Here is a 72,089-nt window from a genome sequence, read left to right on the forward strand (position 1 = left end):
TATCCCATCATGCTACAAGCTTCACCTCTTAGCCCTAGCTAAGAGGTTTAACCAACCCTAGACATGATTCGATCTAAAGCCTTAGAAGAAAGCATGAAAAACTAAGGAAGAAAGAAGAAAAACACTTGGTGACGGCTCTCCTCCCTTGTGCTTCGCTCCTCCAAACCTTATATTGATACCCAAGGATGCCCTGGGGACTCCTATTTATAGTTGTGTAACATCTCCTTCCGCACCACCTTGGAAAATTTTAAAAATTGCATCAAATTTACACACTCCGCATAACTCTATGTAACTTAGCATGATTCGTTCGATGACATCGAACTGGCTTCGATGTCATCGAAAGTATCGTTTATACATGCTTTTTCTATGCTTTTGTAACTTCATCCAGACTTTGTAACCTTCTATGTCATCGAACTTACCTTCGATGTCATCGAAGAGGCCTTCGATGTCATCGAGCGTTATTAGAGGAATCGATAATGCGTCCAAAATAGTCCAGAGAGTTTATTCAATTTCTTCAATAAATTCAATATCAATGAAGAGGCCTTCAATGTCATTGAGCAGGTCTTCGATATCATCGAGGAGTACTTCGAGTAATCGAACATTGTGCCCAATATGTCCAGTGAGTTTTGTCGAAAATCCATAGAAAATTTGATGTCTTCGAACTGGCTTCGATGTCATCAAGCAGGGTTTCAAGTCATCGAACAAGTCCTTAAGTCATCGAAAAGTGTCTTCAATTTGTCTAGCGACCAACTCAATTTTCTTTCATAAATTCGATGACATCGACCTACGTTCGATGTCATTGAATGGTAGCATCGATGTCATCGAATGGTGATCGATGACATAATTAATGTGAATTATGTACTTGTTCTTTCGACTTCGTTCCTTCTCCACTTGGTTTTCTTGAATCTTGGGACCTTGAAATCTTCATTGTCTCCTAAGATCTATTCTTTACCTTGATGATATTTGAGCATCAAATCCATGCTTTTAGCACTTTCTCCAATCCAAGCTCTTAAATTTACCTTGCAACATAGACATGAATAAAATAGGACATTAAGTAGTACCATGTTCATAAAACAAGATTTAAATGGGGTTCAATATGCAATATTTGACCCTCAACATAAGTGGGCTATTGAAAGTCATGGGATATGCCCCATGTAAGTTTTGGATTAGAATTTGACCTTGCTGCTTATAGTGAATGGGCCCCTCCTTTCATTGACTTGTATGGGAAGGAACGCGTTCTTACTGGGCTATTAAATTTCATATGATATGCTAACCAAATCACATGAAATGGATGAAATGTAATTAATTTATTTTTATTATTTTGTCTTGCAGGTTGAAGGCAGGATGGAGGGATTTCTTTTATATGTATTCAGAACATTTTTAACATATTATTGTAAATATTATATGTTTTCATTGTAAAGTAATACAATTTATATATAGCATTCATTTTCAACTGTGTTTTGCAATATTTTTTAGGTTCTAAATAAAATAATACAGGTTCCAATTAAATATAAACAACTAAATAGATTAAGAGAAAAAAATAGCTCACGGTCAGCACATTTACAGGCGGTCAACAGTTTTTACTGGTGCATATTTAAATGTTTTCCATAACATATATCCAATAACTGCTCCAATAACTGTTGTGCTTTTCGACATGGTAGAATTACTCTAATAAATGTTGTGCTTTTCGACAGTATTGCAAGAGCTCTTGCTTTCTTATCTCAAATTCAGTCGTCAATTGATTTATGATCAATTTAGAATCTCCAAAGATTTGCAGCGTTTTTATCTTCATTTCTTGAGCAATTTCCATTCCGATGATGAGAGCTTTATACTCGGCTTCATTGTTTGTACACGCAGCACCTAACGTGTAAGAGTAAGGTAACAAGTCACCTTAAGGAGTAATGAATATCACCTTGGGCCTTGCCCCTGATGCTCAAGAAGCGTTGTCGAAATACATCTGCCATGGGCTTTGCGACTTGCCCAACATAACCTATTCATTAGGAAAATCGTCACTAATGGTCTCGCTCTCTATTACGGGATGCACTGCTAGGAAATCTGCGACTACCTGCCCCTTTAGTGCTTTTGCCGGCTCATACGTCATCGTATATTCTGAAAGTATCAACATCCATTTGGCCAGTATTCCTGATAGCATCGGTCTTGTCATTAAAAATTTTATCAAATTTTCTCTTGAGATTAAAGTTATGTCATGGGAGAGATAATGTAACGTCTTGGAAAAATCAGTTCAAGGACCCGAGTACCGCCTCAGGCAAAACCTCTTAAGGACTGTATTCTGTCGTAATTTAGGCAGAATTTAGTTAAGTAATAAACTAACTAATTGGTGAATTAAGCTTGGGCCACCATTTTCACAAATGGGAAGGCCTAAAACCATTATTACCACTGACTCAACGTCACTTAAAGACCTAGGAGAAATCCCAAGAGCCTATCGCTCTCGGGAGTACATTGAAACCACATATCGGACCTAGACTGCACCGCGAAACTATAGGATTATGTCCATCCTACTGAGCTTGACAACCATCATGGGAATCAAGCCTAGATAGTGTTCAGAAATGCACAACTTGAGCCCTGAGTGAAGTGTGTGAGAAATGTTAATATCTTTAGAAAATGAAATGAAACTTAAGTGAATTGGGCCATTCATTCACATGCGAAATTGAGGATTTTAGACCATCACTTTCTGACCAAACTTCACTGAAGGGGAAAGGAAATTTTCCTGCACATATCCGTATAGCTGTGGCCCCGATTGAGTAAGTATGACCGTTGATCTGACATAAGTCCTCCACGGTCGATCGGCTTATCCGATCGCACCAAAATCACATCCTGTCATAGATCCGTTGTTAGGGAACGTACCCTATGACGTAGGTGAGTAGTGGGCCTCCCTGTGAGCTCGGTTTGTTAAAAATAGCTACCCAAAGGGCATAACCTATGTATATAGTAGCCCTAGGGCCATTTGCATCACTTCTGGGCTTATAAATACCCCTTATTTCACCCCACCTCTCTCATATACGAATTTTACCAAACCTTAAGGGAGAGAGGAGAGAAAAGAAGAGAACAGAGGAAAGAAAGAAGAAGGATCTTGGGAGATTATTGCAGGAATCCTCTCCCATGATTCCACACACCAAATCGCCTTCCCGTCATGCTACCGTATCTCTTTCGGTTATGATTTTGGGTAAGAAAACCTACACCTAATGTCTTTGTAGAGATTCGGGTTGATTGTTCATCAAACTAGCTAACTTACTACGCCATTTAGGAGCCCGATGTTCCGTTTTCAGAAACGTAGATTTTGGACCAAGTCCGAGTCGAGCATCCCGACAAAAGGTGCGTACTATAAATGCTTAGGTTGCGGTTATTAATGCTTTCAATGTCAACTAATGATTTATATCTGACTTGATTGTTGCCGTATTATCTTAAATACGCTGATTTTGGTATAATATACATGTACGAACTGTGTTGAGCAAAAGATGCATCCCATGTGTTTGTTGAAATGTTTGAATGAACATTTAAACATGATTTGTGCTTGCCATGACTACTGATCTAGGATTCATCATTGTCATATGCATGTTGACCTCTCTGTATAAGGAATTGCTAAAATATATGTTGTAACTAACCTAGTCTATATATTTGGTGAATTATAGTCTAAGTGTTTGATGAATTGTCTGAATGAGAAATTGTTGATGATTTGTATTTATTAAGAGTATTAAGATTGGATTCTTAATTACCTTATTCATATGTATAGTTTCTTTCATGTAATTATATTTGCCTCTACGTAATTTATGGATAAAATGCAAGTGTTTGGTAACATGATCAATGTATTTGATGAAATGCTCAAATGAGGATTTACTTGGATTGTTTGTTAAATGCTGAAATGATTATCAAATGTGTTTATTTACTTAATCTAAGTAAGATTGGGGCTTCAACGTAGCTCAGGCAATCAGTAACAGTCCCTGTTTGGGTGGCCGAATTAGTCTCACCACATTGGGTATACTCAAGAATCCGGGTCGAATGACGATTGTCAACAGTGGTTAGGCCACGAGGGGTGCTTATGCACTCTATGTCAATTAAGTCAACGTGTGCTCATACCAATCGAACCTGGCTAACAAACATATTGGCTTATTGTGTATTTACCATGTAATGACACTATTGATTGAATCTAAGATACCCCTCACCAATGTAAAGGCCCACTTTAACCGTGGTACCACAATCCGCTAAGACTCATGAGCCAGGCATGGTGGTATGGGGCACCGTGTTCGAGCTGTCGGCCTATGCTAGGGTGACGAGCCTCCTCATAGTGACCAGTGAGCAACTAAGACTTGTGAGCTGAGCATGGTGATATGGGACACCATGTTCTTGTTGTCGGCCTACGCTGAGGTGACGAGCCTCCCCGTAGTGACTGTGAGTATAAACTTTTGAATTTACCTATCGACTGCTTTTTATTAAGAGTGATGACCCTATAACTTGCCTATCGTATGTGCTTAACTAGGAGTGACGAATCTAGATGTATCTTTTGGTTTGGGTCAATGATATAAAGGGAGGTACCCTAGCTTTCCAAATCTGCTGTATGAATAAGCTTAATTAATTACTTGGCTAACATGACCATGCATCGCACTGCATTAGTTAGGATGTGCTTTAAAGGTGATGAAGTTGCACCCGAGGAAGTGATGTCATATGTGAAATAGGTTGTCGGAGTCGCTTGTGAGAGAGCTTCGATGCGCGGGCATACATCATTACTTGCACTCCATTCTTGCATTAACAAGAGTAGTTAGAAAGTGATTGTTATATTGCTTTATCATTACTACTTGATTGACTTGATAACATGTTAAATTTTACCTTATAGTACCACTAAGTTGGCCACTCACTCCCCACTCTGGGACGATGTTTTAAAACACCAACCAGACTTTGGTTTAGATGCAGGTACTGATGAAGTCTATGCAATGGAGTAGGACTTTATGGATGAGGGGGAGGAATTCTCCTACTTTCAATTATCAGGTACGTCGATCTAGAGCTCGTGCTGATACGTAGGGAACATTGGGATATTTGGCTTAGTTGGACACCTTACATTTTCACATTTTGTATATTTTGAAACATTACATGTATATATTGAGCCCGGTTACATACTCATACTCTGGAGGTTGTGAAATACTTACATGCTTAAATATATATGTTTTAGACTTCCTCTTGCTTAATTTAATTATATCTGGAGTATGATATGGTATTTTAGTATAATCTCACTCATGCTTAACTCACTAATAGGGACGAAATCTGAACATCATCATCCATACTATATAAGTGATGTTCTGAATCTCGAGAGAAGAGCTTTGCTCAACCCTCGAAATTCAGGCTGTTATAAGTTGGTATCAAAGCATGATTAGAATCCCAATGTTTCACCGATGGGCGAGACCAAGCGTTGTAGTTTAGTCCACAACGTATCATAGACCACGTGAATTGACCCAAGTCGCCTTAAGGCCGTCAGTCGACGGGTTTGAGTCCTTAGTTGCCAAATTTCAGACTTGAAATGGATCCAAATGGCATGAATAAGCGCGCGTTAGACCACGAAAATGGACCATACGGGCCTAAGACTCCAAATCATGAAGTTTGGTGGGGCCCAGGGGGTCCCACGGACCAAAACATGTCACCAAGGGGGGGTCACCGCCCTAAGGTGGAGCCACTGCTGGACCGCCGGCCGACCATGGTGGGTCCCTCACATGTGTGGGGGCCCCCTTTAAACCCTTTTAACACTCCTTTCCCTTTATTTTTCCTATTTTCTACCCCACAAACCCCTCCAAACTCTCCAAAAACTCTCTTTCTCTCTCAAATCCTCATTTCCATACATACAAATCCACCATTTCCTCTACATTCTACACCCCTCCACCAATATTTCTCTAAAATCATCCTTTACATCTTCCCATCTCCCTTATTCTCACTAGTTTGAGCACAAAACCTCCTTTTTGGGTCTCATAACCTTCCTACTTTCAAATTCACTTCATCTTCAAAGTTTTTCAAAGAAGAGAGTGGCCCCGGATGAAGTCGGACCTAGTCGTCCAAGCCGTTCTAAAAAGAAGACGAGTGCCAAGAAAAGTGTGGGCGCCGAACAGAGGTCGAAATGGCACCTTGACCCTCAAATCGCATTAGAGAGGTCTCTACCATTGGGTGTTGAACTCAGTAAGTTCTGAAACTACACGGTTGTTTTCGAAGCTCATGTGGATGAGAAGTTATTTGACTTATATCCAGTGATCAACCTTCTTCTGAAGAACGTGTGGGTTCCCATATTTGAAGGAAAAACACATGCTAATGAAGGCACCGGGCGAGCCTTCTATGCACACATAAGGGACCCAACTCTTGAGCCTCTCCGGTTTACCATCCCGTTGGGAAGAACTGAAACTAGGGTCAATGTAGATGTCATGGCCCGTATCATGGGACTAGAGCATGGTGTGGTATATGCCAGTGATACTAATCTTGCTAGTGGACGGGAGAGAGATCGCTGCACATGTTTCCTTTGCGGCCAACCTGTTAATTGGAGGCGAGGGAATAGCCTCGCATCGACATGTATGACAGAGGATTTTCACCTGCTCCACCATATATACATGTACAACGTGTATCCTAGATGGAGCAACTGCATAGAATGTACTAAATTTATGGTGGACTTCCTGTACCGAGTTGGACAGGGAGAAAAAGTGTGCCTGCCTACTCTCGCCCTAACTCAGATAATTAATACTGCTCGGTCTACTCGGAGGGACACCTCCCTCCCATTTGGTCGACTCATATGCAAGATCACCCGCAACTTTGGATTCAGACTTCACATGGACGACCTTGTGCCTGTCCACTTCATCAATGAGACTACACTTAATAAAATGAAGATGGGCCCTAGGCAGCACCTAGCCAGAATTGAAGATTTCAGGGATGAGATAGAAGAAGAGACCGAAGAAGAGGAAGGCAGTGAAGAGAGGAGCAAGAAGAAGAGAGGAGGCCTAAGACTCAGACGAGGGACCTCCTACTGTTCGTAAGGACTGCCATGATGGGGCCGCCATAGAAGACCGCATGGCCAAGATCGAGGAATATCAGGCCTACTTGAAGTAGAAGTTTGAGGAAAACCAGGCCTACCTGAAGTAAAAGTTTAAGAGAATGTCCTATACCCTGAAGGCCCTCCTGTGCTGCATGCAGGATAAGGGAGCACCTCCGCCTTTGCCAGAATCAGAGGACTAGTAGTATATTTGTAGTTGTTTTCCTTGCTTTTTGTAATAACCTTGGATAGGCTTACTTTGGGTGTTAGGTTAGTAAGTGTTGAAGCCTTTTTGTTAATTAGCTTTCATGCATCCTTTGTCATAGTACATTAATACCACATCATATGTAACTGTGACAAATTTTGTTAAATGAAATGCATGAAGCTTCTTTTGTTTAGAAATGTGTATAATGTTTGTAAAAAGTGGATGATGTTATCCTAATCCTATAAATGTTGTACCCTATGTTGTATATAGGGAATGCCTCTTAAAACTACATGGAACGTGGCACGTCTCCCACTTGGCGGAATGATTGACGGGGCCCCTCACCCGAGTAGTAGCCAAACAAACCCTAGTTTGGGTCCAAGTAGCAAGATGTTACCGGATTCACAACCGACCACTGGCCCCACAAATGGGCAACACCGAGTGCACCACCAGTTCTGGGTTAGAACCGTGCGTCTTCGTCGACGCCACACATGCCTCAAGCGGCCTCTCCCCCTGATAGGTTGGAGCAACAGTAGCAATAAGTTCTGGCAACTATAGTGAGGGACATCACATAAAACATGAATGTGGCCCCGGCGATGCCACTAGTATGGCCTATTGGGACTATGACTACAAGTGGTCCGTTTGAGCGCTTTCAGTGCCTCCATCCTCCCACTTTTGTGGGTACTCATAAACCCGAGGAGGCCAAGTACTGGTTGGATCGTATGTCTAACATGTTGAGGCCATTACACTATACCGAGGCGGAACAGGTTAAGCTAGTCAGATATATGTTTCAGAAGGAAGCTAGCCTATGGTGGGACAGTGTCCTTCGAACCATTCCCCCACGATTTACATGGACATGGGACAAATTCGAGGTATGCTTCCACGAGATGTATTTCCCCCTCACTTACCATAATGAAAAGGAGGGTGAATTCCTTCACCTCGGACAGGGGGGAATGATAGTGGAAGAATATGAGAACTGTTTCACTGAGCTGGCTAGATATGATCCTTTGATTTTGGCAGACGAGCTAATGAGAATGTGTCAATTTTCAGAAGGGTTGCGGGCTGATATCCACACCAAGATGTGTTGCGCTAGCATTCCCAACTATGCTGAGTTAGTGAACATGTCCCTGCAAGTTGAGCAGGAAGGTGAAAGAGTGTCTCAAACATGCATGCCAATGGGCCTGAGGACGGGGTCTGAATTACAGAACCGACTGTTTCTCGGCAAGAGGCCGCATATGAATTCGCCTCCTAGACTAATGGCTCCGCCAGCTTAGTAGAAGCAAACTAATCTTTGGTGTACTTATTGTAACAAAGCGGGCCATACTGACCCTTTTTATTTTTTCAAGATGAAGGACAATGGCTTTACGCTGCCTCAAAGGGTCAACCGCCAGCCACCACATGTTATTTTAGATCCACCTCTATGATCTGTACCATCGGCACAACCATTCAACCGACCTCCCGTAGCTTGAAATAGGTCGCCTCAACGACCTATGGCAATGCAACCTAATCAATCACAATAAGCTCGAATACATGCACTCGCCGCCAAAGCATTTGAATTAGCAGTTGTAGTACTGCTAGCCTTTAAAGTCACTGCCTACATTCAAGGAACACCAATATTTTTGTTAGTGGACACTGGGTCCACTATTTTAATGATAACATGCTCTACATTCAAGCGATTAGGGCTGAGCACTACCCCTATGGTTGGGGTGAGAGTCATCGCCGCAGCAGGAACCTTCACAAACACCACTAAGCTTTGTAAGGGTTGCCCGATAGACTTAAGGAGCAGAGTAGTGTGCATTAACCTGATTGTAACCAAGATATATCATTACGACGTCATCCTTGGCATGGATTGGCTCACCAAAATGAAGGCAGAGATTGACTGTGAAACCAGATTGGTGACAACCCATAGGCCTAAGGACACGACCCTCACTTTTACAGTTCAGGTCAGTTGTCCGTACCACATCTGTTGTTACGCTTCCTTATTGGAAAATTGTGATAGTCTGTCAATTGGGGACATGCCAATAGTTAAAAATTTCATGGACGTATTCAGAACGATCCTTGGACTACCTCCTTAGCGCGAGATTGACTTTACCATTGACCTTATGCCAGGCGCGACACTTATCTCTTTACCAACGTACCGCATGCCTTCTTGTCAAATGGATGAATTGAGGAAGTAGATTGATGACTTATTGGATTCAGGTTTTATACAACTAAGTGTATCTCCTTGGGGAGCACTTGTGTTGTTTGTGAAAAAGAAGGATGGATCGCTGAAGTTGTGTATAGATTATCGCAGGTTAAATCATATCACGGTAAAGAACAAGTATCCTTTTCCATAATAGATGACTTGTTCGACCAATTGAAGGGGGTTCATTATTTTTCTAAAATAGACTTACAGTTTGGGTGTCATCAGTTGAGCGTCAGGAATGAAGACGTGCAGAAAACAACATTCAGGACTAGTTTCGGGCACTACGAACTCCTCGTGATGCCGTTTGGACTTACAAATGCACCGACCGTATTCATGGATCTCATGAATCAGGTATTTCGACAGTATCTTTACCAATTCATCATCGTATTCATAGACGATGTTTTGATATGCTAAAGTGTCTAAAAGACTATGAGGAACACTTGCGAGCAGTCCTTGATACTATCAAGCAGAATCAGTTGTTTGCACAGTACCGAAAATGCGTCTTCTGGAAGGAAGAAGTTAAGTTCTTAGGACATGCGGTTTTTAAGGATAGAATCACCATGGACCTTATCAAAGTGACCGCGGTACAAGATTGGGGGTAGCCCAGCTCGGTTACAGAAGTGAGGAGTTTCCTCGGACTTGCTAGCTATTACCGCTGATTTGTTACAGATTTCTCCAAGATAGCATGACCGTTGTCTCAACTTAGTCGCAAAGATCTTAAGTTTGCTTGGAACGAGAAAGCAGAAGCGGCTTTTCAGGAATTAAATGAGAAGCTGACATCTGCACCCATGCTAGTACTACCAGAGCAAGGGGTCAAATATACTATTTACAAGGACACCTCTCGAGTCAATTTGGGGTGTGTACTTATGCAAAAGGATAGGGTGATCGCCTATGCCTCACGATAGTTGAGGAAACATGAGGAAAATTACCCCACTCACTACCTAGAGTTGGCGACAGTCATTTTCGCATTAAAGCTTTGGAGACATTACCTCTATGGTGAGGAGTTCGAGCTCTTTTGTGACTATAAGAGCCTCAAGTACATCTTTACACAGAGGCACCTAAATATGAGGCAGCGACGTTGGATGCAGACTTTGAAAGACTTTAAGTTTGAAGTCTCCTACCATCCTGGCAAGGCCAACCTTGTGGTCAATGCATTGAGCCGCAAGAAAACTATAGAATTTACGGCTCCACTGATGATAGAAGAGTGGAATTTGCTGGAATTCGTGCGAGATTTTGAACAGAAGCGGACAGTGTTGAAGCCATTCGAGAGCGTCGCACACTTCCACGTGTAGCCACTTATTGATGAGCAAATCATTGTAGCCCAGAAAGAAGATGATCTATTGGTGAAGATGAGAGAGCATGCAAGTGACAATGAAGAATCAGAATGGAAGATTGGCTTAGATGGAGGTTTGAGATATCATGGCCGCCTATGCATGCTGAACCTCCACGACTTGAGGAGAGAAGTTTTAGAGGCCGGTCACAATTCAAAGTTAGTGATGCATCCGGGTAGTATGAAGATGTATCGAGACGTGAAGCGTTCGTACTGGTGGGACAACATGAAGACCCAAATAGTAGATTTTGTGTCATGATGCCTCACATGCCAGCAAGTCAAGTTCGAACACCGCCGACCCCCTAGTTTACTTCAACCCATGCCCATAGCTGAGTGGAAGTGAGATTTCATATCTATGGATTTCATTTTCAGGTTACCAAAGATGAGAAAGGGGCATGATTCCATTAGGGTGATTATGGACCGATTAACGAAATCGGCCCATTTCCTCCCAATTAGAGTTTCTAATTTGGGAGATGATCTAGCTTAGCTGTACATCAAGGAGATAGTACGACTGCATGGGGTTCCTATAGAGATTGTGTCAGACCGAGACACACAATTCACATCTATTTTCTGGACTTGAATGCAAGAAGCAATGGGAGTAAAACTGAAGTTTAGTACCGCATTACCCATAGACCGATGGGCAAACGGAGCAGGTAAATCAAATACTTGAGGACATGTTGCGAGCATGCGTACTTGACTTGAAGGATAGCTGGGATGACTGTCTCCCCTATGCCGAGTTTTCTTATAACAACAGCTTCTAAGCAAGCATTGGCATAGCTCCTTACGAAGCCTTGCATGAACGCCCATGTCGAGCTCCGCATTGTTGGGCAGAAGTTGGCGAGAAGAGCTTGGTTGGCCTAGATCTGGTTTAGGCAACTTCAGAAAAGATGGATATCATTAGGCGTCGACTCCTTACAGCCCAGAGTAGATAGAAGAGTTACGCTGATACAAGACAGATAGTTTGAATTCGAAGTTGGGGACAATGTATTCCTTAAAGTTTCCCTAATGAAAGGAGTACTTCGTTTTGGTAGGAAGGGGAAACTCATGCCGAGATTCATTGGCCCGTTCTAGATTTTAGATCGAGTGAGTGTGGTGGCGTACCGCCTCACCTTGTCCACACCACTCGCAGGCATGCACAACGTGTTTCTTGTGTCGATGCTGAAGAAATATGTTCCTAACCCTACCTATATTATCAAGTGGAAGCAAGTGTAGCTAAGTGAAGACACTACTTATGTATTGTGGCCTACGTGTGTTCTAAATAAGAAGGAACAAGTGTTACACAGTAAGGTTATCTCACTCGTGAAGGTGTTATGGACACACCACACCAAGGAGGAGGCTACTTGGGAAACGGAAGGCGAAGTTCATAAGAAGTACCCTCAAATCCTCTTGGAGTATAAAAAGGTATTAATTTAAGGGGCAAATTTTTTTTAAGGGGGGTAGATTGTAACGTCTCAAAAAAATCTGTATAAGGACTCGAGTACCGCCTCAGGCAAAACCACCTAAGGACTATATCCTGTCATAATTTAGACAAAATTTAGTTAAGTACTAAACTAAATAATCAGTGGATTAAGCTTAGGCCACCATTTTCACCAATGGAAAGGCCTAAAACCATTATTACCACTGACTCAACATCACTTAAAGACTTAAGAGAAATCCCAAGAGCCTGTCACTCTCGGGAGTGTATTGAAACCCCATATCGGACCTAGACTGTACGTCGAGGGTCCAATGATCGCGAAACTATAGGATTATATCCGCTCTACTGGGCTTGACAACCATTGCGGGAATCAAGCCCAGATAGTGTCAAGAAACACACAACTTTAGCCCTGAGTGGTGTGTGAGAAACACAAATATCTTTAGAAAATGAAATGAAACTTAAGTGAATTGGGCCATTCGCTCACACGCAAAATTGAGGACTTCAGAACATCAGTTTCTGACTAAACTTCACCCATGGGGAAAGGAAATTTCCCTGCACATATCCATATAGCTGTGGCCCCGGTTGAGTAAGCATGACTGTTGATCTGCTTATTTCACCCCACCTCTCTCATATACGAATTTTACCAAACCCTAAGGGAGAGAGGAGAGAAAAGAAGAGAAAGGAGGAAAGTGCGAAGAAGGATCTTAGGAGATCATTATAGGAATCCTCTCTCACGATTCCACACACCAAATTGCCTCCCCATCACGCTACTAAAGCTCTTTCAGTTACGATTTTGGGTAAGAAAATCTAACCCTAATGTCGTTGTAGAGATCTAGGTTGATTGTTCATCAAACTAGCTAACCTACTACGTCATTTAGGTGCCCGATGTTCCGTTTTCGGAAACGTAGAGTTTGGACCGAGTTTGAGTCGAGCATCTTGATAAAAAGTGCGGACTATAAATGATTAAGTTGTGGTTATCAATACTTTCAATGTTAGCTAATGATTTATGTTTGACTTGATTGATGTCGTATTGTCTTAGATACGCCGATTTCGGTATAATGTACATGTACGAACTATGTTGAGCAAAAGATGCATCTCATGTGTTTGTTGAAATGTTTGAATGAACATTTAAACATGATTTGTGCATGGCATGACTACTGATATAGGATTTATCATTGTCATATGCATGTTGACCTCTCTGTATAAGGAATTGCTAAAATATATGTTGTAACTAACCTTGTCAATATATTTGGTGAATTATAGTCTAAGTGTTTGATGAATTGTCTGAGCGAGAAATTTTTGATGATCTGTATTTATTAAGGGTATTAAGATAGGATTCTTAAATACCTCATTCATATGTATATTTTCTTTCATGTAATCATATTTGCATCTACGCAATTTATGGATAAAATGCAAGTGTTTGGTAATATGATCAATGTATTTGATGAAATGCTCAAATGAGGAATTTACTTAGATTGTTTGTTAAATGCTGAAATGATTATCACATGTGTTTATCTACTGCATTTGAGTAAGATTGGGGCTTCAACGTAGCCCAGGCAATCGGTAACAGTCCCTGTTCAGGTGGCCGAATTTGTATCTCCACATTGGGTATACTTGATGAATCCGAGTCGCACGATGATTGCCGACAATGATTATGCCACCAGGGGTACTTATGCGCTCCATGTCGATTAAGTCAGTGTGTGCTCATACCAATCGAACTTTCCTAACAAACCGATTTACCTATTGTGTGTTTACCATGTATGGATACTACTACTTGAATCTAAGGTACCCCTCACCAATGTAAAGGCCCACGTTAATTCTGATACCATGATCCGCTAAGACTCATGAGCCGGGCATGGTGGTATGGGACACCGTGTTTGAGATGTCAGCCTACGTTGGGTTGACGAGCCTTCTCGTAGTGACCAGTGAGTAGTTAAGACTCGAGAGTAAGGCATGGTGGTATGGGACATCGTGTTCATGTTGTCAGCCTATGCTGAGGTGACGAGCCTCCTCGTAGTAACTGCGAGTATAAACTTTTGAATTTTCCTATCGACTGCTTTTCATTAGGAGTGATGACCCTACAACTTGCCTATCGTATGTGCTTAAGTAGAGTGACAAACCTAGATGTATCCTTTGGTTCGGGTCAATGATATAAAGGGAGGTACCATAGCTTCCCAAATATACTGTATAAATAAGCTTAATTAATTACTTGGCTAACATAACCATGCATCGCACTGCATTAGTTAGGATGTGCTTTAAAGGTGATAAAGTTACACTGGAGGAAGTGATGTCATATGTGAAATAGGTTGTCGGAGTCGCTTGTGAGGGGGCTTTGATGCGAGGGCATTCATCATTACTTGCACTCCATTCCTGCATTAACAAGAGTAGTTAGGAAGTGATTGTTATGTTGCTTTATCATTACTGCTTGATTAACTTGATAACATGTTAACTTTTGCCTTACAGTACCACTGAGCTGGCCACTCACTCCCACTCTGGGACGGTATTTTAAAACACCAACCATACTCTAGTTTAGATGCAGGTGCTGATGAAGTCTATGCAATGGAGCAGGACTTTATAAATGAGGAGGAGGAATTCTCCTACTTTCAATTATTGGGAGGGTCGATGTAGACCTCATGCTAATACGCAGTGAACACTGGGGTATTTGGCTTAGTTAGACACCTTACATTTTCACATTTTGTATATTTTAAAACAATACATGTATATATTGAGCCCGGTTACATACTCATACTTTGGAGGTTCTGAAACACTTACATGCTTAAATATATATGTTTCAGACTTCCGCTTGGTTAATTTATTTATATCCGAAGTATGATATGTTGTATTTGTATACTCTCACTCATGCTTAACTCATTAATATAGATGAAATCTGAACATCATCATCCATACTGCAGAAGTGATGTTCTGAATCTCGGGAGTAAAGCTTTGCTCCACCCTCAAAATTCAGGACGTTAAAAGTTGGTATCAGAGCATGATTTGGATTAAACTGGACTTGGGTTATCAGTAACACGACGCATTTTGATGCACTCTGACTTAGGAAGGCAGCGATAGAATTTAAAAACCACATTAGAATCCCAAAGTTTCGCCGACGGGCGAGACCAAGTGCTATAGTTTAGTCCACAACGTGTTATAGACCACATGAATTGACCCAAGTTGCCTTATGGCCATCAGTCAATGGGTTTGAGTCATTAGTTGACGAATTTCAAACTTGAAACGGATCCAAATGGCATGAATATGCGTGCATTGGACCATGAAAATGGATCATACGGTCCTAAGACCCCAAATCATGAAGTTCGGTGGGGCCCAAGGGATCCCACGGACCAAAACATGATCGGTTGCACGCTACTACCGGCCGACCATGGTGGGTCCCTCCCACATGTGGAGGGCCCCTTTAAACCCTCCTAACACCCCTTTCCATTTATTTTTTCTATTTCCTACCCCTTTCCCTGTTCTTTCTTGAGATTTTTCCCAAATCATTAATACATTCACCGCTGCCTTCGTATCCCTCTCCTTTTCTCTTCCTATCACTATTTCACCCCTATCTATCATCCTTTGTATTTTGCATTTCAATATATAACAATTTTTCGTCGGATGTCCCACCAGACGATGGTAGCGGCAGAAATCTCTCTCTCTCTCTCTCTCTCTTATTCTCATCACGTCTTCAGGGTGCTTAGGTGCTGGTAATTCTATCGCGCCAACTTTTAGTAGTTGGTTCATCATAGGGACAACATCTTCCCTATCGAACGCTAGCCCTTCGTGAGAATTGAGCGCTATAGGCCTTTTTCACTGAATCTACTTCTAGGCTGGTTTAACTCTTTCTTTTATTCCGACCTTTTCCACCCTGAGTCTCTTGTTTCTTGACTTCTCTTTTCATGATCCACAGTATTCACGATCATCTTGCTGGGTCCCCTCCTAGCTGTCTCATAGTGAAATGCTGGCATCTTCCGAGTCATCAACTCTTAAGGCATGGGCCTTAGTGGCCAGGTCATGAAAAGTCTTAATATCGGCACTAGTGAGCCTAAACGCGATTCCCATTTCCATGGAATTTAGGCACATCTTGACCTATTCTTTTTCTTTCGGCAGTTGCCTACAAGAGGTTCCCAATGTCTTCCATCTGTCTATAAACTTCTCCACTAGTTCCCCTTCTCTCTGCCGTGCTGAAGCCAATTTCATGATGCTGACATCGCGCTCTGAAGAGAAGAAGTTTGACATAAAGGCATCCTGCATCTGCTCTCAAGTGCGTATCAATCCTAGAACCAGACTAGAATACTATCGGAACGCTTTACTTCTCAGAGATGATCCAAACAATCATAGGCAATACTATGGTATCATAGAGAAATTCCCCATGCTAGTAATAAAGTGCATCAAATGTTCCTCCGGCGACCCCTCTCCATCAAACTTTTAAAAATCTGGGTGCTTGAAGTTAACTAGGAACGGGACATCCTCTACTTCCCGTGGATATGGCATCTAATATCTGAACCGGCCAACATTCTTGTGCTCCCTTTCTATTATGACAGCTTCCTCAATAACTTGCCTCACTTCTTCTTGTGTTACAATTCTTACTGGTAGGACAGAGCTAAGTGATCCTGCCCCCGGTGGTTGAAAGCCTTTGGATTGCTTCTCTTGCCTATTCATTGTGCCCATCATCGGGGGAGCCGCCATTTGGGTTACATTGTATGCGAGGGTCGCTAATGCTTCTCTGAGATTTCTACACTCCTCCATCAGCGTTCTTTGTGCTTGCACCATTTCGTTCATGCGGTCCTTTGTAGTCAGCATGTTTTCCTAGTTTGCTTCGGCCATATGTACTGTGGCTTCTCCGCTTCCTGGTAAGCTGTAGTCGAAGTGGGACGAGAATATGTTGACGTAATGGACTTACAAAGAGGGGAGAAGATGGAGTGTCATCTGACTTCCCTATACTTCCGCTGCCACTGATCGATTGGGGTGATACAGAAATCGGTGAACCTACAAGTAGTGCTTTATCTTTTTGCCCTTTTTTCCATCTGACTCTTAGGGCAACCAAAGCTGGGAAATCATGCAACATTAATTGCAGAGTTGTTTGCCCAGGATATATCGTAGGAGGGGCGAGTTCAAGGTTCTTCTTAGTAGCGTTATGTGTTATTGGTCCCCTAACTCTTGGCGAGGGCGAGCTCATTCTAAGGCTTCTTGCATTTTGAGCTCTCATCTTATGAGACATTACAACAGTCCAATCCTGGTCATCTTTCGGTGCCTGAGCCAATACAGACAGAACTCCAGCCATTGTCCGGGTTAAGTCATTTTTTTTTGCGGGAGGCTAAGTCTTGTGCCTCGGAGACTGGTTTGGCACGTATTCCACTACAAATTTGGTTGTAGTGAAATAGAAATTCACTTTTCTGATAGAGATTGCTATTGATTGTAGTTTACCGTTTGATCTTTTCACCTTCAATATAAAACATAGGATTAAATCATAATCAGTATTTGAAAGGGAACGTAATCTATCTGAGAGATGAAGGGGAGGATGGGGAGGATGTTCCCACTGAGAGTCGCCATTTTGGCATCGAAAAGATGCCAAACTACAATGAAAGTTCTATAACACTCTCAATGTTACTATCAAATAAGATAAAATTCCCCAGCAGAGTCGCCATTTTGTTTCGAACAAGAAACAAAAGCATTTGATTTGGGGGAATTATCTTATTTGAACATAACAGAGAAAGTATATGAAGAACAATCATCATTTTATTAATAATGAGTTCATTTGCATCCTCTAATATCTCTTGATTCTAAGATAGATCATTTAAAATATAGAAATTGACAAAGTTCGAATGTCGAATCTGAATATCAAATTTGACAGCATTTCGACTTGTGCTTTGATCATCTCTCTAGGAGGAATGTTATGCGGGTTTGATCATCTAATCTTCTCCTTTTGAGCTTGTCCCTTATGCAAAAGGAGAACTTGAAGTGTTGAAGATCAAACTTGACAATTTCGACAGCTGTAACGTCTCGAAAAAATCTATATAAAGACCCTAGTACCACCTCAGGTAGAAATCCCTAAAGACTGTATACTGTGGAAATTAGACGAAAACTAATTAAGTACTAAACTAAATTAATCGATGGATTAGCTTGAACCACTATTTATACAAATGACAAGACCCAAAACCATTAAAATCACTAACTCAACATTACTTGAAAACTTCAGGAAAATCCCATAACCTAGTTGCTCTTGGGAGCACATTGAAACTCCTTATCGAACCTGGATCGCGCGTCGAAAGTCTGATGACCACAAAATTATAGGGTTACAACCGTCTTATTGGGCTTGACAACTATCATGGGAATTGAGCCCAAAAAGTATCTAGAAACGCACAACTTGAGCCTTGAGTGAAGTATGTGAGAAACACGAATATCTTTAGAAAATGAACCCAAACTCAAGTGAATTGGACTGTTTGCTTGCAGTCGAAATTGAAGACTTCAGACCATCAGTTTGGTCAAACTATGCCCATGGATTAGGGAAATTTCCCTGCACCTACCGGTATACTTATGGCCCTGATCGAGGGACGACGACGTTGATCTGATACGAGTCTTTCACGGCCGATCAGTTTGTCAGATCCCACCATAAACACAGTCCTAGCATAGATCTATTGTCAGGGAACTTCATGACGTTGGTAAGAAATGGACCTTTTCAAGGGCCTTGTTTGTCAAAAACAGGCACCCTTTGGCTATAACCTAAGTATACCATGGCCCTGGGGCCATTGACATCACTTCTGGGCCTATATAAGGATGTTAAACTGTCCCTCTCTTATTCCATACGAATTTCTCTAACCCTAGGAGAGAGAAGAGAGAAAAGGAGATAAAAGAGTAAGGAGAGAAGGGAGATTCATGAAGATCGTTGCTGGGATCTTTACCCACGGCTCCACGCGCCGTTTCGCCTCCCTACCATCACTACACGAACCTTTATAACTATGATTTGGGTAAGGAATCCTAACCCTAACCTTGCTTTAGAAATCCAAATAAAGTAATTAGTGAAATAGCTAACCTATTTCTTGATTTAGGTACTCATTGTTCTGTTTACAGTAACGTAGGATTCGAACCGCGTCCGAATCAAGTATTCTGACGAAAGGTGCGGACTATAAACATTTAAGTTATGGTTTTCAAAGCCTTCAATGTTAGCAAGGATTTGTGTTTGACTTGATTGCTGGCATATGATGTTAGTTGCGATGTTTTGTAATAAACTATACATGTGTGAACTGTGTTGAATATAAAATGCATTCCATGTGTTTGTTGAAATGTTTGAATGAAATTGAAATTATGATTTGTGCTTGCCATGAATACTAATCTAGAATACATGTTTGTTGTATGTATGGCAACTCCTTTATGAAAGGATTTGCCATAATATACTCTATTACTAATTTAATTCATGTATGTAGTAAGGTGTAACCTAAGTGTTTGATAAAATGTCTAAATGAGAAATTGTTTAATGAATTGCTTTTAATGAGGGTGTTGAGATAGGATTCTTAGCTACCTTATCCATATCTATAGTTTCCATCATGTAATATAAATTGCTACTATGTGATTTATGGATGAAACACATATGTATAACAACATGTTCAATGTGTTTGATAAAAATGCTCAAATAAGAATTATGTTTGAATTGTTTGTTAAATATTGTTATGATTAGCATATGTGTCTACATTGCATTGGAGTATGATTGGGACTACTACGTAGTCCACGCAATCGGTAATGGTTCCCAATTGAGTGGCCGAACTAGTTTTGCCACATTGAATACGTTTGATGAATCCGAGCCGTACGGTGATTATTGACAGCGGTTAGGCCATGTGGAGTGCTTATGTGCTCCGTGTCAATTAATTCAATATGCGCTCATACCAATCGAACTTGTCGAATAACCCGATTGGCCTATTGTGTGTTTACCATGTATGAACACTACTGCTTAAATCTAAGGTACCACTTACCAATGAAAAAAAAATCATTTTAACCATGGTACCAAGATCTGCTAAGACTCATGAGCCGGGCATGGTGGTGTATGGGACACTGTGGTCGAGCTGTCGGCCTACGCTGGGGTGACGAGCCTCCCCATAGTGTCCAGTGAGCAACCCAAACTCGTGAGCCGAATATGGTGGTGTATGGGACACCGTATTTGAGCTATCAGCCTATGTTTAGGTGATGAGCCTCCCATAGTAACCTCGAGTATAAACACTTGAATTTACCTATCCACTATTTTCATTAGGGGCGATGCCCTACAACTTGCCTATCATATGTGATGAATTAAGATTGACGACCCTAGATGGATCCCTGATTGGGTTAGTGATATAAAGGGAGGTACCTTAGCTTCCCGAATCTGCTATACGAATAAGCCTAATCAATTACTTAGCTAACACGACCATGCACCGCATTGCATGTGCTTTAGCGAGGAAGTCCGTATTTAGGGAGTTTGTCATGCGTGATCGTTAGATAAAGTCACTGAGGGAGTGCAGGCGAGGGCATGCATCATTACTGCATACCATTCCTGCATTAACAAGAGTAATTAGGAAGTGATTGTTGTATTGCTTTATCATTACTGCTTAATTGAATTGATAACATGTTAACCTTTGCCTTATAGTACCACTGAGTTGATCACTCACTCCCACTCTGGGACGGTATTTGAAAACACCAACTAGACTCTGTTTTAGTTGCAGATGACGATGAGGCTTACACGACGGTGCTGGATTTCTTAGACAAGGAGGAAGAGTTCTCCTACGTGCAGCTCTCAGGCAGGTCTGTGTAAACCTAAAGCTGTGTCTCTAGGATTATAGGGTTATGGAATAGTTGGACACTTTATGTTTTGCTATTTTGCAAATTTTGGAAACAATACATGTAAACATTCAGCCTAGTTACATACTTATACTCTAGAGGTTGTAAATCGCTTACTTGTTCAAATATGTATGTTATAGTCTTCCGCTGGCTTAATTAAAGTACCTCTAGAGTATGATATGATGTTTTAGTATAATCCCACTCATGTTTAATGCACTAATATGGACAACATTTAAACATCATTATCTATGTTGCATAAGTGATGCGTTAGATCTCGGGAGTTGAGCTTTGCTCGTCCCCCAAAATTCGGGGCATTACAGCAGCATTTCGGCCCTGTTCATCATTAGTTGTATAACAGCCTGGTTGCGCAGCCCACGCAACCAACTTCTCTCCCTTCTCTTACCTTCAACTTCCTCTAGAGCTCTGACATTCTTTCAAAATTCTTCCGACCCCCAAATGAGAGGGGGAGTGGGGTATTTATAGGCCTCCACATGTGTGAACCCTCGATCTTTCTGCCATGGGGCCCACCTTGTATCAAATCCAATCATCCATAACAAAATGTTTCTAATCTTGTTTATGCGACCCACATAACATGCTAAGTTGCTTGCACGACCCACGCAGCCAACTCTTTATTGCTCAACACATCAAGTCATTTGCGCGACCTGCGCCACCAACTATTGTGCGCAACCACTTACTACGTCATTCAATTTTCTTCTTTCTTTCTCATTTCGTCATTTCTCCTCAAATCTTTTATCCCTTCATACATTACCTAAAATATGATATCTTGTTAGAAGACCCAGCGTAGAGATAGAAAATCAAGCAAAGATCGAGCAAATTCATCATATGTAGCGAAATGTTGTATAGAAAATCCTACAATGAAATGCTGTTACATTGCTTGGATGAATAAGAAGCAGGCCAGATGTTATGAGAGGTGCACCCTAGAGAATGTGGGGTGCATTAAGCTGGTTGAAATTTATTTCATCCGATACATCGAATGGGGTATTATTGGCCTATCATGTTAAAAAATGAGATAAATTTTGCAAAGCGATGTCACGAATGTGAGAAGACCTATCATTTTCTCCATTCGAGCAGAAGTGAGAAGCCAATGGCCCTAAAAAGCCCGTGAAGGCCATCATATGCATACCCATGCGAGCCGTGGACGAAGCCAGCAACTGAAAGTCCTAAAAGGGCCAAAAGTCCACAACAACTAGTCACGTGTAACACCCATGCCGTCTTATAGCTTTCTGACAGCGTCATGGGAAAAGGATGAAACTACCCTCTCGTGAATGGGTCCTACCTTGTAGGCGAAAAAAACGTGGGCTGCAGTGTGAGCTCTTTGGCCATGTCCATAAATAGGCCAACCGTGCATAAGACCCCCTAGATCTCTGGCTTGATTTCAGTAGTAACTCATGAGGAAGGGCCTAAACCTACCCATCGATGGACTGAAGGCCCTAGATCTGGTACCCCAAAGGTCGACTTGTACGCCTCGTGAACTCTAGAGAGTTACTAAGGCCAACCCTATGCATAAATCCAACCGAGTTCACGGCCACAGTAGCTTCACTGGGCCCCTCTAATGGATCACGGTTTGTGAACTCACTAGGCCGTGAGAAGTCCAGTGAACTCCTAAGAGTTACATAGGTTATCACGTGAGACCCGACTTCACTACTCAAGAGTCTAAAAAATTGTGGGCTCCACTACTCAAGAGTATAAACTATGTGTGATTATCTGACTGAATTGAAACTTAGTACCACCAACTAAGTTGAGAATCATATAGGAAATCACTTACTAACAGTTATAAAAGATGCTTAAATAAAAAGTAGAATGCATCAATCAAAATATCACATAAACACAGGCATAAGTATAAAAAGAAAATTCAAAAGAGACAATTATTTCCAAGAACATCACAAAATACTTGTATAGGTTGCAATTCAAAGAGTACTAGTAATAACAAAAGAAAATACAGCAAAGTTTCATCTCTCATAATTCTCCTACGATGCTTAATGTTGCTAAGTGTTGTTGCAAATTTTCCTAAAGATGAATTGAGCAGCTACACTTTCTAATTTGGCATTTGAAATAATTCTAGTAGGATCTGGAATGCCAACTAACGTTTTCTCCAATGAAGCAATTAGCTCTTCGTTCTTGGCTAGTTCAGATTGCTCGGCGTGTAAAGAATGAAGGTTGGATTGTATCTTTTCCAGTACTCTCTTGGTGTTCAAATCTTCCTCCAAATCTTGCTTCTCCAACTAGATGATCTCTTACTTCAAAAGAGCAATTGCTTTCGCAAGGATAACTGTTCTTGGTCATGACGAGAGATGATGAGAATAATCTGGGAAACCTTCTCTCTGGAAGATGCTAACTACTTCCCATACTCCAAGATTTTTGGCGGAACAACTATAGTTTTGGCTGACTTTATAGAAACTATTGAATAATGAAATCTTATGAGAGCATCGCGCACAGAAGAAACATTGACTTTGGCCATCCTTGCAGCACTATCTAGAACATTTATGGCAACTGCTAAATCCGACCATTGATTGGGGTCTTTAAACATTTCAACGACTGCCGACATGGAGTTCCTAATCAATGTTAACTTGTATCTGGGAATCTTCTCAAAAGATAACATATTCGACAAGGTGGCAACAAAACTGGAACTAGCTATTCAGCTCTGAGGTAAGTTCCCTGTTAAAAAAATGAAAAGGTAAAGTTATAGCAGAACCGTAAATATAAATAATAAGGGAAATGTAAACAAGGAAGGAAATATACCTTCTGGAGATTGCATTTCTCTGGTAAGAGGAAGACCAAATCCTACCATCTCAGCAAAAGAAGGAGCTCTAGCCTCGGTGCTTGAATTTATGGTAGTGGGAGTCAGCAGATTAGTTGGCTCCACTGGAAAAACAATTCTGCTAGCCACTGTCCTTGGGGGCACTAAAGAAGCTAAAGAGACCCTCGGGGAAGCTACTGGTACAGTGGGAGGAAAATCCACATAGGAAGTACCCTCCATCCTAGTACTTGCAATATGAGCACCTAAAATAAAATATATAATACCATATAAGAAAAGAAAATGATGATGAAAGAAAGAAAAGCAAATAAAGAATAAAAGATTCTCTTACTTGGCGAATATCCATATTTGCCATAGTCCAGGGGTTCATCTTCTCCTTCCTCCACCATTGGTGAAGTCCTTGCAGGGACAGTGGTATCAAGAACAACTTCAAAAGTTGAAGAGACTTGTTCTTCATTGCAAAAACACCCTCCATAGCAATGTCTTCTTTGCCATTAATGTCGACTTCTCCTTCCTCATAGTCATCATCTTCATTCTCCCCTTTAGTCTCATATTCACCAAAAGTGGTATCACTGCCAAAAAATAGGGCAACGCAGACGGCTAAAAACCGTCGGCAATGACCTTCTCTGATGACTTTTAGCCGTCGTAAGGTCCGTCGGTAAAGGGACACTGACGGCTAAAAACCGTCGGCGTTTCCGATGGCTAAAAATCGTCGGCGTTCTCAGCCGCTAAAATCCATCGGTGATTCTCATTAATTAGAAAAATAATAAGAATTTGGATGATATATTTGATTTTGATTTCTTCCTTTTCGTGTAGACTTACCTTCTCAAATAAGTCGATTCATTAGGGCTTTGGAGAAATTGGTATATCTAGTTATGGATGTGTATTAATCAACGCACACATCCAAAACTAGATATACCCATTTCTCCAAAGCTCAGAAAAGGAAGAAATCAAAATCAAATATATCATGATTGGATATATGCTTTAAAAAAAAAGGAAACAAGAGAGTAGCAACAGTAATAGCTTTTTTAAAGGGGTTTGGATAGAGAAAACCAAGAGGTGGACATGGAAAACTAACATAATCCTAAGGGAATAGAAAATTGCAGATCCCAGTAGTAATTCTATTGTTTTGTTTGGAGAATAGTTCTCCCTCGAAATGTTAAAAGTCCAAACGTCAAATGGCTCTCTCAAGAGTCAAGACCTTGGAAATCTATATTTAATAGGCTCTCTAAAGAAATTGATTATCCATGTTTTTTGAGGAAAAAAATGTGGAAGTGGAAAACAATTTTCCATAGCTACACAAGACTGCATCTAAGATCAACATCATACACATAGCACAGCTCTAGGGCAATTGATTGACCAGGTGGGCCCTTAGACTAAGGGGATGCAACTACAAAATTGCAGATATACCCACTTGAAAATGGATGATCAAGGAAAAGAAGGTAAAAAATGCTCCTATCATTGCCTGTGGCAGTACATGAACAGTCTGATTGCCCTTTATGTGTGCCATGTGCATGGTGCAAGTGTTGGAGACATGATTGTTGTGCAAGAAAAACAAAAATAATATATGATTCCCCATCATATGAGTGTGCATGACAATAAATCCACCAATAAAAATTGATGAAGAACAAACAAAACATTGAATTTACTTGAAAGACAACAAATGCAGAGAAATTCCTGAAACTAAATGGTAAAATGCTTCATCTAATCCACTTTACCTAGAAAGAAGAATTGCTTGAGGAACAAAAGGAGCATATGCCGTCTCCCTCTCAGCAGCAAGCCGCTAAGCTTTCTAAAACTCTTTTAGAACTGCTTTGAAATCTTTTGCAAGCTTTGCATCAACTATCTTTTTGCTGGCTTGCATTTAGATAGAAGCTCAATGTATAAACATAACATTAATAACAAAATAGAATTTTTATGCTTAAAACTGAATGATAAGCGAAGGCTGACAAAGATGCCCATCAAGTGTGGGAAAATTCACTTCAAAGCGAGGCTAAATTCAGTTTTTGACCTCATTTCTCTATCAACCAAAGCTAACAATATCATAATCCACAAATGATTGAGCTTATGCATATTTCACCCATTTAACATTCATCAAGACAACAATTAGCACAATATCAACAAAACAATTAATGGTCTATTTAAAGTTTTCAAAACAAACTATGTCTTCCTATCCTAGCCTTCCACATGAACTGTTTCAGTAAGGTCCCCTTCTGGACTGATCATATGTCTTCCTTTCCTAGCCACATCTTCTGGCAGATGTCTACAACACCAACCTCGTAGGCCCTTTTCTTGCAATGAGCCCAAATTCCTCCCTAGGAAGTTTCCCTGCAATGGGCTGAGAAGCATAGCTGATTCGGTAAGTGGCACAGCATTGAGATTGTACTGCTTGGTGCCGTAGAGTGCTGCAGAACTAGGCCCTCTATTTGTTGAAGGCTTGAACCTTTATAAATGTAATGACCCTGGAAATTTTGTGCTAATCTTTCCTTAGTAGTTGTTTTGGGGTAATTAGCGCTATACTCGATTGCTTATGAAATTTGCATCAATCACTTTAAATTGTATCTGCATGACTCAAAACATGTAAATTAGTTAGCGCTATGTTACTCTGAAATCTGGGATCCATCGCTAAGTCCAGTTGTTCTGGAGAATTTTTGGAAGTTCTGGATCGGACCTCGACCGCGCGTCAAAAGTCCGATAGCGATGATCTTAGGCTGCTGCGGTCACCATGTTGGGCTTGACCATCACCTCAAAAATCAAGTCCATGTGATGTTCTGGGTCGATTTGATTGAGTCTAGAGTGAAGAGTGTGAGAACGGTTAGAAATTTATTAAGCTTTTATGAAATCTGAGTCGTGTCGCTTGCGCGACGATTTTAAGCTATCTGACCGTTGGATTCTGACCCAATTTCACCCTCTAATTAGGGAAGGTGGCCCAGGCATGTCCTTATGCTTGTGGACCTGATCGAGATTCTGTGACCGTTGAATTGAGTGTGGTCCGCCACGGCTGATCTGAAGATCCGGTCGGTAACCTAGATCCATGGTCAGTGAGCTTAAGTCCGACCTTTCGTGGTAATAGTCCCACCAGAAGTGCTTCGTTGGATCGCGAGAGGCCAGTTTTGGTTATACCCTAAGTATACCTTGGCCCTGGGGTTATTTTCATCAATGTTAGGCCTATTTATAGACCTTCAAACCCTAGCTCTCCTTTCCATACGAATTTTCTCTAACCCTAGCTTGGAAAGAGAGGGAAAGTGAGAGAGGTGTTGGTGAATCATCCTAGATTCTTTCTTGTTCTTCTTCATCCTTAAACCTTTACTTTGAATCGTTATTCTGACGATTCTGAGTTCATCTTTGGGTAAGTTAACCTAACCCTAATCTGTGTTAGAGCTTAGAATAGTCTTGGTGTTGTTGTAGCTCATTTCTATTCTTGCCTTAGGTTATTCTGTCGCCGTTGACAAAGACAACTCGTCCGAAATCAGTTCGGTGTTCTTTTCTGGCTTAAGGTGCGGACTTTAAGTGTATAGGTTATGGTTTTCAAGGCTTTCAATGCCAGTGAATGATTTATTCTTGCTATGGATGAGATTTCACATGCCAAATGTTATGTTTACTTTGCGTTCCTGATATGCATGTGTTATTTTGAGATTTGTGTATTCTATGTGTATGTATAAAGTACCGTATGCATATAAAATATGAACCTGTGTTTGCCATGATTATTTGCCATGTACTTATGCTAGATGTATGTGCGACAACTCCTTGATAAAAGGAATTGTCCAAATGTGTGTATTTCAACATACGTCATATATGTTGTTTTATGTATTCTAAGTGTTTGTAGAAATGTCTGAATGATCTAAAGTGTGATATTTGAACCTAGTATGGGCGTTGAGGAGCGATTCTCAACTCCCCCACTAGTGTGTATGATTTCCTTCTTGCTGGTTACATTCCTTGTTGTTTAAGTTCAAGCATTACTTATGCTTACATTTATGTTAAGTTGATGTTCTTCAAATGCTGGAGTACCACATGATTGAAGTTGTTCTTCCATTACTGTTCTACATTTAATACGAATATCTGTTGTAGCATAATGTGTTTGGGACTATGAATAGTCCAGGAAATCGGTAATCTGCCTTAAGGTTGTGGCTGAGATTGCTTTCACCACAACGGCCGTAATTAGACGAACCGAGCCGTATTAGAGTTGGCGGTAGTGGTTTGGCCATGTGGAGTGTTTGCGCACTCTATGTCGTTCGACCCAACGTGTGCTCGTGCTAGTCGAGTTCGTCAAGTAACCCAATTGTCTGATGTATGTTCACCATGTATGGACGCTACTATTTGAATCTAGGGTACCGAACTTACCGATGAAATCCTGATAACCATGGTACCTTGATCCGCTAAGACTCATGAGCCGGACATAGTGGTATGGGACACCGTGGTCGAGCTGTCGGCCTACGCTGGGGTGACGAGCCTCCCCATAGTGACCAATGAGCAACCGAACTCGTGAGCCGATTATGGTTGTATGGGACACTATATTCGTGCTGTCGGCCTACATTGATTGGTGACGAGCCCTTTGTAGTGACCTCGAGCATACCTAGCTACCGCATTGAGGTGACGAGCCGAATTATGGTAATAAAGGTGTGATAGGCGTGCATTGATTGGTGACGAGCCCTTTGCAACGACCTGAACCCATATGATTGTATGAGATGTCTAGGACTAACGACCCTAGAATGGATCACTGTTTGGATGGTGATATGAGGAAGATACCTTAGCTTCCCAACCCTTATATATGAAAAGGACTAATAACAACTTGGAAATCATGTTCATGCACCGTATTTGCATGTGCTTTGTAGACGTGGCACACTTTGAGGTGGTGTCATGCGTAACATAAGATGAAGACGCTGAGGGTGTACGCGCGAGGGCACGCATCATTCTGCATACATCCCTGCATTAACAAGAGTATTTAGGACATGTTTAGTTATTTTGCTTTATCATTACTGCTTGATTGAACTGATAACATGTTAACCTTTGCCTTATTGTTCCACTGAGTTGATCACTCACTCCCACGTTCTGGGGCAGTGTTAAACACCCACCAGACTCTGTCTTAGGTTCTGATGTTGCTGATGTTGATGTGACTTCTGAGGCAGAGTGGGAGATGGATGATGATGAGGCTGCTTTCTCTTTTATGCAGTTTTCAGATGGGTTCTAGTGAGCCTTGTTCTGATGCACAGGATGCTGGGATTTCTTTTGGGAAATTAAATGATGTAATCTAATACTTGTAATTTTGATAAGTAACACTTTCATTACGACCTGGTATGTATATGTACTTCAGGGATTTGCACTTGCACACATATATTTCTATAAGTCTTCCACTTGCTTTCTTCACTTATCCTTGAATTATATCTATGCTTTGGCTTAATCTATTCCATGTTTTATGCACTAATACAGTCAACATACATCCATCATTAAATATGTTGCATAAGTGATGTTTCGAAACTTGGGAGCTGAGTTATGCTCGGCCCCTGAATTTCAGGGCGTTACAAGTTGGTATCAGAGCATGATTTAGATTAAACTGGACCTGGGTTATGGTCACACACCACACGCTATCGCCACTTTAGTGTATTTGGGTGCGTGTCTATCGTAGATTGTGTGTTTGCCCTCCGTAGCTTCTATCGGTGAAAGTTTCCTGAAAACGTTCGCCGAGATCGAGTCTGTGCTCTCTCCTGATCACACACAGAGACCCGAAACCTTTCCTAGACCATCTATTAATGAGTCTAGATGGTCTATCATCCCATCTTAACCCTTAAATTTTTAAGAAATCTTTATTTAAATTAGATTTCTACTCGAATGGCCCGATAGGCGTCGAACCAAGCAAAGGGGCCGATCGAGGCATTTCCAATGGGGCCCAGGGGGGACCCACATCATTTGAGAGCTGGGGGACCAGGAAGACCTCGCCCAAACGGTGAGGCATCGCCGGATAATCCAGAGACCGGCGATGCCATCGTCGGCTCGGCGAGGCCTCGCCGATCAGCGGGCCAGGCCGGGAGGGCCGGCACGGGCCGACACATGTTTGGCCTTGTGTGGCCCACCCCTCCATGGTTCGATGGTTTAAACCCCTCCTAAGACCTATTTCCTTCATAACTCTCCCTCCCAAGCTCTCTTTTCTTTCAAGTTTCTCTCCAAGCTTCTCCAAATCCTCCCCAAATCTTTCTCTTCTTTCATTTTCGTGCAAACCCCATCACCCCATCTCAAAACTTCACCTCCCTTTGCTGTTTCCCTTTTCTTTTCTTCTCATTTGAGCTCTCACATTCTCTTTTGGGCTCTCAAGTGTGTGGAAGCTTCACCATCTTCCTATTTCTCTCTTTCTTTCATTTCTCATGGCCCTCTTTGAGTTTATCACGACCATCTTTTCCATTTCCTCCCTTCTTTCTTTGATGGGGAAGAAGAGAGCGCCCGTGGATGAAGCCGGGCCTAGCCGCCCAACCCGTGCACGAAGGCCGAGAGTTGCCGCCGCAAGCATGTTCGTCACTCGTGAATTCTAGACCAAGCGGGACCTTAATCCTCGAGCTCCCATTGGTAGAACTTTGTTGGCGGAGCTATCACATGGAGTCTATGAAGGTCGTAGAGTCCTTTTTGAGGCTCATACTGACCCGCGGCTATTTGGTGAGTTTTTGTTGTTGGAGCGCCTGGAAGGGGCTGGTTGGAGTTCCTTGTTTGAGGGTGAGTATCGCACGAATGCTAGTACTGTTCGAGCTTTTTATGCCAATATTCATGATCCTTCGCTGGAGCCTCTGCAGTTCAAGATTCCTTGTGGTAGTGGTCGGGAAGCTACGGTCGACGTCGCTTTGATATCCCGACTCCTAAATGTGCCACTTGGTGAGGTGCATGCCAGCGAGAAGAATTTGAACAGTATGCACGAGAGGGATCGTCGCACCCGATCCTTGTGTGGTCGTCTGGTTGACTGGCAGCCGAATAGGAGTCTTCTGGCTACCAACATGACGGATGACTTCCGTTTGCTTCACCACATATGTACGTTCAATGTATATCCAAGGTGGAGCAACCGCAATGAGTGTACGCGCCTGATGATAGATTTCCTATATCAGGTGGGGCAAGAAGCGAAGTTGTGTGTGCTGACATACATCCTATGCCAGATTATTCTCATCGCTCGTTCGACTAGGAGGACCGAATCGCTTCCTTTTGGCCGCCTCATTTGTAAGCTTGCACATGAGTTTGGCTATAGGCTTGGAGCAGAGAAGCCGGTTCCTGTTCGTCAGATTGGCCTGACGACCCTTAAGCAGATGGAGATTGGTTCTGGTCGACATGCCTCAGAGAGTGAGGATGAGTCAGAGAGCGGTGGTGAAGAGAGTTATGCTATGGAGGTGCTGAGATTGAGGAAGAAGCAGAGCAGGACGAGGAAGAGGATGAGGCACAGGATACGAGTGATAGCTCTCCTCCTGTGGCACCAGAGCAGAGCGCAGATCAGACTGCCAGAGATGCCCGTATTGCTCGGCTTGAAGAAGGGCAGGCTGTTCTACGTCAGGATATTATGGATCTTCGAGGCCTTATGAAGCATAAGTTTAAGAAGGTGACTCGAACTCTGAAGTCTATCCTGTGTTGCTTACAGGATAAGGGTGTCCCGCCTCCATCTCCTGATTCCGACGAGTAGTTATCATTGTGGCAATCCTTTGCTTTGTTTGTTGTTTTCTTTCTATGTGTAGCCCTTGTTGGCTTTTGTAGTTGGAGTTGTTTGTAGTTGTTTGTTGTTGCTTGAAGTGTTAGATGTTGTAGTTCACATGCTTTCCTAGTCGTGATTCATGTAATGCTGCACTACTTGTATTGCGACAATTTTGATTAATGGAATGCATGTTGTTTATCTTTGGAGTTGTGCTGTGAATGCTGTGTAGATGGATTATGTAGACGTAGAATCTGACAGGTTGCATCCTCTGTTGAATGTAGGGATGCCTCCTAAGGGTTCGAAGACTTCGGCCCATCTCTCTTTGGTTGAGTCGCTTGCTGGGATTCCTCCCTTGAGCGATAGCCAGACGGATCCACAGGCGGGCCCGTCTCATGCCGATGTTGGGCCGACACCTATGGCTCCTCCAGTCACGCCCTCGGTTCCTAAGCCGAGTCATGCACCTTCGTCTGCTCCACCGTTTGATAGGTTTGAGCAGATGATGCTGTTGATGCAGCAGCAGCAGATTCAACAGCAGCAGCAGCAGCAGGAGTTCCTCTCTTCCATGGCTGGCATCTTTGCTCAGTCAGTGGGGACGACTCCACCTGCTTCACCTATGCCTCTATCTGGGAGCGCCAGTGCGAGCGGCACTTTTGAGCAATTCCAGTGCTTACGACCTCCTACATTTGCGGGTTCTCATAGACCTGAGGAGGCCGAGTATTGGATCGACCGCATCTCTAAGATGCTGAGACCACTTCATTGTTCAGAGGTTGAGCAGGTTGAGCTTGCCTCCTTCATGTTTGAGAAGGAGGTCAGTCTTTGGTGGGACAGTGTCCTTCGTACTGTCGAGGAAGGTTTTGTTTGGTCGTGGCAGGCGTTTGAAGCACGCTTCCACGAGAAGTATTTCCCGGTTATGAACCGACATGAGAAGGAGAGTGAGTTCCTTCGCCTCCGCCAAGGAGGGCTGTCGGTGACGGAGTATGAGAACTGGTTCACTGAGTTGGGTCGGTATGTGCCTTTGATTCTGGGTGATCAGCCGATGAGGATTCGGTGTTTTTCTGAGGGATTGAGACCTGAGATCCGATCGAAGATTTGCTGTGCCAGCATTTCTTATGTGGAGCTGGTGAGCATGTCCTTGCGAGCAGAGCAGGACAGGGATAGGTCATCCTGCATACGAGCACCGATGGCTCCTAGGCCGCGACCGGACTTTCAGGGTGCCCTTTCCTCGGTAAAAGGCAGCGACCAAATTCTCCTCCTAGGCGTTCAACGCCGCCCGCTCAGCAGTTGAGAGCTGATCTTCGCTGTTCATATTGTGGGAAGACGGGGCATTTAGACCGTTTTTACTTCTCTCGTATGCAGGTCAGTGGTTTTACTCCACTGCAGAGGATTAGCCGTCCGATGCCTCAGGTTATTTCTCCTCCACCTCTTCCTTCAGCGCCAGCTCATCCATCCTTCAGACCTGCAGTTCCTAGCTTCAGGCCACCTCAGTGGCCCATGGTTCCTCCGCCGAATCGTCAGCAGCAGGCTCGAGTTCATGCGCTTTCAGCTGAAGCGCCTATGTCTGACTTGGTGCCAAGATCCTTCGAGGTGACAACGCACATTGAAGGTATTCCTGTTTCTATGTTGGTGGATACAGGGTCCACTACTTCTCTTATATCTTATGCGGCAGTTAGGCGTTTGGGTTTGAGATCTGTTCCTATGCAAGGAGTGACGCTTACTACCGCTACGGGGATTTTCTCTGCTTTGGGCAAGCGTTGTATGGATTGTTTGGTCGATCTAGGGAGTGGATCGATCCGTGTTGATTTCTTTGTCGCACCCCTTTATCATTACGATGTTATTATGGGTATGGATTGGCTCACGAGGATACGAGCTGAGATTGATTGTGAAGCTAGATCAGTGACGATCCATGGACCTGAGGGCGAGACTGTTACTTTCCCAGTTCAGGTCAGTTACCCTTTTCGTATTGATTATTATTCTTCTCCATTAGAGAGTATGGCTGAATCGGCGTTAGTTAGCACGCCGATAGTTTGGGAGTTTGAAGATGTGTTTGAGTCGATTCCTGGATTACCTCCTTAGCGTGAGATTGATTTTGCTATCGACCTCATGCCTGGTGCGGCGCCCATTTCATTACCCACCAATGGTATGCCTCCGAGTGAAATGGAGGAGTTAAGGAAGCAGATATATGGTTTGCTGGATTTGGGTTTTATTTGGCCTAGTGTGTCTCCTTGGGGAGCACCTGTTTTGTTTGTGAAGAAGAAAGATGGTTCCTTGTAATTGTGTATTGATTATCGCAGGCTGAATTTGGTAACTGTGAAGAATAAGTACCCTTTGCCCAGGATTGATGATCTGTTTGATCAATTGAAGGGGGCACGGTACTTTTTGAAGGTTGATCTGCAGTCAGGGTATCATCAGTTGCGCGTCAAGGATGGAGACGTGTTGAAGACCGCTTTCAGGACTAGCTTCGGTCATTATGAGTTCCTTGTGATGTCGTTCGGTCTTACGAATGCACCAGCCATGTTCATAGATCTGATGAACAGGGTGTTTCAGCCATTCTTGTTCCGATTCGTCATTGTCTTTATCGATGACATCTTGATTTATTCGGCGAGCCGGGAAGAACATGAGGAGCACTTAAGAGCAGTTTTGGATACTCTTAGGAAGAATCAGCTTTTCACGCAGTTCAAGAAGTGTTATTTTTGGAAAGAGGAAGTCAAGTTCCTAGGACATGTGGTGTCCAAGTAAGGGATAGCCGTCGATCTTGCCAAGGTAGCTGCAGTGCAGGACTAGAAGCAACCTGGTTCAGTTACTGAAGTAAGGAGTTTTCTGGGTCTTGCAGGCTATTATCAACGCTTCATTCAAGACTTCTCGAAGATTGATAGACCGTTGTCGCAGCTGACACGGAAGGATTTGAAGTTTGCTTGGAATGAGAAGGCGGAGTTAGCTTTTCAGGAGCTGAAGGACAAGTTGACGTCCGCCCTTGTGCTAGTATTGCCAGAGTAAGGGGTTAAGTATATTATATATACTGACACCTCTCGCGTTGGCCTGGGTTGTGTCCTTATGCAGAAGGACAGGGTGATCGCTTATGCTTCGCGTCAGTTGAGGAAACACGAAGAGAATTACCTTACGCACAACTTAGAGTTAGCTGTTATATTCGCATTAAAGCTCTGAAGACATTACCTCTATGGTGAGGAGTTCGAGCTCTTTTGTGACCACAAGAGCCTTAAGTATATTTTCACATAGCGTGATTTGAATATGAGGCAGCACCAATGGATGGAAACATTGAAGGACTTTAAGTTCGATGTTTCTTACCATCCGGGCAAGGCGAACCTTGTGGCAGATGCGTTGAGTTGCAAGAAGGCTATTGAGTTTGCGGCTCCGCTGATGATAGCAGAGTGGGATATGTTGGAGTTCATGCGAGATTTTGAGCAGAAGCTTACTGTGGTTGAGTCGTATGAGGTTATCGCACACATTCGTGTACAGCCCCTTATCGACGAGAGAATCGTTGCAGCTCAAGCAGATGATGAGCTTTTGGTGAAGATGAGGAAGCAAGTTGGTACAGATGAGAACTCTGATTGGAGTATTAGTTCTGATGGGGGCCTACGATTTCGTGGCCGGTTATGTGTTCCTGACATCCCTGACTTGTGACGGGAGGTTCTCGAGTTAGCCCATAGTTCTAAGCTTGTGATGCATCCAGGTAGCACGAAGATGTATCAGGATATGAGGAGATCTTATTGGTGGGACAATATGAAGGTCCAGATTGCTGAATTTGTTTCTCGTTGTCTTATGTACCAGCAGGTTAAGGCAGAGCATCGCCGACCTCCTGGGTTGTTGCAGCCCATGCCCATAGCTGAATGGAAGTGGGACTTCATCTCTATGAATTTTATTTCTGGGTTGCTGAGTACGAGGAATGGATATGACTCTATTTGGGTGATAGTCAACCGATTAACGAAGTCGGCTTATTTCTTACCGATCAGAGTCATAAACTCTGCAGACGAGTTGGCTAGGTTGTATATCAAGGAGATAGTACGTCTGTATGGAGTTCCCCTGGAGATTGTGTCTGATAGAGACAAGCGTTTCACATCTATCTTCTGGACTCGTATTCAGGAAGCGATGGGTGTGAAACTGAAGTTCAGTACCGCGTTTCATCCGCAAACAGATGGGCAGACGGAGTGCGTGAATCAGGTCCTAGAAGATATGTTACGAGCTTGTGTTTTGGATTTCAAGGACAGTTGGGATGATTGTCTTCAGTATGCAGAGTTCGCGTATAATAACAGTTTCCAGGCGAGTATCAACATAGCTCCCTATGAGGCGTTGTATGGTCGCCCGTGCAGAGCACCGCATTGCTGGGCAGAAATTGGCGAGCGTAGTTTGCTTGGACCGGAATTGGTGCAGGTGACTTCAGAGAAAGTTGACATCATTCGACGTCGACTTCTGACAGCCCAGAGTAGGCAGAAGAGTTATGCTGATACGAGGCGTCGACCGCTTGAGTTTGAGGTTGGAGACCATGTTCTTCTGAAGGTCTCTCCTATGAAGGGAGTTCTGCGGTTCGGTAAGAAGGGGAAGCTACGCAGAGATTTATTGGTCCATTTCAAGTTCTGGATCGAGTGGAAGCGGTAGCATACTGCCTTGCTTTTCCCACACCTCTTACGGGCATGCATAACGTATTTCATGTTTCTATGCTGAAGAAGTACGCTCCTGATCCTTCGCATATTATCAGTTGGGAGCAAGTGCAGTTGAGTGAGGATGCCACTTATGTATTGCGACCGACGCGTATTCTCTACAGGAAGGAGCAGGTATTGCGTAGCAAGGTTATCCCTCTTGTGAAGGTGCTATAGACGCATCATAGTGAGGAAGAGGCTATTGGGAATCTGAAGCTGAGGTCAGGAAAAGATACCCTCAGATCCTTGAGGAATATGAGAAGGTATGAATTTCGAGGATGAAATTTTCTTTAAGGGGGCTAGATTGTAATGACCCTGGAAATTTTGTGCTAATCTTTCCTTAGTAGTTGTTTTGGGGTAGTTAGCGCTATACTCGATTGCTTGTGAAATTTGCATCAATCACTTTAATTTGTATCTGCATGACTTAAAACCTGTAGATTAGTCAGCGCTATGTTACTCTGAAATCTAGGATCCATCGCTAAGTCCAGTTGTTCTGGGGAATTTTTGGAAGTTCTGGATCAGACCTGGACCGCGCGTTGAAAGTCCGATAGCGATGATCTTAGGCTGTTGCGGTCACCATGTTGGGCTTGACCATCATCTCGAAAATCAAGTCCATGTGATGTTCTAGGTTGATTTGATTGAGTCTGGAGTGAAGAGTGTGAGAACGGTTGGAAATTTATTAAGCTTTTATGAAATCTGAGTCGTGTCACTTACACGACGATTTTAAGCTATCTGACCGTTGGATTCTGACCCAATTTCACCCTCTGATTAGGGAAGGTGGCCCAGGCATGTCCTTATACTTGTGGACCTGATCGAGATTCTGTGACCGTTGAATTAAGTGTGGTCCGCCACGGTTGATCTGAAGATCCGGTCGGTATGAAAACTCAGCTTGACCTAGATCCATAGTCAATGAGCTTAAGTCTGACCTTTCGTGGTAATAGGCCCACCAGAAGTGCTTCGTTGGATCGCGAGGGGCCAGTTTTGGTTATACCCTAAGTATACCTTGGCCCTGGGGTTATTTTCATCAATGTTAGGCCTATTTATAGACCTTCAAACCCTAGCCCTCCTTTCCATACGAATTTTCTCTAACCCTAGCTTGGAAAGAGAGGGAAAGTGAGAGAGGTGTTGGTGAATCATCCTAGATTCTTTCTTGTTCTTCTTCATCCTTGAACCTTTACTTTGAATCGTTATTCTGATGATTATGAGTTCATCTTTGGGTAAGTTAACCTAACCCTAATCTGTGTTAGAGCTTAGAATAGTCTTGGTGTTGTTGTAGCTCATTTCTATTCTTGCCTTAGGTTATTCTGTCGCCGTTGACGAAGACAACTCGTCTGAAATCAGTTCGGTGTTCTTTTCTGGCTTAAGGTGCGGACTTTAAGTGTATAGGTTATGGTTTTCAAGGCTTTCAATGCCAGTGAATGATTTATTCTTGCTATGGATGAGATTTCGCATGCCAAATGTTATGTTTACTTTGGGTTCCTGATATGCATGTGTTATTTTGAGATTTGTGTATTCTATGTGTATGTATAAAGTACCGTATGCGTATAAAATATGAACCTGTGTTTTCCATGATTATTTGTCGTGTACTTATGCTAGATGTATGTGCGACAACTCCTTGATAAAAGGAATTGTCCAAATGTGTGTATTTCAACATACGTCATGTATGTTGTTTTATGTATTCTAAGTGTTTGTAGAAATGTCTGAATGATCTAAAGTGTGATATTTGAACCTAGTATGGGCGTTGAGGAGCGATTCTCAACTCTCCCACTAGTGTGTATGATTTCCTTCTTGCTGGTTACATTCCTTGTTGTTTGAGTTCAAGCATTACTTATGCTTACATTTATGTTAAGTTGATGTTCTTCAAATGCTGGAGTACCACATGATTGAAGTTGTTCTTCCATTACTGTTCTACATTTAATACGAATATTTGTTGTAGCATAATGTGTTTGGGACTATGAATAGTCCAGGAAATCGGTAATCTGCCTTAAGGTTGTGGCTGAGATTGCTTTCGCCACAACGGACGTAATTAGATGAACCCGAGCCGTATTAGAGTTGGCGGCAGTGGTTTGGCCACGCGGAGTGTTTGCGCACTCTATGTCGTTCGACCCAACGTGCGCTCATGCTAGTCGAGTTCGTCAAGTAACCCGATTGTCCGATGTATGTTCACCATGTATGGACGCTACTATTTGAATCTAGGGTACCGAACTTACCGATGAAATCTTAATAACTATGGTACCTTGATCCGCTAAGACTCATGAGCCGGACATGGTGGTATGGGACACCGTGGTCGAGCTGTCGGCCTACGCTGGGGTGACGAGCCTCCCCGTAGTGACCAGTGAGCAACCAAACTTGTGAGCCGATTATGGTGGTATGGGACACTATATTCGTGCTGTCGGCCTACATTGATTGGTGACGAGCCCTTTGTAGTGACCTCGAGCATACCTAGCTACCGCATTGAGGTGACGAGCCGAATTGTGGTAATAAAGGTGTGATAGGCGTGCATTGATTGGTGATAAGCCCTTTGCAACGACCTGAACCCATATGATCGTATGAGATGGCTAGGACTGACGACCCTAGAATGGATCACTGTTTGGATGGTGATATAAGGAAGGTACCTTAGCTTCCCAATCCTGCTGTATGAAAAGGACTAATAACAACTTGAAAATCGTGTTCATGCACCGCATTTGTATGTGCTTTGTAGACGTGGCACACTTTGAGGTAGTGTCATGCGTAATGTAAGATGAAGATGCTGAGGGTGTACGCGCGAGGGCATGCATCATTCTGCATACATCCTTGCATTACCAAGAGTATTTAGGACATGTTTAGTTATTCTGCTTTATCATTACTGCTTGATTGAACTGATAGCATGTTAACCTTTGCCTTATTGTTCCACTAAGTTGATCACTCACTCCCATGTTCTGAGGCGGTGTTAAACACCCACCAGACTTTGTCTTAGGTTCTGATGTTGCTGATGTTGATGCGACTTCTGAGGTAGAGCGGGAGATGGATGATGATGAGGCTGTTTTCTCTTTTATGCAGTTTTCAGATGGGTTCTAGTCAGCCTTGTTCTGATGCGCGGGATGCTGGGATTTCTTTTGGGAAATTAAATGATGTAATCTAATACTTGTAATTTTGATAAGTAACACTTTCATTACGACCTGGTATGTATATGTACTTCAGGGATTTACACTTGCACACATATATTTCTATAAGTCTTCCGCTTGCTTTCTTCACTTATCCCTGAATTATATCTGTGCTTTGGCTTAATCTATTCCATGTTTTATGCACTAATACAGTCAACATATATCCATCATTAAATATGTTGTATAAGTGATGTTTCGGAACTCGGGAGCTGAGTTATGTTCGGCCCCCGAATTTCAGGGCGTTACAATAAACAATCAAGGCCCATGATAAATAAGAAAATAAAAGGATAATCAGCTTCACAAGTCACCTCTATAGTTGGGAAAGTGTCACAGTAAAAAAAATAATAATAATAAATTAAAAAACTGCTTGCAGATGGAATTTGATTGATTGCTAACATGTACACCGCATGCTCAAATATAAAAGTAGATGGCTCAGTTTTTTTTGTGTAAACATAGCTAGCTATCTGTAACACATGCTTCAATATGCAACAGGATAATATGTGGTGGTTACTATATACATGTCCAGTAAATATTGTAAAATATACTTGCTAATCAAATATCATTATACCAACATTAACAAAAAAAAAAAACTTGGCAAGCTTGCAGTTGGAACTTTTCTTCTCTTTTCTTTCTTTTTTCATTTCCTTTTTTCTTAATGATTTGCCTTCAATTGGAACTTCAATCACATTAATAAATTGTCATTGTATCAAACTATACGGTGTTACAAGGCTTACAAGCACCACAATACAACCCCTACTCAATTGCTTGCCGGCAGGTATTGCAAATCATAAGCAATAGAGGAAACAAAAATTGGCCTTGTAAAAGAAAACCAGTAAGAAAAACACACCAAGCGTGAAAAAGTTTAGAAAGAAAAAGCAATCAAAAGTCATCTCTTGATATTCTTGAAGTGGATTTCGCTGCTCGTCAGGCATGTACTAGGAAGCATCCAAAACCTGAAGAAATAAGAAAACTCAACAGCCAGAATGTAGATGATAAATATGATTCATTCAGTTCATTCATATTCACAAGATTCCATTAATTTAACTTAGATACTCTAACAGGACCATGATAGAGGTGGTGATAATGGACAAGATGGCTTTTTCACTTGCACAAGATAGGGTCCTAGATAGGAATTTTGGCAACCAAGAAAAAAAAGATCCTTGAAGCAGACCCTTAGAAGCTGGGACAAGATACTTCTCTTCTACTAAGTCTATCCAAGTCTATCCAACAAAGAAAAATAAAGGAGCAGCCCGTAGTTTCTAAATGCCAAGTAAATTCCTAGCATTTCAATTGCAAAAGGAAATGAACCAAAATCGCAACTTGCTATGAGAAACTAATGAAAAACAAACAAAAAACAACAATAAGGCCATTGAATCCTATCTTTTTTAACATAAGATGCCTTAAAATGCAACCGAAAGGAAAACAAACACAATCTAATTCTTAGGCAATATCTGACCAAAACTTACATATAACCAACTCTGCATGGTCTTGTAATCCCATTTAGAAAAAAAACAATTCCCAAAGAGAGATGAAATGTCAACCTTCTGCTTCTTGAGCCTTTCATTCTCTTCTTCCAGACATGAAACCTTGTTCTCCAGCTTGTTCGTGACGCTTACCACAATGAGGAATAAATTCTCAGTCTTAAAAAAATAGAAAATGGAAGTAACTGGTTTTCAAAACAAGCAACCTGATTTTACAGACACACAGACAAATAAAGTGCTTATACACTCTGCACAATTCTTTAGATACTGCTCCTACCTGATTAATGGCCCAAATAGTAGGAACATTCATATCAAACAGCATTGAGTAGATTGTTTCTTTCAACTGTCTTCTAGATGCCTTAGCAGATTCAGTATCTGAAGAAAAGGAAAAAAAAAGAAGGTATCAGTTTAACTAAAAATGCACCCAAATAAATTGAACGTACCCTATATGGTTGACTTTATTTCTCCTTTCAATCATCTATCCATTACAATTGCCCCCATCATGGAGAGATGATACCATTACCAGTTAAACTTCTAATTCCCACTGGGACACTATGTTAACTACACGTTGGGCATAACTTCCTCAATTGGGTCGAGACCACATTCTTTTGAAAGATAATACAGCATCTATTATAAATCCATAGAACAAGCTCCCATCTCATACAATCATAAGCAGAATTTTGGATTGCGAAAACATAAAGAAGCTTTAAAGAAACTACAACATACCTGCAAGAGAGACCCCTCAGTCCATACTCGGCCAAACCTAGCAATTTTCCAGTCCATCCAGTGGACTGCAATGTAGTTGTTGGATGTCTAGAGATTAACAAGCACCACATGCACCCTAGCCAAAAAGCACCTCCATATGCAGCATTGTGCAAAATCAGGTGAGTGTGGGGCAAGATGGGCCCCACCATGAGGGGAAAATAAGAACAAAACCTGGCTACATGGTTTTAGAAGAAGGAAAAAAGAAATGCTAAGCATCCACATCCAACATACCCATGTCACCAACTCGATGAGTGAACCATCACGATTTTTGTAGATGATGTTTCATTTCAATGTGTGGTCCACCCTACATGTCCCATGCATTCTCTGGTTGGCACTTTCACTGTGTGTAAAGGTGATTATGGAGAGAGCTACACATGGGGCAGGCAAACTTCTGGACGACTGATTATGTTCATCACATAATCCCACCTATCAGATAGGTGCTTTCGGGTACATGTGGAATGTTGTCTATAGTTTATTTTTTAATCATCCATTTGTAGGCTAACAATCGGATGGATGGGATTACAGGACATAATATATTTTTGCAGCATCCCCCAACTTGGTGAGATCCTCTGAACATAACATTGCTGAGAACCAAAAGCTACAAACATGGACTAATTGTATGCTAAAGTCTAGAATTGTGTACTAAAATGATGCAGAGAAGACAAAAAAATTTGCAACTATGTCATATATGTTGGCATCACACATTTAATGTAAGGGTAAGCCTACCATTTTTGCTCGATGGAGATGAGGCCAGATGCATGCAAGAGATGTATGTGTCAAACGGCTCGAACCTGGAGAAGCAAGTCATGAGAACAAGTATGGGGCATTGGCAGAAACGTGTCATGCACTAAAGAAACACAGGGAAAATGCAATGAATTTAAGGTGAATGGACAAAATCGGTCCATGATTGAACAATTGTTAGTTGCACCGATCATGAAATGAAGTGGCAATAAACTGTACCTAAACTTTTAAAAATCCGAGCAGTCCTCTTCCTAACTCCCATTTTTTCTCAATCATTCAACATTGCCCCACATATCAAATAAGAAACTATCTTCACAAATTGACCAATTTGCATTAGTATAACAAATTTATTCAAGTTTTGCTTACTTGGATGGAAATGAGAATATTTGAAAGAGATTGCCCATATGTGTCATGTAAATGTACAGCAAGCTTCTCAACATGGATAGCAACTATCACAGCTTCAAGCATTGGAACAATCGTGCCTGCAACACAAGAAAGAAGCATGTAAAGAAAACAAAACAAGAATGAGTATCTAGTTAGGCATGCTAAGATCTTAGTTATCATGCATTCAATATCAGTCAACAAAGCATTTCCTAACCCATACCCATACCACACTTGAGCTCAATTATGTATAAAAATAATAGATAACACAAAGCTTCTGTTAACTATGCAACTCTGGTGGATGCATTCAGTACATTGTTGATTTAAGATCTTTGGCTTACTTCACTTCAGTTAATGATTCCATCCCCTCAATCTCATATGTCAGCAAGGTGTAAAGTATCAGTCGAAACCAATATGCATTGTGCACATATTGGCTGATGTACATCCTAGCACATGTGCACGCGCACGCACACAACACAAAACCAAAAAAGCAAGCAAAAAAATAAAAAAATGAATGAAGAAGAAGGAAGAAGGAAGATGTTTTGGGTTAGCCTATTAGTACACACCCCACTGTCTACCTAATCTTTTGTAATAAAAGGAAATGCATGGATCAAATGTTTTGGAAATGCATAACCTAATCTCACCCACCTCATTTAGAAACTTGAATAGGCAATAAGCCAGGATATTATCTGTTGAAAGATGCAAAACCAGTCCATTGAAGCCATTATCAATATCTTTTGGGTCAATAATAAAGGCACACTGATGATACCCCCAAAACAATCTAATTACCTACTGCAACACTAAAATCACATAAATAGAATATCCAAAACTGCCCAAATCTAATTACCTGCTGCAACACTAAAATCACATAAATAGAATATCCAAAACTGCCCAAATCTAACCTAAAAACATCTGATATGTAGCTATACAGATCATCGAAATTGCGGATCTCATAACTCACTATGGGTGGAGCATCTCAAAAATCACACTAATCAAGCAATCCTTACTATCCTATTGATGGTTATCAAGTAGATGGTCAAAAGTGAATAGTGAGTAGTCCAAATTTGAAGGTGTTAGAAATGGGAAAGAAAAAAAAAGAAAAAAAATCAGAATCAAGTAAAAACCATAGATTCAAAACAGGGAGACCGTAGATTGAATTCCCCAGAAGTGGAACCTAACTCCACTTTATGAGAATCAGATCTAAGGTTGATGTGGAGATGCATCACAAATCACCTGTAAGTGGGACATGAGAACATCTCCAATGCATTGTCAGAAATAACAACATATCTCTTAACTCCATAGAAACAAATTTCCTGAGAATCATAATCAATATTATCTAAAGCAAATACAAAATAATCAACCACCATACCAATGATGAATAACGAGCTGCTATATTTTTTAGGTGCATAGCTTCATCAGTGTTTGTTGGGAAGATGATACCCTAACCACTATTTGCATAGCAACAACGATCTTAGTAACAGCAGAACATGATGTTCAATTGTTAGTAATGAAGTAGAAACAACATCTACTCAAACAACACACAGTAATTACAGTAAGTCCTTACATCTGCCCAACAACATCATTCTTATCAAAGACGACCGTGGTCTCCCCATCGTTGTAGGTCCAGTGGGCCACACTAGCAGGGATAGCGATGATGTCACCCTGTCGTAAGTGCTAGATCTTTTGATGTTGATCTCTATCTCTGGCGCTGGCCCTGCCCTCCTTCACATTGCTCTGATTGGTGGAAGGACTCAGGGCAGCCAGGGATGATTGCTCCAGTGATGTCAGAGAGAGAGAGAGAGAGAGAGAGAGAGAGAGAGAGAGAGGAAATCTAAGGGGTCATTTGAATGACGCTCAATGGAGGATTTGTCGATGGAAATCTAAGGGGCCGTTTGAATGATGCTCGATGGAGGATTTGTCGATGGAAGACGAAGTAGGGAAAAGAGGCTCCCGATGGATTTGGGAATCCTCTTTCAAATAAGATAACATTTTCAAATCCGTATGTTGTGAGTTTTCTACTAAATAATATCACAAAATCTTTTAACGGTCGTACATGCATGGGACCGGTTTCTACATGGTTAAGATTGTATTATATAATAAAAATGTATAAATATTTACCATTTACAACTAGACTGATTATTTAGATGGTCTGGATAACTCTATATCTTATCCAATATTATTATAAATAAGTCACCACCATTTTACATTAAATACAAAACTCATAGTGAAAACCAGAAAGAAAAAACATTAAATTCAGCTTTGGAGCTTGTATGGCTCTATGGGCCCCACCATGATCAATTTGATTCATCCACTTTGTCCATCCATTTATATACATCATTTTGTCATCGATCCCAAAAAACGAGCCTGAAATAAATCTTGGGTGGACCACACGATGAGAAAACAAAAGTGCTTGGACATCCACCATTAAAAAAAGGGGCTTCATTGATGGATTAATAGCCTTTGGCTACGACTAAAATTCACCGGGTTACCGACGGATTTTAGCCGTAGATAAAAGTTCCACAGGGCCATTGGCTTTGCCCTGTTTTTTGGAAGTGTATTTTCAAATGAGGAGGTCGAGCCCTCATCCTCTGAATCTCCTTCACTTGCTTCTTCAATTACCACTTGCTTCCCTTTGGAGAGAGGAGACCGACTGCTCCTTGGCTGAAGAGTTGTACTGACTAGAGCCGGGAAGTGGAAGCTGAAAAGGCCGAGCTATATGTCCTAAAGGGGGGGGGGGGGGGAGGGGAGGGTGAATAGTACTATGCCAAATAAAAATTAATAAGTGGAATATAGACAACAGATAGCCAAAAAGAATGAAAATAACAAAAAGAAATAACAACCTCAAAAATTAAGTATTGAGAGGTCGATACAAACTTGGTTCTAAGGATAACCTATCACCAAAAACCAATGGTTTATGGCAGGACAACCTGAAAAGGCCAAGCCATATGTCCTAGAGGGGGGGTGAATAGGACTATGCCAATTTTAAGCTTTAACAGCGTAATAAAAGAATATGATAGCCAAATAAAGGAAAACAATTCACAATATAGAAATAAAAAGCAACCTCAATAATCAAGTATTGAGAAATTGATACAAATGTTGTTCTAAGGACAACCTTACACCATAAAAACCAAAGGTTTATGGCAGGACAACCTTATTTTTAGAAAGTTCTTTGTATCAAAAACTCAAACTGAAGAGGAATAAATAAATAGCAAGGAATAAAAATATTAAACTATTACAACATTCCCCACAATGCTTGAAATGTAAATATTACAACATTCATATCCACACATACATCTCACAAACTTTGAATGATAAAAGATAGAAAATAAATCACACATCGACAAAACACAAAGAGTTACAGTGGTTCGCCTGTGTGTTCACCAACTATTAAACAATAGCCACACAATATGCTACTCCACTCCTAATATCCTTACTCAGTGGATATCAGCGTTCACTATGAAAATAGGTTTCTCAGGTTCACCTAAAACCTTCACAATTGTGTCTTTCAAATGGGCTTACACAATTCAAAAAACCCCACTTCTGAGTTTTCTGGCTCTCCTCAGATAACCAACAAATTGAGATTTTTTTGGCCTAACCTCAAATAAAACCAAAAGAATGAAATTTACAATAAAGTAAAATACCTGGATTTCTCCTTTTGTTGTAGCCCGGAAGAACCAAATCGGAGTAGAAGTTCGAATAGAAGTTCAATGTCCAATACTCACTTAAGAAATGGTTCTAGGTTCTAGATTGATTTTAAATTAAACCAGTTGGGCTAGCTATATTTGATTTTGATTCCAAGAAGAAGGAATATCACAATTCCTCTTTTCAATTCAAATTGGAATATAGAAACAAAATCAAATCAATAAAGCTAACAAAAGAGAGTATTAAATATGCACAAATTAACTTAAAAATGAACACAAACTTATCTTAGAGTGATGCCTTGATTTTACTTGAATTGAGTTATGAAACTCTGAAATTCGTCGTCTATTTATAGTTGCAGAAACTCGTCTACGACTGGTCCTGAGGACAGTACAACTAGTTGTAGGATGAACTGCATTTTAAAATTTTGAGCGCGATCGGATAAAACCGTTCCACGACAGGTCGTAGGCTGTTCACAACTGGTCGTGAGCCCTCCACGATTTGTCGTGACCATAAGGCACTGGGTTTCATTGCTGTAGTTTGAGTCATAGCTGTTGGACTAGTCGTGAGCGAATCATGTACTGTTCACACGACCAGTCGAGCAGAGTCTAGGACTAGTCGTAGCTCAACCAAAATATTCTGAAAAATTACAACAAACCTAGGACTGGTCTTGGAATTTCTTGCACTGGTCAAGGCAGTTCTAGGACTAGTCGAACAAGGTCTAGGACTAGTCTTAGAACAGTCCAAACACTTATAAAAAGATTCAATTTAAATTATGTATACAAAATGACCTACCCTAAGGTTAATCTAAGGTCATTCATACCTTAAATGTGAAGAATGGACATTGAATCTTTATAAGATAGTTGACCTTTGAAGATTGTAAAACTTGAGATCTCTATACTTAATGAAGCATTGAACTTGAGATCTTCTAGAGCTTGAATTGCACTTCATTTCGAGTTGTTCACTAACTTGAGTCTTTAAACAAGATCACTTCTTTCGTTGTGGCTTGTACTTACATTTCTTGAAATGGTTTGAAGTAAATCTTCGTTCTTGACTTGAAGTAACGTGTTCAGAGAGGTGATGCAATGTCTTGATCATATATACCAATGAGCTATACAAGACATAGATTACACAAGACAAAGATTGATGTTTTGGCACCACAAAATTTGACAACCAAAGGAGCATAAAGCCATAACACTTACAATCTCCCCCTTTGTCAAATTTGTGACAAAACGTACTTAACAATAATATCACCAATACACATTCAAAGAATATTGTATGCACTAGTTATAAGAGAAAACCAGTTACAATCTGGTTAAAGAATCATGCACCAGTTATCATCAACTGGCACATAACATTATGAACTAGGCATAACATAGGCAAAACATCTCCTCACATACTCCCCATGAGTAGCACACACATATATCCAAAAAAAAATTATATGCTACCCATAACCATGCCATAAGCAATCAATCCAAATATTTCTCCCCCTTTTTGGTACAATATGACAAAGGAAGAAGAAAAAATGGAAAAGGATAAGAAACAGGAGTAATAAAGGATTAACTAGATAAGATATAAGAAAATTAAAGTCCACATACCATTAACTAGTTTAAACAAAAGTCAGTAAACCAAATAAAGTGCACAAACCAACACAAGTAGACTTAAAGTTATTATAGACCAAAGAGTAAAGCACTTAATCAGATCTTGAAGAAGGTGCAGGAATGGTAGGATAAAGTTGATGAAGGCCCTTATTTAAGCGCCTAAGATACTTATACATATATTTAAACTGTAAATCATGGGCCACATTCATATTCTCTACCTTCTCCTCTAGGGTACGAAGATGAGCATCAAAATCAGATGGCTCATAGTCAGGATCATTAGTAAAATCAGATTCAATTTCATCAAAAATATCATCCATATTTATATCATCAGGAGGAAGATCACCAGCTTCTTCTTCATTCCCTGCTTCAGCTCCACCACCACCCACATCCACTTGACCAGGAGCTAATTCCAATTTCATCTTATTAATATTCAAATTGTTAAAAATAAGATGATGGATAGGAGCCTCTCCAACAGGCATAGCAACTAGCATGTGAGTAGCTAAAACAGTCATAAGATAGGCAAACAGAATATCACTATGACTTGGATGGAGACGAAACTGAATGATAGAATGACATATCAAAGAAGGAAGACAAACTTTAGTACCAGAGATCACAGAGTGCAAAAATTGAACCATAAAGGATGTAAGCTCTGTTTTATTACCAGAACGCAGATACCGATTTGAAATAAAGATTCTAAAGAAAACCCTGTATCTGGGTAACAAGTACTTTAAGGGGAGTGCATTCCCTTTGTGAGTCCATTGCACATTCATATTACATAGATCTCTAGTGAGCATACGTTTTTCTAATTCTGAGGGTTTCTCAGCTAAAGTATGAATAAGAATACCCTCTTCATCAACAGGTACGTCCATTAGCCCTGAAATCAGATGGTAGTCTATTTCAAATGGACCTTCTCTAGCATCAATTTTAAACATTAGATTCTTAGTTGAAAAATTAGAGATACATGCAAACATGGATTGAGCAATAGATTGGTATGCAGGCCCACCCCAATGTAAGATGTTAGCCCATCCTACAGCTTGAAGAAGTGGGAGAATACCAAAAGGAGCAATGTGTTCAAGATCGATAGATCGCTCAACAATAGCATTGTACAAACACAAATCCCGCACATATGAGGGATCATTTTTGGGTGAGCGAAGGTGGCGCCGTGATATTGGAGTAGATCTAGAAGAAGATGGACCATGGGAAGCTTTCTTTTTCCCTCTAGCATCCATTAGCAATAAGAAAATCAATGTACTAAGGAGTTGTAAAAGATGAGGAATGGGTTTTCTCAAAAACAGAAATTTGAGAAGAAAACTCCAAATGACTCAACAAAGATTGAAATCAAGCACTCCAATGAAGAAATTAAAGAAAATAAACCATGAATCTTCAAGAAAAATTAAAAAAAATGCACTAACCTTGACGAATCAAACAGTAGGGTTCGACTAGTCGTACCATGACTTGTTGGAGAGAAAAGAAAAAATGAGGAAGATAATGGTTTTCCCCAAATTAAAGAGACCAGCGCGCTACACGATTGGTCTTGGGCCATCCTAGACTAGTCGTGTACTAGCATAAACATGCATTTTTCATACAAATTTAAAATTTAAACCAATAATTTATCAAATATATATACATTATGATACAACTATGCATGAATAATCAATTTAAAATGCACATACCAAGATCAAATTTTAATTTATTAAATCTACTTTTATCGAGCAGTTTAGTCAAAATGTCAACAAGTTGAGTCTCGGTAGAAATGTATTCCAAAGATATCAGCTTTTCTTCCACTAATTCAAGAATGTAATGATACCTAATGTTAATGTGCTTGGTACATGAATGCTAGATTGGATTTTTTTAAATATTTATATCAATGGAATTATCACAATATAATATCATTGATTCCTGTGCAATTCCATAATCGCTTAACATACATTTCATCCAAACAAGCTGAGTACATGCATTTCCTACTGCGATGTATTCAGCCTTAGCAGTTGAGAGTGATATAGAACTTTACTTCGTACTAAACCAAGAGACCAAACAATTTTTAATATAGAAACAACCACCACTGGTTGATTTCCTATCATCAATATTACCAGCCTAATCAGCATCTGAGTACCCAGCCAGTTGAACACTAGTATCATATGGATACTAGAGACCCAATTTAGCAGTACTTGCGACATATCGCATAATCCTCTTAACAGTTGTTAAATATGACTCTTTAGGATCAGACTGATATCTAGCACAAATACCAACACTTAAAGCAATATCAGGTCAACTTGCAGTTAAATAAAGTAAACTGTCAATCATACTATGATATAATTTAAGATCCACATTTTTGCCTGTAGAGTCCTTTTAGAGTCTTAAAGTTGTACTCATAGGAGTATCAAAATTCTTATCGTTCTCAAATCCGAACTTTTGATTAAGTTCAGAGCATATTTAGTTTGAGAAATAAAAATGCCATCAGATTGTTGTTTCACTTGCAATCTTACAAAATAATTCAATTCCCCAACCATGCTCATTTCAAACTTAGATTTCATTAAATCTGCAAACTCAACAGTCATGTTAGAATAGGTAGATCCATAAATAATATCATCAACGTAGATCTGCACTATTAAGATGTGATCATTAAGTTTCTTAACAAAAAGAGTCTTATCTCACTTTTCATTTGAAAATCATGACTTAGTAAAAACTTAGTCAATTTCTCGTACCATGCTCTGGGAGCTTGTTTTAAGCCGTAGAGAGCCTTTTTTACATGATAGACATGATCAGTGTTCTTAGGGTCTTCAAAACCCATTGGTTGTTCAACATATACTTCTTCATGCAAATCACCATTTAAGAAGGCACTCTTTAGATCCATTTGATAAATTTTGAATTTTCTAAAGGAAGCAATGGATATAAATAGTTTAATTGACTTAAGACGAGCTACTGGGGCAAATGTTTCATCATAATCAATACCCTCAATTTGAGTGTACCCTTGTACAACCGGTCTAACCTTATTTCGAATTATATTACCAAGTTCATCAGACTTATTTTTAAAAATCCACTTCGTTTCGATAATATGTTTATCTTTAGGTCTAGGAACAAGATACCAAACATCATTTCTCACAAATTGGTTAAGCTCTTCTTGCATCGCAACAATCTAATTTTCGTTAGTAAGAGCTTCTTTTATGTTTATCGGTTCAATCTGGGATGTAAAATATACGTAATTACATATATCTTCTAGTTGTCTACGAGTTCATATACCAGTGAGAGGGTTTTCAAGAATCTGAGTGGTTGGATGATCTTTAACATTCCTCAGTTCAGAGTCAGTTTGATTTGATGAAGTATCTGATTTGTCAATTAAAAGAACTTCATCATTATCTGAACTTGGGGCAAGTGTATTCAAGTGATCGTCTATGACCACATTAATAGATTCTTGAATAACACCGGTCCTTTTGTTCAGTACACGATATGCACGACTGTTTAAAAAATATCTTAAAAAGATTCCTTCACCACTTTTAGTGTCAAACTTTCTCAAATTTTCACAGTCATGTAAAATATAGCACTGACTACCAAAAACTCGAAAGTAGTTGACAGTAGGCTTTTTATCGAACCACATTTCATAAGCAGCTTTATTATTAGATTTTCTCATATAAACCCGGTTGATTATATAGCAGGCAGGATTTATGGCTTCAACCCAAAGATTTTTAGATATCTTTATACTATTCAACATTACATTAGCCATTTCTTGAAGCACTCTATTTTTCCTTTCTACAGTTCCATTTTGTTGTGGTGTTTTGGGTGCAGAAAATTCATGCAATTTTCTCTGATTGCTACAGAATTTCTCAAATTCAGATCCATGATTACTATGAATCTTATAGACTTGAGAACATTTTTTCATTTGAACCGTTTGAGAACTCTTTTTACTTCATCAAGGGTTTCTGATTTATCCCTTAAGAAGGCTACCAAAGTGAATCTAGTAAAATCATCCACAATTACCAAAATGTATTTTTTGCCACCTTGACTCTCTGTCTTGGTTGGTCCTATAAGATCCATATGGAGAAGCTCTAGTGGTCTTGATGTGGCATTGGAGTTCACCTTCTTGTGAGAGCTCCTTGATTGCTTGCCAATCTGGCATTTATCACATATTTTATCTATTTTTTGTAATTTAAGTAGACCTCTTATTAGTTCTCTTTTGCTAAGTCTATACAAATTACGGTAGTGTACATGTCCAAAATGTTGATGATAAAAATCAGTCTCATCGGTATGGACCATGTAACACGATTGACTAGATGAGCTGGATTCACTAACAATATAGCTGTAACGACCTTGGAATTTTTGTGCTAATCTTTCCTTAAGTAGTTGTTTTGGGGTAATTAGCGCTTTACTCGATTGCTTGTGAAATCCGCATCAATTACTTTAAATTATATCTGCATGGCTCTAAACGTGTAGATTAGTGAGTGCTACGTTACTCTGAAATCTGGGATCCATCGCTAAATCCAGTTGTTCTGGAAAATTTTTAGAAGATCTGGATCGGACCTAGACCGCGCGTCGAAAGTCCGATGGCAATGATCTTAGGCTGTTGCGGTCACCGAGTTGGGCTTGATCTTCACCTTGAAAATCAAGTCGATCTGATGTTCTGGGTCGATTTGATTGAGTTCGGAGTGAAGAGTGTGAGAACGGTTGGAATTTATTAAGCTTTTATTGAAATTTGAGTCGTGTCGCTTGCGCGACGATTTTAAGCTATTTGACTGTTGGTTTCTGACCTAATTTCACCCTCTGATCAGGATAGTTGGCCCAGGCATATCCTAGTGCTTGTGGACCTGATCGAGTTTCTGTGACCGTTGAATTGAGTGTGGTCCGCCACGGCTGATCTGAAGAGCCGGTCGGTATGAAATCTCAGCCTGACCTAGATCCATGGTCAGTGAGCTTAAGTCCGACCTTTCGTGGTTATAGGCCCACCAGAAGTGCTTCGTTGGATCGAGAAAGGCTTACTTTGGTTATAACCTAAGTATACCTTGACCCTGGGGTTATTTTCATCAAGAATAGGCCTATTTATAGTCCTTAAACCCTAGCTCTCTTTTCCATACGATTTTCTCTAACCCTAGCTTGGAAAGAGAGTGGAAAAGAGAGAGAAAGTGAGAGAGATAAGTTGGTGAATCATCTTGGATTCTTCTTGTTCTTCTTCATCTTTGAATCCTCGCTTTGAATCATTCTTCTGACGATTCTGAGTTCTTTTTGGGGTAAGTTAACCTAACCCTAACCTGTGTTAGAGCTTAGATTAGTCTTGGTGTTGTTGTATCTCATTTCTATCCCTGTTTTTGGGTATTCTAGCACCGTCGACGAAGACAACTCGTCTAAATCAGTTCGGTGGTTCTTTCTTCGCTTAAGGTGTGGACTTTAAGTGTATAGGTTATGGTTTTCAAGGCTTTCAATCCCAGTTAGTGATTTATTCTTGTTATGGATGAGATTTCACATGTCAAATGTTGATTTTATGTTGCTTTCCTGATATGCATGTGCTATATTGAGATTTGTGTATTCTATGTGTATTTATAAAGTACCGTATACGTATAAAATATGCACTTGTGTTTGCCATGATTATTTGTCATGTATGTATGCTAGATGCATGTATGACGACTCCTTGGTAAAAGGAATTGTCTAAGTGCATGTATTCTAACATACGCCATGTATGTTGTTCCATGTATGCTAAGTGTTTGTGGAAATGCATGAATGATCTAAAGTGTAACTTATTACACTTATCGTGGGCGTTGAGAAGTGATTCTCAATACTCCTATTGATGTGCATGATTTCTTTTATGCTAGTTACATTCCAAGTTATTTAAATTCAAGCATCTCCTATGCTTACATTTATGTTAAGTTGACATTCTTCAGATGCGTATGTACCATGATTTGAGTTGATTGTTCCATTATTGTTTTACATTCCATATGAATATCTGTAGTAGTGTAAGATGTTTGGGACTATGCTTTAGTCCAGGAAATCGGTAATTGACCTTATATGCGTGGTTGAGATCGCTTTCGCCACGTAGGACGGATTAGACGAACCCGAGTCGTATTAGAGTTGTCGGCAGTGGTTTGGCCACGCGGAGTGTTTGCGCACTCTATGTCGCTCAACTCAACGTGCGCTCGTGCTAGTCGAGTTCGTCAAATAACCCGATTGTCCGATGTATGTTAACCATGTATGGACGCTACTGCTTGAATCTAGGGTACCGAACTTACCAGTGAAATCCTATTAACTATGGTACTTGATCCGCTAAGACTCATGAGCCGGACATGGTGGTATGGGACACCGTGGTCGAGCTGTCGGCCTACGCTGGGGTGACGAGCCTCCCCGTAGTGACCAATGAGCAACTAAACTCGTGAGCCGATTATGGTGGTATGGGACACTATATTCGTGCTGTCGGCCTACATTGATTGGTGACGAGCCCTTTGTAGTGACCTCGAGCATACCTGGATACCGCAAGGAGGTGACGAGCCGATCTGTGGTAGTAAAGGCATGAAAGGCGTGCATTGATTGGTGACGAGCCCTTTGCTACGACCTCAAATATATGATCGTATGAGATGTCTAGGATTGACGACCCTAGTATGGATCACTGTTTGGATGGTGATATGAGGAAGGTATCTTAGCTTCCCAATCCTGAACTTGGTAATCATATCCATGCACCGCATTTGCATGTGCTTTGTAGATGTGGCGCACTTTGAGGCGATGTCATGTGTAATGTAAGATGAAGACGCTGAGGGTGTACGCGTGAGGGCGCGCATCATATCGCATTCATACTTGCATTAACAAGAGTACTTAGGAATTATTTAATTGTCCTGCTTTATCATTACTGTTTGATTGAACTGATAACATGTTAACCAGTGCCTTATTATTCCACTGAGTTGATCACTCACTCCCACGTTTCTGGCGCGGTGTTAAACGCCCACCAGACTCTGTCTTAGGCCCTGATGTTGCAGATGTGGATGCGACGTCTGAGGCAGAGCGGGAGCTGGATGACGACAAGACTGCCTTCTCTTATATGCAGTTTTCAGACGGGTTCTAGCGAGCCTCGGTCTGATGCGCGGAATCGTTGGGATTATTTTTGGGATCTTAAATGATGTAACTTGATACTTATAATTTTGTTAAATAACACTTTTATTCGACCTGGCTTGTATATGTACTTCAGGGATTTATACTTGTACACATATTTTGCTATAAGTCTTTCGCTTGCTTTATTCACTTATCCCTGAATCATATTTGTGTTTTGGCTTAATCTATTCCATGTTTTATGCACTAATACAGTCAACATACATCCTTCATTAAATGTGTTGCATAAGTGATGTTTTGGAACTCGGGAGCTGAGTTATGCTCGACCCCCGAATTTCAGGGCGTTACAATAGCAGTTTTCAGAAGTTCTGTGATCAGTTAATATTATCCATACCTTGGCCAATAATCTTGCAATTGCTGCCATCACTGAATGTGACTGACCCATCAGCCATGTCTTTAAGATTGGTGAATAGACCTTTATCACCAGTCATATGCCTTGAGCATCGACTATCTAGGTACTACTTTGAATGACTTGTAGCTTTGAAAGCAGTATGAGCAACCAAACAAGTAACCTTAAAAACCCATTTCATAACTGTTTTGGGTTTAGGAGTATAGTGGGTCTTCTTTTGTTTGTAGTTGTTGTAAGAGTGATCTAGTGGGTTAGATTTTAAAAGCTTCTTAAGTAGATCAACTATTTTTTCAGCTAAAAGGTTTCGATTCTAATTTTTATAGTTGATATAGATGTTCTTGGGTTTTTGAAAAGTTGTAGTATTTTTAAAAAATTTTGATTAGTACTTGTCCCTTTTGAGTTTGAAGTCTCTCTTTTCACAAACTTGGGAGGAGTATTCTTTTGTTTAGGAGGAATATTTTTATCGTAGCCCAAACCGGATCGATCACCATATTTTCTTGATCTGGATAAAAAAATTTCTAACTTTGGATCACCATGGGCATATCTCCATGTATCCTTCAAACTCAAAAGAGAAGAAACTTTAAGTTTAAGTTTATCATTTTCAGATTTAAGATTTTCAATCTGGGAAGTTTTGAATTCTAAATCGCATTTGAATTTTTCAAAACAATATGAAATATGGGATTTTTCTAAGACAAGAGAATCAAAGTTTTCTTTAAGTTTTAAATACTTTTCTTTTTAAAGTTTTATTTTTATGGAAATTTTACAACTTTCCTTGTATAGGGCATTGTAAGCATCTTGAAGATCTTCTTCATTTTCATGATCACTATTCAGATTTTTTTCACTAGTTAAATCACTGTGATCTGAAAACGTGAACTTGGCTAGAGTCTTAAGGGCTTTAACTTCATTGCCTGACTCAGTTTCAAAGTCTTCTGATTCAGAAGAGGCTTTAGAGCCAGAAGATTCATCCCAAGTAGCCAACATACTCTTCTTTTTTGGGTTTGTCCTTTTTAGGACACTTGTTTGCTAAATGCCCATATTCTTGGTAGTTGTTTCCAAGTTTTAGATTTAGATTTAGATCTCCTCTTATCATTTGATTTTTGAAAATTAACCCTCTTTTTACTTTTGAAAATCATGTAAAACTTTTTTACTAAAAGAGTCATATCGTCTTCCGAATTTTCTAAATCAGAATTGCTATTGTTTTCTTAAGAAACATTTTTAGAAGACTTAAAGGCAATAGATTTACCTTTAGGAGCTTTAAAATTTAACTCGTAGGTTTGTAAAGACCTAACTAATTCTTCTACCCTCATAATATCCGTAACACGAAGTTCTTAGATCGCAGTTACCTTAGAATTGAACTGTTCAGGGAGTGAGCGAAGTATCTTTGCACAAACTTTACTTTTAGGGATTTTGTCAGCAAGACCCCACATAGAGTTCACAATGTCATTTAATCCAGTATAGAAGTCCATAAACATTTCATTTTTTTTCCATATGTATTTCCTCAAATTTGGTTGTGAGGATTTAGACTTTAGATTTCTTAACAATTGATGTACCCTCGTGTGTCATTTCTAATATATTCCAAGCTTGCTTTGCAGTATCACAGGATATAATTCTTTTGAATTTATCTGGTGATAGTGCGCAAGTGATTGCATTTAGTGCTTTTGCATTGACACTACTCTCACTTTTCTAAAGTGTGGTCCAAGTAAAATAAGGTGAGACTTTCATTGATTTTGATCCATCGATACCAGTTACCCTAGTGGTAGGAGGGGTCCATTCAATCACTGTGGCTTGCCACACGCTTTCATTTATGGATTTAAGGAAAATCCTCATCTTGGCTTTCCAATTGGCATAATTGGTGCCATCAAATGGTGAAGGCCTAGTGACTGAAAGGCTATCAAAATTTGACATCTTATAAATAGCTTAGATCGATTAAAATTGAAATAATAAGAATTAAAATGAGCTATTAGGCTCTGATACCACTTGAAAAGGCCAAGCTATATGTCTTGGGGGGGGGGGGGGGTGGTGAATAAGACTATACCAAATTTAAGCTTTAACAACGGAATAAAAGAATATGATAGTCAAATAAAGGAAATCAATTCACAATGTAGAAATGAAAGTAGCCTTAATAATCAAGTATTGAGAGATTGATGCAAATGTTGATCTAAGGACAACCTTACACCATAAAAACTAAGAGTTTATAGCAGGATAACCTTATTTCTAGAAAGTTATTTGTATCAAAAACTCAAACTGAAGAGGAATAAATAAATAGCTAGGAATAGAAATATTAAACTATTACAACATTCCCCACAATGCTTGAAATGTAAATATTACAACATTCACATCCACACATACATCCCACAAACTTTGAATGATAAAAGATAGAAAATAAATCACACATCGACAAAACACAAAGAGTTATAGTGGTTCACCTCTGTGTTCACCAACTATTAAACAATAGCCACACAGCTTGCTATTCCACTCCTAATATCCTCACTCAGTGGATATCAGCGTTCACTATGAAAATAGGTTTCTCAGGTTCACCTAAAACCTTCACAATTGTGTCTTTCAAATGGGCTTACACAATTCAAAAAACCCCACTTCTGAGTTTTTTGGCTCTCCTCAGATAACTAATGGATTGAGATTTTTCTGGCTTAACCTCAAATAAAACCAAAAGGATGAAATTTACAATAAAGTAAAATACTTGGATTTCTCCTTATGTTGTAGCTCGGAAGAACCAAATCGGAGTAGAAGTTCGAATAAAAGTTCAATGTCCAATACCTACTTAAGAAATGGTTCTACGTTCTAGATTGATTTTAAATTAAACCAGTTGGGCTAGCTATATTTGATTTTGATTCCAAGAAGAAGGAATATCACAATTCCTCTTTTCAATTAAAATTGGAATATAGAAACAAAATCAAATCAATAAAGCTAACAAAAGAGAGTATTAAATATGCACAAATTAGCTTTAAAATGAACATAAACTTATCTCAGAGTGATGCCTTGATTTTACTTGAATTAAGTTATGAAACTCTGAAATTCATCGTCTATTTATAGTTACAGAAACTCGTCTACGACTAGTCCTGAGGACAGTATGACTGGTCGTAGGACGAAATGCATTTTGAAATTTTGAGTGCGATCGGATAAAACCGTTCCACGACTGGTCGTATGCTGTTCACGACCGGTCGTGAGCCCTCCACGACTGGTCGTGACCAACCCACGACTGGTCGTGAGGCACCAGGTTTCATTGCTGTAGCTTGACTCGTAGCTGCTGGACTGGTCGTGAACGAATCATGTACTGTTCACACGACCGGTCAAGCAGAATCTAGGACTAGTCGTAACTCAACCAAAAAATTTCAAAATATTGTAACAAACCTAGGACTGGTCTTGAAATTTCTTGGACTGGTCGAGGCAGTTCTAGGATTAGTCGAACAAGGTCTAGGACTAGTTTTAGAACAGTCCAAACACTTATAAAAAGATTCAATTTGAATTATGTATATAAAATGACCTACCCTAAGGTCAATCTAAGGTCATTCATACCTTAAATGTGAAGAATGGACCTTGAATCTTCATAAGATAGTTGACCTTTGAAGATTATAAAACTTGGGATCTCTATACTTGATGTAGCATTGAACTTGAGATCTTCTAGAGCTTGAATTATACTTCATTTCGAGTTGTACACTAACTGGAGTCGTTGAACAAGATCACTTCTTTCATTGTGGCTTATACTTGCATTTCTTGAAATAGTTTGAAGTAAATCTTTGTTCTTGACTTGAAGTAATGTGTTTAGAGAGGTGATACAATGTCTTGATCATATGTACCAATGAGCTACACAAGACATAAATTGCAAGACAAAGATTGATGTTTTGACACCACATAATTTGACAACCAAAGGAGCATAAAACTATAGCACTTACACAACCTTACTAGAACATGGGTGAGTATTAAAAACTCAAACTCAAGAGGATATGAAAGAAATAGAAACTAATCCATTATAACATTCACCACACAATGCTGAAATACAAAGATTACAACATTCACATCCACAAATACATCCAACAATCTTAAACTATAAAAGATAAAGAAATAAATCACACATCCACCAAACATAGAGAATTATAGTGGTTCGCTTGTGTGTACACCAACTATTAATAAATAGCCACACAACTACTCCACTCCTAATATCCACTCCCTCGAGATATTAGCGTTCGCTAATTAAAATAGGTTTTTCCAGGTTCACCTAAAACCTTCACAATTGTGTCTTTAGATGGGCTTACACAATTAAAAAACCCCTCTCTCTGATATTTTCTAGATCACCTCAAACAAAACAAAAAATTAAGATTTTCTTGAATAATCTCACAAACCATAAATGAATTGAATTACAAAAAAGCAAAAACCTATCTGTATGACAATTCTGAAGCAGCCGATAGAACCAACTTGATGACGACGTAGATGTTCAACGTTCAGTCTCACAAGTGTATAGGGTTTTAAGTTTAGATGATTTTTAATTAAATCAACAAGGGTTTTGTATTGATTTGATCTCAATGAAGGGTAAATCAAATATCCCTTTTCAAAATGAGAATGAAATAGAGAATTAAAATAAAAAATAAGAGCTACTTTAAAGAATCTTAAATATGCACAAAATAGCTTAGAATGTACTTAAAATTATCTCAGAGTGATTGCTTAAGAATGATAAGAATTGAATAAAAAACTCTAAAATTCAAGTACTATTTATAGGTGAAAAATCGGTTCGCACAATTAGCCTTTGGTTAACTACGACTGGGCTTATCTAAACAGATTTTCAAAAATTCTGGCGTAATAAGATTTTTCAGTTACACGACTGGCCTTGTGGGTCCCACAACTGGTTGAGTGGCCTGCTTGACTGGTCATGGACACCACACGACTGGTCGAGTGAGTCCATATTACTCGCTGAAAAACGAGTCGAGCATTGCACGACTGGTCGAGTACTATTCACATGACTGGTTAAGCAGTTTCCAGGACTGGTCTTAGACTAACAGAAATTTTTTAAAAATTCATAACAAATCCTGGACGGGTCAAGGAAATACTAGGACTGGTTGAGCCAGTGTTAGGTCTAGTCGAAAGAACAGAATTTTACACTTATAAAATGACTAAAATGACCAACTGAAAGTATGAAATGATCTAATCATGATCTAAGGTCAATCTAGGTCAATCATACATTACTTGTTAGATAGAACATATGAACGCTTAATCTATCGATCACTTCAATAGCTTTAATTCTTACGATCTTAAAAGCTTGAACTCGATATACTAAACATAATCTTCAACTAGGTCTTGAGTTCTTGGACTTTTCTAGTTCCAGATCTTGAACCGCAATATTCTTGAAAACACTGTCTTCACTCAATATATCAAAGTCTTTACTTTCTTCCAGTTTGAAGATCTTGGTAAGTTTGTCATATATATCGGCAAGATAGATTCAGCACAAACAAAATGAACGTTGAAGATTCAATGTGAATAGGTGCACAAGCTTGATACAAATCAAGATACAAACTTGAATTGGTTTGTCACACCAAAATTTGACAATACTTAGGGTTTATCAACATAGCACTTTCAATCTCCCCCTTTGTCAAATTTGTGACCAAACTAAAATTACAAATGCAATAGATATTCAAACAACACATTGCACAAACATGTTGCACTAACATGCATACACATGTATGATATGATCCATAATAGGTATCATGCACAATAATCAACTCTCCCCCTTAATCCACTACTCTCTGCAAAAAAAATAAAAATAAAAATATGAGTCACATTTCATCATATCATATCCTCATTTACATATCATTCAATATTACAATATCTCCCCCTTTCTGTCACAACATGACAAAGGAAGCGAATAAGGATAAATGAAGAGAATAAGAGAGCATGTAGAATTATTAACTACTCATCCAAATCAAATAAATAAAGTATCTGAACTGAATAGATAAGAGTTTAAACAAAATTATCCAAACAGTCATAGGGAAAAGAGTTAGAATAAAGTTATTATAGATACCATCAAATCAAAACAAAACTAATCAAATCCTGAAGAGGGAGCAGGAATAGATGGATCAATTTGATGTAAACCCTTATTAATGCACCTCATATATTTGCTCATATAAGCAAATTGAGAATCATGGGTTACACGAATCTAGCCACCTGTTTCTTAAGATTACGCAACCTCTCATCAAAATCAGAAGGCTGATAATCAGGGTCTGCCTTAGAATCTGATTCAAGTTCATCAAATAAATCATCCATATTAACGTCTTCTTAAGGTAAAGCATTAGCTTCTTCAACTTCTTCATCTCCTACAGCATTCCCATCAACTTGACCAAGTGTCAAGTCCAGGTTCATTTTGTTGATATTAGAATTGTTAAATAGATGAAGATTAATAGAACCTTCTCCAACTAGCATAGCTATCAAAGCATGATTAGCTAAGGCAGTCATAAGATAAGAGAATGGAATATCGCTATGACCAGGATGAAGATGAAACTAAATAATATGATGACAGATATGGATGTCAGATACAACTGAATGCATAATGTGGGCCATAAAAAAGGTCAGCTCAGTCTTGTTACCTGAGCGAGGATAGACATTCGAAATAAAAATCCGATACAAGACCCTGTATCTGAGCAACATATATTTGGAACTGAGCGCAGTACCACCGTTCCATTCTGTATTCATGTTACAAAGAACTCTCGTAATCAATTGTTTAGCATTTTCAGAAGGTCTAGATTGTAAAGTGGATATGGGTATGTCGTCATCAACAACAAGTATATTCATGATTGTTGAAATTAAATGACGGTCTACCTCAATTGGACCTTCTTTAGTTGACATAGTAAATGTTAAATCTTATAGAGAGAACTCAATAATGCAAGCGTACATGGCCTGCGCAATAGATCGGTATGAAGGACCATCCCAAGATAGTATGTTTTCCCAACCTACAGCTTGAAGGAGAGGGACAAAGTTGAAGTGCTCAAGATGATCAATAATGACAACACGCTCAATAATAATATTTCTAAGATGGAAATCCCACACATACTCGGGATCCTCTTCGGGAGGCCGAAGGTAATGCACGGTAATGGGTGCGGAACGGGATGAAAAGGGACCATGAGTGGTTCTCTTCCTATTTCTTCCTTCCATTATAACAAGAAAACAAAGAAACAAATGATTGTAAAAAGAAATGAAAGGATTCCAAGTAAATCAGATTTTAAGGAAAAAAACCCTTTTAAACCACCATAAATTTTTAAACAAGAAACAAAATCAAGATTAAGGATGATCAAAGAACTTAAATCTATAAGGAAATAAAAAATGAAGCACTAACCAAAGAGTAATCGAGAGATGGGATCGACTGGTCGTAGTTGGGCTTGATGGAGAAGAAAAAAGAAATGAAAAAGTGACATCTTCCCTAAATAAAAACTCATTTCATAAGTTTCATGACTGGTCGTGTACATACTCGACCGGTCGTGCCACGACTGGTCGAGTGTGTACTCGACTAGTCGTGTAACACTGAAAATGTCTAATTTTAGATATATTTAAATTTTTTAAAATGTAAAATAATATATACATACATTATGATACAAATGAGCACAAATCATCGGTTCATATTGCACATACCAAGATCAAATTTTAATTTTGCAAATCGATTTTTGTCGAGCGATTTTGTGAATATGTCAGCTAGTTGATTCTCGATCTAAATATATTCTAATGAAATTATCTTTTCTTCTACCAATTCATGAATATAATAATACCTAATGTCAATGTGCTTGGTTCGTGAATGCTAAATAGGATTTTTGGAAATATTAATTGTGCTTGAGTTATCACAATATAACATTATAGATTCTTGCGCAATTTCATAATCCCTTAGTATTCTCTTCATCTATACTAGCTGAGTGCATACATTACCTGTAACAATATATTCAGCCTCAGCAGTGGAGAGCGATACGGAACTTTATTTCTTACTTAGCCAGGAAACTAGACAGTTCCCGACATAAAAACAACCACCGCTAGTCGATTTACGATCATCAATGTTACCAGCCCAATCAGCATCTGTGTAACTAGCTAATTGCACACTAGTATCATGTGGATACCAAAGACCAAGATTAGCTAAACTAGTGACATATCGCAAAATATGCTTAACAGTAATCAAGTGGGACTCTTTAAGGTCTGATTGATATCTGACACAAATTCCAACGCTAAAAGCAATATCAAGTCGACTCGAAGTTAAATAAAGTAAACTTCCTATCATACTACGATACAACTTAGGATCCACACTCTTACCTGTTGAATCCTTAGAGAGTTTTAGAGTAGTACTCATTGGAGTATCAAAATTTTTTCCACTCTCAAATCTGAACCTTTTAACTAAGTTCAGATCATATTTGGTTTGAGAGATGAAGAATCCATCAAGAAGTTGTTTGACTTATAACCCTAGGAAATAATTTAGTTCTCCAACTATGCTCATTTCAAATTTGGACTTCATAAGATCTGCAAACTCAACAGTCATGTTAGCACAGGTAGATCCATACATAATATCATCAACATAGATTTGCACTATTAAAATATGATCATTATGTTTCTTAACAAATAATGTTTTATCTACACTCCCCATAACAAACTCATGACTTAATAAGAATTTAGTTAATTTCTCGTAGCATGCCCTGGGAGTCTGTTTCAAACCATAGAGTGCTTTTTTAGGCGATAAACATGATTAGCATGCTTAGGGTCTTCAAAACCCTTTGGTTGTTCAACATATACTTCTTCATATAAATCACTATTTAAAAATGCACTCTTAACATCCATTTGATATATTTTAAAACACGTAATGGATATAAATAGTCTGATTGATTCTAGACGAGCAACTGGGGCAAAGGTTTCATCATAATCAATACTTTTAATTTAGGTGTATCCTTGTACAACCAGCCTAGCCTTGTTTCTAATTATGTTACTAAGTTCATCGGACTTATTCTTGAAAATCCATTTTGTTCCGATAATATTTTTATCAGTTGCTCTTGGAAATAAATACCAAACATCATTTCTTACAAACTGATTGAGCTCTTCTTGCATAGGTACAATCTAGTTTTCATCTGTAAGGGCTTCTTTTACGTTAGCCGGTTCCATCTGAGATGCAAAGCACACGTAATTACACATATCTTCTAATTGTTTACGAGTGTGTACACCAGTGAGGAGATTTTCAAGGATTTGATCAGTGGGATAATCTTTATTTGTTCATAGTTTAGTGTTAAGAGTCTGGTTTATCAATTAGAAGAACCTCATTATCTTCTGAACTTGAGACAGGTGTATTCAAATGATCATCAATGACCACATTCATAGATTCTTGTATTACATCGGTCCTCTTGTTAAGTACCTGATATGCTCGATTATTCAGAGTATACCCTAAAAATATCCCTTCATCACTTTTGGTGTTGAATTTACCTAGATGTTCTCAGTCACGCAAGATATAGCATTTACTGATGAAAGCTCAAAAGTATTTGACAGAAGGCTTCTTATCAAACCACATCTCATAAGCCATTTTATTATTTGATTTTCTAATATAAACATGGTTAATTATATAACAAGCAGTATTTACGGCTTCAGCCCAGAGATTTTTAGAAAGCTTCATACTATTTAACATTACATTTGTCATTTCTTGAATTACCTTATTTTTCCTTTCCACTACTCCATTTTGTTGTGGTGTTTTGAGAGTAGAATATTCATGTGATATTCCTTGGTCACTACAAAATTTCTCAAAATTGATATTTTTAAACTCAGAACCATGATCACTATGGATCTTAGTGACTTGTAACTCTTTTTCATTTTAGATACATTTAAGTACCCTTTTTACTTCATCAAGAGTTTAAGATTTCTCTCTTAAGAAGAATACCCAAGTATACCTGGTAAAGTCATCTACAATGACTAGAATATACTTCTTGCCACATCGACTCTCCATTCTAATTGGTCCAATGAGATCCATGTAGAGAAGTTCAAGTGGTTTAGATGTGGCATGGGAGTTTATCTTTTTGTGAACACTCCTGGTTTGTTTACCAATCTGGCACTCACCACATATCTTATCCACTTTCTATATTTTGGGTAGACCTCTTACTAAATCACTTTTGCTCAATCTATACAAGTTGCGCCAGTGTACATGTCCTAGGCGCTTATGCCATAGTTCGGTATCATTAGTATGGACCACGGAACACGATAGCTTAGATGAGTTTAAGTCACTAACTATATAGAAGTTCTTAGAAGTTCTGTGACCAGTTAATATTATAGAAACATTCTTATTTAAGATTTCACATTTTTGGTTTGAAAATTTTATATTATGATTATTATCGCAAATTTGAGAAATGCTTAATAAATTCTGTTTTAAACCTTCTACATATAAAACATTCTCAAATAAAGGGAGGTTAGGGAGTTGAATCGTACCTTGGCCAACAATTTTACAGTTGCTACCATCACCAAATGTGTGTGAACCATCAATCATGTCTTTAAGACTGGTGAACAGACTTTTATCACCTATCATATGTCTAAAGCAACTAGTATCCAGGTAGCACTTTAAATGGCTCGTGGCTTTGAATGCGGTGTAGGCAACCAAACAAGTAACCTTAGGGACCCATTTCAATACAGTTTTGGGTTTAGGAGCATATGTTAGACCCACATCCTAGCCCGTACCGTTCCGTAGGCCTCTGCGGTCCTCCCGGTCGAATTTCGGTGACCCGCAATCTGTTATCGGCATTTGCGCGCGATCCTGAGATGTGTCCTATATTCTAGAGTCGACTCAATTCTAGACTTGTACCCTTGCGACCGTACCGTCACGGCAGTTGCAACACCGCGTCTCGCGCATCGAGACGATACTCATGCCAGGAGATGTGGGCCCGCATTTAGTTTGAGGAAAAATACCGCACGTTGTAATTCTAAGAGAATCTCTACGAAATGTCACATCAATCCATCAATCAATGTCAACTACAAGCCATATCCCAAGTACAATAACCCATCCCTCTTTTTTCACAAGTCAACTCTCTCTCTCTCTTACCCATCCCTCTTTTACAAGATTTTAACCCAACCCATACCTCTCCTTACAAACACCACTCCATCCATCCCTTTAATCTATCATCTCTCCTTTTCTCTCATTTCTCACAACTCAATCCCAAGCAACCAAAATTTCATACGTTCAAGCTCTTCCCCCAAGCCAAGTGTGGCCCACCCTCTCATCTCTCATCCCCACCATCAAAAGTCCATCAACCACCATCAAAAGAGAAGGCAAGGAGCATAGGAGTCTAATGGATCAAGGAGGAGTGCAATAGGTGGGTGATCCACTATGAATTTTTATTTTAGGGCCCACTTGTTGGTGGGACCCATTTTGATGTATGTGATGTGTCCATGAGGGGCCCATAGTGGCGGGGTCCCTCTATCACCGTTTCTCTCCCTCTCTCTCTCTCTCTCTCTCTCCTTCTTTGTATGATGATGATGACAAAGGGGTGTGTGGCCCATTTGGTGTGTGTGTGTGTCCCACCATGAAGCATAAATTATCCAAGCCATTCACCTTCATGTGGGACCCATCTGATGGATGTGATGGATCTACTCCATCCAACCCGTTAGCGGGCCTGGATGGGTGGGAAAAAAACAACATAAACATCAGGTTGATCCGAACAGGTGAGCCACGTCCAAGTGGGACCCACCTTGATGAGGTACATGCCACACCGTCCGTCAGTAATGGTGGCTAACAGTTCAGTGCTAACTGATAGAGGGGTATAGCTAACTGTGAAGTAAGAACTGACAGTGGAGGGTACCACCCAGCCAACCTCTTTTTCTTAAAGAAATAATAATAATAATAATAATATAACAAATATTATATATATATATATATATTATAATATCAGGTGGGCCACGTCTATGTGGGACCCACCATGATGTCTGTGTTATAACCAAGCCGTCCAGCGTCTAGGACGCTGGACGTGGCCTCAAAGTGAACTGACGGTGTGGTGCACTGACATGCAAACCATAAATATCAACTTGGTTCAAAGGACTTAGGTGGACCACTCCTACCAGCCTCACCTTGATGTATGTACTTAATCCAAGCCGTCCATCCTTTTCCTCAGATCATTTTAGTCGTTGAGCCGAAAAATGAACGCAATCTAATTTCCCTGGCAGGCTATAGCATAGAGAATAATATTTTTACCGTTGAAATACACCATAATGTTTCTGTACACCAAAACCCATCGAATATTGGGCTTGATGGTTTTGTATTGAGCCATGGGGACCAATAGCTGGGTTGGATTTTCCTAAGTCGGGCCCCACCTGTGAGAAAACGCGAGAAAACAGTTTTCAAAAAATAATAATAATAATATAAATACAAGCAGTTGACATTGCTGCTGCTGCTGCAGCAGCATGACGCTGCCGTGAATGTGAAAGGGGAGGGACCACGAGTCCCATTCATGGGCCCCACTGTGATGTGTGATGTGCATCCATACCGTGCATCGGGTGGGACGCCTCCTGGCTGTGGGCCAACCCTAAAATCAGCCATATTTGGAACTAAGATAGCCACGTCATAGGAAACAAAGGTGATTGAACGTCTGCCAATAAAACCCTTTTTAGGTGCTGGATCATTATTAAATTTGTTTTTCTCCTCATCCAGGGTATGTGTAACCTTATCAACGGTTGGGATGGTAGATAAACATTATGGTGGGCCCCGCATGGGACCCTCTGATGTAAGTATTGTACCCACACCGTCCATGGGAGCGGGACGACTGGTGTGCCTCACTCCAACTGCGGTGCAGCTGCTGTTGTGGTGCCACCAAGTTCTGTGAGTCCCACTATCTCATCTACACTGTCCATCTATGGGACCCAGCATGATGCATGTGTTACATCCAAGCCATCCAACCATTATGAGAGCTCATTTTCTGGCATGAGCTAAAGGATGGGACAGATCCGGTTGTCAGGTGGACCACACTATAGAAAACACAGAAGAGGGAATGCTTACCATTGAAAGCCCTTTTGGATTACAAAAGCTTTGGATCAATATGATATTTGTTCCTCCCCAGGTCCTTGTGATCATGGGAATGGTCTGGATGAAAATTAAATGTTGTTGTGGGCCCACTGGAATTTGAAAGTGGGAAATTAATATCACCACTGTTAGTTGTAGTATGGTCCAGATGATCTTTGGATATGATTTACTTTATTTATTTAATGCTCTATAATGATCTTAATTGATGGATGATTGGCGTGGCCCATTCGATCGGCCAATTGATTTGATCCATTCCAGTCAACCCATTTGTATGAGGCCCATTAGTGCGGCCCATTGATACGGCCCACTTGATGTATATGAGGCCCGCTGGTGTGGCCCATGTGACATGGCCCATTACGATGTATATGTGGCCCATGCAATGTGGCCCACTTAATGTGCATGAGGCCTAGGTAATGCGGCCCATTATGATGTATTTGAAACCCATGCGTTGTGGCCCATTGTGACGTATTTAAGGCCTATGGGCAAGGCCCATTGAGATGTATTCCTAGCCTATGGGCAAGGCCCATTGTGATGTATTCGTGGCGTAAGGGCAAGGCCCATTGTGGTATGTATTAGGCCCATGATGTGTAGGGCCTGCATGCTGTGTATATAAGGCCCATGTGCAGGGCCCACCTGTCGTGTATATGAGACCCATTGATGTGGTCCACTCGATGTTTATGAGACTCATTGATGCGGTCCACTAGACGTTTATGAGGCCTATTGGTGCAACCCGTTGATGCGGTCCACTCGATGTTTATGAGGCCCGTTGGTGCGACCCATTTAACTCGGTCCATTGACTCGGCTCATTTGTATCGGCCCATTTGATTTGGCCCATTGACTCGGATCATTTGTATCAACCCATTTGATTCGGCCCATTTGTATCAGCCCATTTGACTCGGCCCATTGACTCGACCCGTTTAATTCATCCCGATGTTATATACATATTAGCCCATAAATGAGGCCCAATGTGATGCGTATATGACCCATAAGCGAGACCCTTAATGACGTGTATTAGACCATTGTATGAGACCGTGGACCCATTATGCGATTGACCCTATAAGCATCATTCCTTGGGAGCAATGTTGGTTAAAGGTCTACATTGATGGGCAATGATGGATGGACGTCCACATTGTGACCTTCCATTAAGCCTTGTTAGGCCCATTCTCATCGCTGCTGATTATCAAGGCTGATTATCGTGACCGATTTGTCGATTCTGATTATTGATCGATTCCAATTGCCGTGACCGATTGCCGATTCCGATTATCGTGACTGATTTGCCGATTCTGATTATCAATCAATTCTGAGTGCCGTGATCGATTGCCGATTCCGATTAACGTGATCAATTTGCCGATTCCGATTATTGATCGATTCCAATTGTCAAGGTCCATTGTATAGGTCGATTCCGATTATCGAGGTCGATTTCAATTGTCAAGGCCGATTGTCAAGACCTATATGATGTATATGCGACCCGTAGTTGAGGCCCATTGTGATGTATATTGGGCCCATGTGAGAGGCCCATCGTAATGTGTATTAAGCTCTTAAGTGAGGCCTATGGTGTTGTATATTTGGCCTTTGTATGAGGCCATGGGTCCATTATATGTTAAGCTCTATGTCGGTCATTCCTTGGGGGCAATGTTGGTTAAATGTCCGCATTGTCGACGTTGATTGTCAGTGTCGGTTATTGATACCGATTATGAGTATGTGACAGCATAGCATCATGATACATGCCCATTCGCATCATCCACATGTTTGTTATGAGATGTGATTGACCATTGCATATGTCATTAGGCAGGTTGTTATGAGACTCCCTGATAGGCGGAGATTGACTCACATGAGCGCATGGGATGCACGGGATTGATGCATGACTGGATTGTATGACTCATGCATCTTACATTGTGTGTTGTGATTACTATACGCCCTAGTGATATCAGGGCTATAACCTCCACAGGCATATCGTGGATGGTCAAATGAGACACCGAAAATGTTTGGTTCTAGCATACGGCCGCCATAGATCTCCCTGGGTGAAAATTCCTAAACCTTCATGGCCAGGAGATGCCCCAACGTCGAGACTGAGTAGATATATATGAGCGCATGAGGGCCGTATACCAGTAGGCCGCGTCTCTCACTGTGTCGTGGTCGGTTGGGAGAGGGTGTGACCTTGCCCGCCTGAGTGAGGGGACAATGTCTAGGTTGAGTTTGACCAGCTTGAGGAATGGGTCCGCTATTAACGAGTCGGGCCCAATATTGGCAGGCGGATAGTGAGGTCTCTTCCACTTACCTAGTTGTGCACTCGGATAGGGACGACAAGTTGGCGTAAAGTGTAATAGATCTCAGTGATGATCCCAGAGGTGAACCATACTGATATGTGGACTTATTGAGTAGGAGTTGCATACTCATTCATTCATTCATTCACTATCCACTCGGGCTGGTGATGCGCAACTATTTGTTACGTGTACCTTCGCAATGGTCAGGATTTCGGCTAGGGCGCGCGACTAACTTGAGATCAGGAGTTTACCACGTTGAGTCTGACTATCCAAATTTAGATATGGGACTGGTTTGGATAGAAGTCCTTTGTGATGGACCTCGTAGCTTGCGATACTACGTACTATCATCTCGACTTCACACTCCAGCATGGTCATTCCATTTACACCGCATATTGCATTACATCCGTGGCATATGGTATTTTGGGTCACTGTGTTTCTGCATTTATATGGTCTAGATACAACATCTGATATTTAGTTCTTTATGACTCCTCATTTACATAGCTGATCTATATTATGTACTCTGATATTGTTTGACTCATGGACTTGACAGTATTTCCTCTTACTCTGATATCGTATGATTCATGATCTTACCTGTATTTCTGACATTGTATGATTGTGACATTGTATTTGTATGCTTGGCACTTATCTTGCGCACACATTTCACCACCCTCTAAGCTTTCTATAAGCTTATGCACAATAGATGCGTGCATGAGATGATAAGTTATAGCAGCATAGAGCTTGGATCATGTAGCTTACTTCTGGAGTTTTGATTTTAACATATGTATTTCCCTTTCAGCATTGTATTCAAATATTTATATTAGTGGATATGTGATGATGATGTTGCTTTTATGATTTGGGTAAACTTGTGGTTATGCCTCTTACATGATAAATGCACGTTGGAAAATCCTCCTTGTAGGGTCTCAGGATCGGAACCTGACATTCGGGGGCTGGCAGCCGAGAATGGGGCATTACGGAGGCTGTCGGCACCAGATTTGGCAATCGGGATTCCTCTGAATCCGATTTTCAAGTTTGGGACGTGACAGAAGTTAGTATCAGAGCATAACTTGGGAATACCTGAGGATAACATCACATATCTACTGATAGTTACCCTACACTCTATGATTGTTGAGAACTTAGAATGGTTAGATCCCTAGGTTCGAATAACTTAGAGATTTTCTGATATAGCTCCATATTGTTGAGATTGCGAGGCTGCATAGTACTCCCGTTTCGATCGTTTCTCATCCGGGATTTGAGAATTAGTATGGTTTATCATTCTGTTAAGGAGGCGTCTTTGGGAGCACAAGGTTGAGATTAGAGAGCACTATCTTTATCCTTTTGTAGACTAATTGAGCCTTGACACATATACTTGATGATGTTTTCTCCTCCCTTGTTTGTTTTATAAATTTTGAGGATGAAATTTTTATTAGGTGGGGAAAGTTGTAAGACCCGCATCCTAGCCTGTACCGTTCTGTAGGCCTCCGCGGTCCTCCCGGTCGAATTCCGACGACTCGCAATCTGTTATCGGCATTTGCGCGCGATCCTGAGATGTGTCCCGTATTCTAAAGTCGGCTCAATCCGAGACTTGTACCCTTGCGACCACACCGTCACCACG

The 72,089-nt window shown here is 40.3% G+C and overlaps 1 protein-coding gene and 1 long non-coding RNA gene across 3 annotated transcripts; both read right to left on the reverse strand.

Moving 5' to 3' along the window:
* Positions 1-39,619: 39,619 nt before the first annotated feature.
* On the reverse strand, positions 39,620-42,360 carry LOC131225831 (uncharacterized). 2 transcript variants are annotated; one of them, XR_009161580.1, is made up of 3 exons: positions 41,089-42,360; positions 40,706-41,020; positions 39,620-40,117 (listed from the first exon to the last, which is right to left on the reverse strand). XR_009161580.1 is itself a non-coding variant. In XM_058221422.1 (3 exons), the coding sequence occupies exons 1-3, from the start codon at positions 42,252-42,254 to the stop codon at positions 41,014-41,016; spliced, it is 339 nt and encodes a 112-aa protein (XP_058077405.1). In that variant the 5' UTR covers positions 42,255-42,360; the 3' UTR covers positions 40,822-41,013. The 2 variants fall into 2 exon arrangements, 1 of the variants encoding a protein (XP_058077405.1); XM_058221422.1 differs by lacking the exon at positions 39,620-40,117 and having other exon boundaries at positions 40,822-41,020; positions 41,372-41,585; positions 42,137-42,360.
* Positions 42,361-43,638: 1,278 nt separating this feature from the next.
* LOC131225223 (uncharacterized) lies at positions 43,639-44,473 on the reverse strand. The gene is made up of 2 exons (XR_009161256.1): positions 44,097-44,473; positions 43,639-43,973 (listed from the first exon to the last, which is right to left on the reverse strand). It is a non-coding gene; the product is annotated as an uncharacterized LOC131225223 (long non-coding RNA).
* Positions 44,474-72,089: the final 27,616 nt, after the last annotated feature.

The sequence above is a fragment of the Magnolia sinica genome, chromosome 14 (genome assembly GCF_029962835.1).
Source record: "Magnolia sinica isolate HGM2019 chromosome 14, MsV1, whole genome shotgun sequence".
Classification (NCBI taxonomy): domain Eukaryota; kingdom Viridiplantae; phylum Streptophyta; class Magnoliopsida; order Magnoliales; family Magnoliaceae; genus Magnolia; species Magnolia sinica.

Bases quoted from the DNA above. Each gene is read 5' to 3' on its own strand.
- LOC131225831 (XM_058221422.1), bottom strand. From the start codon at position 42,254: ATGACACGTTTCTGCCAATGCCCCATACTTGTTCTCATGACTTGCTTC. The intron at 41,586-42,136 runs GTAGGCTTACCC...AAAACCATGTAG, and splicing joins ATCTCCATCGAGCAAAAATG to CCAGGTTTTGTTCTTATTTT.